At 38.0% G+C, this 72089-nt stretch overlaps 2 protein-coding genes across 2 annotated transcripts; one reads left to right on the top strand and one right to left on the bottom strand.

The window, feature by feature from the left end:
* Window positions 1–14895: 14895 nt before the first annotated feature.
* On the bottom strand, window positions 14896–27307 carry LOC122148217 (intraflagellar transport protein 43 homolog A-like). The gene is made up of 5 exons (XM_042774518.1): window positions 27286–27307; window positions 26281–26391; window positions 16867–16942; window positions 16573–16635; window positions 14896–15196 (listed from the first exon to the last, which is right to left on the bottom strand). Exons 3-5 carry the CDS (start codon window positions 16921–16923, stop codon window positions 15089–15091), a joined length of 228 nt encoding a protein of 75 aa, XP_042630452.1. The 5' UTR covers window positions 16924–16942; window positions 26281–26391; window positions 27286–27307; the 3' UTR covers window positions 14896–15088.
* An 11729-nt stretch (window positions 27308–39036) lies between these two features.
* Window positions 39037–61805, top strand: LOC109060270 (transforming growth factor beta-3 proprotein-like). Its single transcript, XM_042774517.1, has 7 exons — window positions 39037–39720; window positions 46410–46573; window positions 52681–52810; window positions 53962–54069; window positions 57988–58156; window positions 59384–59537; window positions 60945–61805. The coding sequence occupies exons 1-7, from the start codon at window positions 39375–39377 to the stop codon at window positions 61101–61103; spliced, it is 1230 nt and encodes a 409-aa protein (XP_042630451.1). The 5' UTR covers window positions 39037–39374; the 3' UTR covers window positions 61104–61805.
* Window positions 61806–72089: the final 10284 nt, after the last annotated feature.

The raw sequence follows: 72089 nt of genomic DNA, 5'->3' as shown, positions 1-72089 counted from the left end.
ATATATATATATATATATATATATATAGGTCGATTTATGATTTCATCATTTTAACTTTTTATCTTATAATTCTGACTAAGTATGTCATAATTGTGACGTTCTATTATGACTTTTTATCTCATAATTTTTAATTCAGTCTTTATTATGATTCAATTAATCTCATAATTACGACTTTTTATCTCATAATTTTGATATATATATATATATATATATATATATATATATATATATATATATATATATATATATATATATATATATATCATAATTACTTGTCATAATTACTTTTATGCCGTAATTATGACATTTTATCTCATAATTTCAGATTTTATCATTCTCTCACGAATCATACTCCCAAAGCATGATTTTTTCTTATTTGGCGGAAATGGGCTTTGAATAATTTTGACTTTTTGTCTAAACTACACTCTCAGAAAAAAAGGTACCACAGCTGTCACTGGGGTGGTACTATTAGGTTCTAATATACACATTAAGTACCAATATGTACCTTTAAGGTACCAAAATGGACCCTTTAGGCACAAATATGTACCTTTTAAAAAGGTACCACCCCAGTGACAGCTGTTGAACTTTTTTTCTGAGAGTGTATGACATAATTTCGAATTTTATGATTCACTCATGATTTACTAAAAGATTTTTCTTATGCGGTGGCAATGGGGGTACATACATTAACCCAATGTTAATATGAAGAAAATTAACACTATTTTCATGTGTCATAAAATCATGTGGTTCTGTGATTATGGCTTATTGCAGGAGGATAATCGCATTTCCCCACATAATTAAAAAAATAAAAAATAAATCATTCAATAAAAATTTAAAAATCCTTGGCATTTCATTTGCAAAACCAAAGCATTTATTAACTTGATGAAGTCACTTAAACAAAAGGAAGTGCTTGGTTAGTTATTGGTGAGTTCTGAAGGATAGTCAGTAAGGAGAGTGACAGCAGCAGACGTGGAGGTGGACGTTACCTCGCTGGTTTTAGGAGGTGAGTCTGGCCAGCTGGCACCAGAATCTTGCGATGGAAGTGTTTGGATTTAGAGGAACACAGAGAGACCCCGGCAGACACACCACAAGGGTCCGGGACCCTCTCAGCACGCCTCTGTAGGGCTGCCCGGACCCCCGCCGGCTCTGGACAGATGGAGTGGCCGACCCCGGAAGCCAGGAAGGAGGAGAGGCTTGACACACAGGAAGGAGAATGGCAGCGGCGCAGATGCCAAAGGAAGCTGAACTGCAGCAGGTGTGTGATCAACCTCACGCTTCGCTTCATACCGGCCTGCTTTCTGATACTGGACAGAACGCCAGTCACAGCTTTCAGACCCCGCCGGACGCTGGGTCAGCGCACTATTATATGAGTGTTTTATTATACAGCAGCCACGAGAAAGTATTTGTCACACTTTGAATCCTCAGCATGTCATTGCATTACATTAAGGAAATCAAAGCAAGTGTCATTTATTTTAAAGTCAACCTGAACCCAAGACAGAACTTGACTGTAAACATCAGGAATTGATTTGATGGTTAAAAACAGATGGTTACAAAATAAGAGGACTTAGAGATGAAATGGAAAGTAATGCAAGAACAGGTGTGAAGTGTGTATAATGCTGCTCATGCTCATTGGAACTACATGCCTTTACCTACATTTCTCCAAAACTCAAAAAAAAAAAAACATAGTTATGTACGAATCGCTGCAGTTTGCTGTTGAAATGAACACTAGCGGCAGTAAAACAACTTTTATTCCTTTTTACACAAAGTACGATTTACAGGGCCAGAGTTTTGATTAAGAAAGCCTATTTTTCGCACAATCTAAAATGATTTTAACATGCTGTGAGATGATACATTTGAACATTAGCGTCACACATACAGCTTCATATGTCTGGGTTTTCTGACACAGCAGGTTTGTGCAGTAGCTCATGTGACCTTTTAGTGACGCTCACCAGACATTTGAATTCTGAACCAATGCGTACCTGAAGCAATGTAATAAAAATGCAGCGATACGTGCTTGGACTAATGTTATAAAAACGTGGCCATGGTAGCTTCACTCACTGGACATCTCACTTTGCCGTGAAACATGCAATAAGGTATGTAATATCTGTGTTGTAGAATCATCACCACAAGCACATATTTTCCATGAGCCTGGGTTGCAGAAAAAAATAATACATTAAAGTGATTAATGCATTTAATGCAGCTACTCATCATAGACCCGTACATCATCTTACACTGATGCAGTTATATACCCCTAAAATTCAAGATATCAAGGAAAGAAATGGCATTGTATGAGTTTTATATCATATAATATAGTTTAGCAATATCACACAAGCAAGAGCGCTGTTTTCCTGAATATCTGCATGACTGCAAATGTGGTATTGATTTTAAACAATAGTGCAAAAAACAAGAAATTTTAGACTGTTTTTGCTAAGCTTCACAAATGGAAGAAGCTCCAATCAAAGCCACAGCAGAACTTTTGTGTGTCTCTGATCAACACAGCAGTGATTCATAACTGAATGAATCCACGGGTTTTGAGTGAATCAATGAGTCAGTGACACATTCATAAAGACAGCCACCTGCTTTGTTTCTCAATGAATCCACCATTTGAACAAATCGGTTGAATAAATGACCAAATGACTCACTCATTAAGACAGTCACTTGCCTCAATCTACTGGTGGTTTTAGTTTCATATTTAGACCATTAATGCCAATTTAAAACCCATTATCTCATAGCACGATTTATTCAATTGTAATTGCGGGGTAAATGGATTCATGCCACCTCTGAACAGCACCTAAATTCCACTGCAGTTGCAGCTTCTGAAAACAGTGTCACAGCCACATTGTAGCCTTAAATGTTTGTGTAATAAATTCTATGTTGAATCAAAATATTTTTAAAGCTACGTTTTGTAATGTCTTTACAATACTCTTCTCCTTTTACACAATTGGCTGTAATTTCTTGGTCCAAATTAATGTGTGATTAATTAACTGGCACATTAAAGGGGACATAACACACATAAGCCCCTTTTCCACCGCAGGAACTTTCCCCAGGAACTAGAAACTCGGTGTGTTTCCACCGCAGGAACCAGGATCTAAATAAAGTTCTGGGTAAAGAATTGCCCCTCAGAAAGTCCCTGCTCGTGAGGTAGTACTTTTTCAAAGATCCGGAACTTTCGGGGGTGGGACTTGAGCGCTGAACATGCTGATAGGATGAATTCATGCATCATTGTATTTCAACCACCATTTGCATATTTTTTTTAAATATTACTGTTATTGTGTCATGAAATGTAGTTTTAGAAGTATTTCAGGCAAGAATGTAATTGTTTAAAACTCAAATTTGTGGTTTATTTGTAAAAACAGCGCCTATTTGAAAATGTGCTTCATCAATTTCGGAGACGATCAGTGGGCGCTCAGTGCTCATGTATCCCGACGAGAGCAGCCTAAACTCGTCTAATCCTTCTGACATTTGCCGCTGGCTCTGATGTCTCTGTAGTGGATAAATATAAGATATAATTCGTTTTGGGTAAATCTTAACCGGTAATCTTTGGTCTTTATTCTATTATTCTATTAATCTATTAATATGTTAAAATTAAAATGAAAACAGGCAATGATTGATATAATATTTCGTTAAAGTAAAAATTTAAATTTTATTTAAAAAAATAATTTTAATTTAATTTAAATTTAAAGTGTAATGTAGGCTATGAATGTTTCCTGAACTACATTTCTGCGGCTATTAATATGTTTAAATGAAAACGAAAGTGGCAGTGTTTGATATATTTCGTCTTATTGGAAATATACAGTGAGGAAAATTGCATTAGCCAAGATGAGCTGACTGATCTTATCAAGTACGCTGCTATTTGCAGAATTACCAGACTTGCGTCGTCTCGTCAGCAGGAGTTCACACTCCCGAGTCAAACTCGTGAAGTCCGACCTACCAAGTATGCAAGTCCGAAATTTGCGTACTTTGCAATGTGCCAATCTTATGTTAATCTTGAATACCTATAGAGTAGTATCACATCCTTTAAATATCAGAAGAGTCTTTAGTTTTCTTAGATTTATAAAAGAGATACAGCTGTACACTTCTCTCTGATAACAGCCGAGCTGCTGTAGCCGTCGTGGGCGGAGCTAAAGAGTCTGAGCACACGCAGTTTTTGTGTAGTGATCATCTGCAAGCTGTGACATCGACAAATAAAGCAGGAACAAAAACTATGACTTAAATTTTATTTAATTTGTAGAAATGCAAGGTAACACACTGGCACAACTCCATTGCTGCCCCAGAGAAACAAACCGCAACCACTGTTCTCTTGACACTGGGTTCTTTAGGAAGCTGAACAAGGTTATCTTTCCCTCACAACCAAAAGCAAGTCTCGAGCAAGTCCTGTGCAGTGCTGCCGATGAATTCCATTACCGGAATGAAGCACGCTGATGGGCTGCTCTTGCTCTCGCACAGGTTCCTGTTTGGCAGGGTTTCTCTGGTAAAATTCACATTTTAGGGGGCTAAATATCATGTTTTTGGGGTCGCTACAACACGCGGACATGAAAAACAACGCGCGGCAACAATGGAAAAAGTGGCCCAATTCTTGGCAACACTGGCGCGCTCTTCCGGGAGAAGTGCCCTTACAAGGAATTCTGCCCTTTATGATGTCATACAGGGCCATACTCAAAAAAACTTTCCCAAACTTCTATGAACCCTGAAGGAGTGCATTTGGCACGGAAATACTCCGTCATACGTCCAACTCGTTATTTGAAACTTTGGCCATGTTTACCATTAGAATCCAGCTCTTTAACAGTGAATAACTCAGAATGCATGAAACAGAATTAGACCTCCCCTTTAAAAATATTTGTCCACTTGACCGCCCTAATTCTTGCATAAAGTATGTTTCTGGCCCAACATGTGCAAATACTGTGGCTTCACTGTATATCAAGGTCTCATCCGACACGACTTGCAGATGATGGCTCTCTGATCTCTTGACTCGCATCGCTTTGCAACTTTTTATGTGTCCACATCAAGCATACAGCCACACGCGGCCCTGACCTCCACATGCTCGCAGATGCAAACGCCTTCTCCTATCCATCCCGCTTTATTGCCACCAGCAGCGGGACAGACGGTCCGCCCTGAGTGCTCGGTTGCGGCCGAACGAATTCAGTGATGGAGAGGTTTATAGGAGGGCATCGCGCTGGAGACCACCTTGACCCATCCCTCCGCAGACCCCAGATCCCCACACCCAGCTCACCTCAGCTCTTGAGTTATTATCATAATTTCTCATGACTCCATGTTTTACAGAATGTTTTGTGTTTTATTGCCTGAGAAACAGAGGCAGGAGGGGCAGCGAGCGCCGGCGTGATAGGAAAAGCAGTCATGTGAAAAATGAAAGGGGCCACATGTCCGGCAGAGACAGGAGTGAGGGTCAAATAATAAAATACATGACGAATGCACCGGCGGTATTTCATGTTCAGTGTGAAATGCACACACAAACACACGCACACACCAAATTCACATACAACAAAAAGTCATGAATACAATCAAGATTAAAAAGACAAATGACAAAACAGATAGCTGAGCTCCTAGAAGCTGATTGGCGTTTTCTTTGGAGCTTGACAGATGTGGCCACTATAAGCCTAAAGATTCATCAAAGTTGTGCTCAGTAATGTTTGGTTTACGTTACGCTGGTCAATACCACAGTTGTCCTGGGATATCTTTTTATCTCATAATTGACTTTTTATTTCATAATTTCAACCTCATCTCCTCGCGACTCTACCTGGTATGTGTGGTTTGGAGAATGGATGGATAGAACTTTTTCATAAGTATGACTTAGTATGTCACAATTGTGACTTTTTGTCAGAAAATCATTCAATTTTGACTTTATTCTTTATTATGACTACCATAATTTAAACTTTTTATCTCATAATTGTGACATAGTATGACTTTATGTAATAATTATGTATTTTATCATATAATTATGACTATTTCATAATTCAACTTTTTGTCAGAATTATGATCTCATTATTTTGACTAGTCTTTATTATGACTTTATCTCATAATTGTGAATTGGTTTAGAGAATGGATCATGGGACTTTCTCATAATTATGACTTAGTATGACATAATTGCAAATTTTTGCTATAATTATGATCTCATTATTATGACAGTTTATCTTGTATTTTTTTAACTTTATTTAATAACTGACTATATCATTATTTCAGTATTGTCATAATCTCATGATAATAACTTGTTATAATTTTGAATTTGTCATAATTACGACTTATCTCATCATTTTTGACTATTGGATTTCAACTTTTTATCTCACAATTGTGGCTATATAATAATTTCAGTGTTGTCATAATTATTAGCACTTTATCTCTTGATTATGACATTATCATTTTTAATTTGTCATAATTATGATTTCCCTTCTTTTTATCTCATAACTGTGACTTGTGTTATTTCACCATTATCATACTGATGTCTTTTTATCTCATAATTATGGCTTTTTATCTCATTATTTGCAACTTTTATCTCATAATTATGAATATAATAAAGATCTAAAGACAAATTACAAAATAAATGTTCCTGAAGCTGACTGGTGTAAATTGACTTACAAGTGTTAGTATTGCTTCAAAAAATGTTGAGTTGTTTGAAATTATTTTATGCTGCCATTATGTCCTTTCTGGAGGTTGAAGCTTTTGTTGAAATTATTTTATGCTGCCATTATGTCCTTTCTGGAGGTTGAAGCTTTTGGACCGTGCTTTCTTCAACCACACTGTCTTAGTTTTGTGATTTTTTGCATGACTAGGTTTTATTAAAGCTACTTTCAAAGGCAAAATCATACGAGGACCATGAGAGGCAGCGATGTTGCTAAATGATAGACAGATTAAGCGTTCCCTTTGGTTCTTATTTTGTGTTTTGCATGACAAAGAAAATCATACGAGGACATGAAGGCGAGTAAATGATGACAACGCTTTGGTGAAATTTTACCATTTTTTTAAATCTTTGATGCTGTTTTCTAGTTTTCACTACTAACAGTATCTGTCCTATGTCCTTTATATTACCTCACTTTGACTGTCTGGCATTGTTTGCATTGACATCTAAATGGTTTATTCTGGGAGTGTGTGACAGTCGTGACGGAGTAAACCTAAAATTGGAGTACCCCTACATTTCAGAACTAAAACGCTTGTTAAGTTGTATACTTAGATTCTATAAATGCTCTTTTTTTTGAGTTTTTTGCATACTTTTTTTTTTCTGAAATAGATTTTACAGTAAAGTTTGTCCATAATGATATACCTCATTTGACTGTCTGGCATTGTTGAATGCCTCTCTTATCTCTAAAGATCAAGGACAGTTTGTTTCCTCATAATATGAGACATTAATGCCCCGATGTATCTACACATATGAAGTCATGTGCTTACTTACAGCCAAAGCCATGAGGAATCAAACAATACAGCCCCTGATAAGAGGTCGGGACCTGAGGCCCGGCACGCGGTCGGACAGGTATAAGCGTGTGCTCATAACATCCCGTGACTTCCACGCTTGGTCACGTCTGTCCGCACCCCTCACTCTCCCATATCTCTCAATCTGCACATTTTCTTACACTTTAATTACACGACCGTATATTGCCCTGGGCCGTATGGAAGGGGCGATACTGAGAGCAGATAAGATGGAGGAGCTTCTGTCACCACCCAAACATATTAGCCAATTATCTCCATTCTGAACGACAATTAAGCATCTGACTCTATCCAAATACATGAATCCAGACCTGTGGAGCTCCGGCAGCTTCGCTTTTAAGGCCAGAGGGCATTTTTAATAAAAATGTATGACTTCCTCTGGTTTGTTTTACTAGTCATGAGAATGAGAGACAGGTGGAAAAGACTTTCTTCTGATTAATAGGTCAAGATTGTATTATTATTATTATTTTTTTTTCATTAAGTATGCATTCAGTTGATCAGAAGGGGCAGTAAAGACATTTATAATGTTACAAAAGTAAAGCAGAAAATCAGCATGATTTCTGAAGATCATGTGACACGGAGCAATGATGCTGAAAATTCAGCTTTGATCACAGAAATATATTACAATTTACAATATATTTACATAGAAATCAGCTGTTTGAAATTGTAATAATTTTTCACATGCAGCCTTGGTGAGCAAAAGAGACTTCTTTCAAAAACATTTAAAAATCTTTCAACCCCAATCTTTTGAACAGTTTATCAAATGCAGTTTGCATGCATAAGACACTCACTTGTCTTACAGAAATAGTTCTAAAAATGAAAAATCCGTCATCATTTATTCACATGAATTTTTCCCCCAAATCAGTAAAATCCTCACTGTTAATTTTCTACCTTGGCATTGCTCTCAAATCTCAAGCATGTGCTTTTGCAAACTTGTCTCAGTTGTGATGAGTTACATGATACATGAAAACCAACGGTGTTTGACCTTTGTGACATCTAGGGAGATATTTTAATCTTTATCCTGTAAAGCCTGACATATGACAAAAAAAAAAATTATAAAAAAAAAAAAAATGTGAAAAAAAAAAAAACATTGATCCATCAGGCTTATACGGCTATTGAAATTGAACATAAAATGAATATAGAGAAGAAGGAAAAAAAACAGCTCAATTTTATTCAGAGATTCAACAATACTGATGATTGATGATGAAATTCTATAACAGTACAGCAGATACTGACATAAAATTATATCAGTCGTCGCTCTATATCATAATCTGTCTCAGTAAGAGGAGATTGAAATGAACCAAACATGTAATGCAATGCTGATTGAGAGATGAAGAAATAAAGGCTCCTCAGAAGATGTTCTGGAGGCATGTGAAGATCATTCCTCTACTGAGGAACAGTGAAAGTAAAGCTTCTGGAAACAAACAAACACTCCTCAAAAGATCCTGATGATCAGATTTGAGACTAAAAAAAACGATTTTTTCAAGTAAAGTTGAGCTGCTTCAGTCCAATAAGTGTTCGTCTGGAAATATTACTGCAGTTATTCTGACCTTTACTTGATAAAAATCAGTCAAGATTTAACACCAGAAGCTCAAGCTGAAGCTGGCCGTTTGTACAATTACACTAAAAGAGATTTGACTGGATAAAAAACTCTAAACTATCAATCAGAGACAGAAGACACGACACAGATTGAGTGTCAAACAGGTTTAACATCAAAGTTTTGATCATGTTGAGGTCTTAAGAAATTTAAGTGTCAAATATGATACAGTAGGCTTCATAGGGTTAAAAATCACATGTTTAGAGCAACGGTAACCTATGACAGAATTATCATGTTTTAGTGCTGTTTCTTTATAATAAGCCATATTATAAAATGGAGAGTTCCAGTCCTTGATTCTGACTGGATGAGCCATGTTCAAATCTGTTTTAAATTACTCTACAAACATACACCTTTTTTTACATTTGTGTTTTGCTTGGCAACCAATTTGTTGCAACCATAACCGTTTCTGAGGAACTACATTGTTTGGTGGAAGGACAATGTTTTTATTAATATCATTACACTTTATTTGCTCTGTTTTATTTTGTGAAACCTTACTAGTTAAATGGAATAACCGTTTTATAAAAGCAATAAGCCCCGTGAAGCCATGGTTCCTTTTCAATACTTCACTCGTACTGCGTCTGCTTATAGACGCTATGGAAAAAACTCATTTTTTCTCCTGAACTGAAGCCTTATTCAATCATGGAGTGAAACTGCATGGTCATCGGTTTCGGCTGCGAAGTCCGCCAAAGCCCGGCAGAATGGGCGGGGCCTCTGGCTTTATAAACGCCCCCTTCACCATAGGATTCAGATTTCTTCTCCTTCAGTGACGATTAATTCGTTGATCTCCACTGAACTGCCTGCTCGCCGTTGACATGCCTCGCAAGTGGAATGCGACTGCTGGTTTCCTGCTGCAGAACATCACTTTCTCCACCCAGAGGGGATTCCCCTGTCCTCTTCACGCAGCCTGATCAGCGTCCCTGCTGCCGCGAGCGACCTGATCTTGTTTGCTAGGAGTGACGAAGAGATGCTAGATGACAGCAGCTAGCATGACAGCAGCTTCAGATGCGGAGGAGTTGTCGGACTGGCCGAACCCCGCCCCCTCGATGCCATCCGAGCCCAGCCATGTGAAACTCGGGGTGGAAGCCGCATTCTCTGCATTCTCACGAGGGCCATTGAAGAGCTGGACTTGGAATGGTCTCCTCCCGAGGAACCATCCCGCAGCCGTCTGGACGAGTGGTTCCTGCAGGGGCGCCATCAGGCTCCTCACCAGAGATCCTCCCCCTTCTTCCTGGAGGTCCATGACGAGCTGACCAAGTCATGGCGTGCTCCCTACTCAGCACGCCTCCGCACTTCTTCCTCTTCAGCCCTCACCATGCTCGACGGAGCTGAGGAAAAAGGATATAAGCGTCTGCCATCACTAATCTCGACAGATGCATCCAACATGGGTTGGGGTGCTCTGTGCAAAGGGAAACCCGCAGTCGGCCAATGGTCGAAGGCGGAGAGCAGGCTTCACATCAACTGCCTAGAAATGCTTGCAGTTCACCGAATCTGCCAGAGGTTCCTGCCAGACCTGAGTGGACATCACATACTAGTCAGATCGGACAGCATGACAGTGGTGTCGTATGTGAACCACCAAGGTGGGTTATTGTCAACGTGCCTTTTCAGGCTAACGTCTCAGCTGCAAGGGTGGGCTCAGCACAATCTGCGCTCCCTGAGAGCAGTGCATCTGCCAGACAAACTGAACCAGGGTGCGGATATGCTTTCAAGAAGCGGAATCCCCTCAGAGGAGTGGATGCTTCACCCGCAAACAGTTCTGACAATATGGGAGATTTTTGGCAAAGCGGAAGTAGACCTCTTCGCCTCAGAAAACAACTCTCATTGCCCAACATATTTCTCCAAGCATGAGGATGCATTAGCTCTTGACTGGCCCAATCTCCTCCTTTATGCTTTTCCCCCGATTGCTCTGATTCCCAAGGGATAATCAGGCAGATCAGTGACACAGAGTTCTATTGGTAGCCCCACTTTGGGAAACCCAGCATTGGTTGGCTGAACTGTCGCAAATGCTGACAGTGGCCCCATGGCCCATCCCCTTGAGACGGAACCTCCTTTCTCAGGTGGGCGGAACGATATGGCATCCACATCTAGAACTATGGGCCCTTCATCTTTGGCCACTCGACGGAAGCCTGCAAGCCTTCCGGAGTGTGTACTAAATACTTTTTCTCGGGCTAGAGCCCCATCTACAAGATGCCTTTACAACTCCAAATGGTCAGTGTTCACTGCTTGGTGCTCAAACCGTGGCGAAGACCCGTTGGTCTGTGACGTATCAGTGATACTATCATTCCTGCAAGAGCTGTTGGATAAGGGTCGATCCCCCTCCATGCTCAAAGTCTATGTAGCGACTATAGCAGCGTCACATGCCCCTATAGTAGGCCAGTCAGTAGGGAAAAACGACCTTGTCATGGGTTTTATGAGAGGGGCCAGAAGGCTTAATCCGCCATGCCCCCTCACTGTTCCTTCATGGGAACTTCCTACTGTCCTAAGAGCCTTAAAGGGGTTCTCCTTTTGAGCCACTACAATCTGTCAGCCTAAAGGCCCTGTCTCTAAAGACTGCTCTGCTTCTAGCACTAGCGTCAGATAGCGCATAGGCAACTTACAGGTACTCTCCATAAGCCCTAGTTGCCTGGAATTTGGGCCTAACAACTCTAAGGTCGTCCTGAAACCAAGGTATGGCTACATACCCAAAGTGCTCTCCACACCTTTTAGAGCACAAGTGGTTACTCTCTCTGCATTACCAAACACAGAGGAGGATCGAGAGTTGAATCTGTTATGCCCCGTTAGGGCACTGAGAGCCTACACTGAATGCTCCGCACCATTTATGCAATAAGAGCAGCCCTTTGTCTGCTTTGGTGGCTGTGCCAAAGGGCTTCCGGTCTTAAAGCAAAGGCTTTCTAAGTGGATTGAGGAAGCTATTCAGCTAGCCTACTCTTCCTTGGGTCTGCAATGTCCCATTGGATTAATAGCCCAATCGACTAGAGGGGTCTCCTTGTCCTGGGCATGGTCTAGTGGTGTGACCATTACAGAAATTTGGCTGGCTTTCACCGTCCACATTCACACATAGATGTCCCTGCATTGCATGCAAGGGTGCTTTCTGTATGAAATCACATTTCTAATACTTACAGTTTCAGTGCACTTTGGCCAATCTTTGCCCAAGGCATTGGAAACTCTGCTTGTGCGCTCTCGACCCCCTTGGTGCCGAGCCTGTGCAAGCCGGGGGGATCAAACTAGGCTAGACATAACCTCACTGAGTTTTTTCTGCAACCTGGTTGCTATTGTCATATCTTTGCCCTAGTGTCAAATATGATTGCTTGGTTGTTCCCCTTCTCGTTTCTATCCACTGCACAAACCGATGGCCATGCATTTCACTGCATGATTGAATAAGGCTTCAGTTCAGGAGAAAAATGGAGTTTTTCCCATAGTGTCTTTAAGCAGATGCAGTACTCGTTCCCGTATCTCAGGGAACCGAGGTTACGTTAGCAACCGAGTACGTTTACAGTGAATTTATAACAGCTTTACGTCGTGCCAAACAGCGCCCCTTAGCTGTTATATATTCACTGAAAACCATGGCTTCACGGGGCTTATTGCTTTAATCTTCAGGAGAGATGCAGTACAGTGGAGCTGCGCAGCAAGCAAGATGGAGACAGAGAAAACGACAGAGAAAGAGAGAGAGAGAGAGAGAGAGGTGACTTTGAGAAGCTGGACTCGGTCTCATTCCAAGCATCTCTCTCTCTCTTGCTGTCACCTAATCCTCAGTCCGACTGGTCGGTTATGAGAGCGTTTGGTTGAGGCGGGTCAGTTACCCGCTATCACAGGGCTTTAATCTGAGCGGCCGCCTCCTAAACTGGCTGTGAGCGCGGTGCCAGGCGCTGGCATCCCTGAGAGAGACAGCTAGAGGTTGTCTGTACATGGATGGGCACTTCACAGCTCGGCGGGGGGGAGGAGGAAGGGGCATCGTGGCAGCTGCTCGGGGCATATGGGCAGAATTCATTAAAAGAGCCCAAAAAAGCTGATGTGAGGAGAGAGACAGAGAAACAAAGTACAGCAAGTGGGTGTGTGTGTGCATGCACTTTTGTATTCATGTACATCACAGGTTCTTGAGAAACCTCTTGCAACACACTTGAAAGTTGCGTTAGGCCTTGAGTCAGTGTTTAGTATCACTGATATAGATTTTTTTTTTTTTTTTAGTTTTAGTAATTGTGTTGTGTTTTTTTAATAATTACACTTTATTTCAGTATTTTGTTTTACTAAATTTTTTTTAGTAATTTTGTATATTTAATGTTTATTATAAGTAATGTCAATGCTTTTTATGGTTTTAGTTTTAATTAATGGTAATAGCTATAATAATGAACTAGGGTTGAGCAATATATTGATTTTACTGGTGATATAAAATTATGCAACATTGTGACAAATATATTTTTACTATGTAGCCGTTATGTTTCCTAAAGTGATTCTTTCTTATCTCATGAAGACAGAAATGTTTTGAAAGTCAATGTGAAGTAGTTCACACAGAAATGACTTCAGAAATGAGTCATTCCAAATCTGTGTGACTTGCTTTTATCTGTGGAGAAAACAACAAACCAACAATCCTGACTCAATACTTTCTCAAAATATCTTCTTTTATGTTAAACAGAAGACAGTAAATCAAACATCTGAATGACTTTGTGGAAAGTAAAGATGACAGATCATTTTTGGGTGAACTATCCCTTTAATTCATGTTTCTGTTTATAATATGAATGATCAGGGATATTATACTAAAGAAACAGAGGTTTGCCCTTATAAACTTTCATCAAAATGTAAAACTGGCTCCACCTTCATTCCAGCTGACGTCATCAGTCTTTCTTATTTTACAGTCACATGTTAACTAGTCGATTCATCAACAGACAAAATCAAGTCCATGCCACATTTTATTTCACATTAAACCCCCCCCCCCCCCCCCCACATAAAAGTTGGTTGTGATCAACATTTTATCTTGAGTGTAAATGACTTTAAACTGACTAAAAATAGGGTAAGTTCAAACTGACATTTTCAATTAATTTGATTTAAAACTATGATTACACTAATTTGTGTCAATTATAGTGAAAAACCAGTGTTATCTTAGCTTTATTTATTTACTATTACAGTATTGATTTAGCTTCTTTTTTTTCATTTTAATTAAAGTTTTAGTAATTTTCTTATGTGCTTTTGTCATTTGCATTAGTGTTTCTTAATATTTTTATACATATATTAGCTATTTTAATATTTGTTTTATATTTATTTCAGTTTTAATACTTTAGCTCCAACTTTTTTCAGGTAATTGACATTTCTAATTTATACGTTTTTTTAGTTCAGTGTTTATATTTTATTCTATTTCAGCTGTGTTTGATTTGTTGAAAACCGTTTTTAATAGTTTTATTTAACAATAATGACACTGCATAAAACATTCTCTTTTCGATGTTTTAATTCCCAACTACTGGTGAACATGATGGTTCCTCTTTTAACCCATTTAAAAACAAATACAACATATACTAAATATCTTCAAAAGGATTAAAATACTGAATTTGTTTTTTTTCTTTTACATGACTATTTATGTTTTAATTCATGGACATGTGGTTTTTAATTTATTAATGGTCAAGTGTTATTTTATTAGAAATTGTTCATTTTTGATTTTATGAGAAATGTGTGCATATATGTGATATTCTGACTTGAATGAAGCACGTTATCATGTTAACCCACATGGAATGAAGCTCAGCAGAGAACAGGACGAGCTCAGATGGTCGATGGTGTGGTCAATAATGATAAGGCTGGCTTGCTCGGATGTGCAAAGTTCATTTTAACTCAATCAACTGGATTTTAGTTTCCCTGCTCATTAACCTTGGATTTAGGCTTTTTTCCAGATACTACAAACAGTGACAAATGTCTCCAGATTGATCCAGTTAAGAAAAGCAATGTTTCTGGGTTTACAAGGTTAACCTTAATGAGAAACACACACAGCGTGAGCCACGAGATGTCAGCGGCAATGACATGACGTCATCGTCAAGAAACACATTCAATATGAACAATATTTTCCTATCTGAGCACATGACGTCAGTCCTGAGGTGTAAATCCATCCCCAAGCCACAGGAAGTGGAGACTGATCTTCCCGCTCTCCTTGATCCCAATCCGTCTGGAGTTGAGATGAGACCTCGGTGTCTCCTGCACAGAAACCATCAAACCATCACATCAGCTTTACAGAGAGAAAACGGCCAGAGAGCAGGAGCAATGCAGTGGATTTAAAGGAACAGTACACCTAAAATGAACCTTCTGTCCTCATTCATTTACACTCAGGCCGAGGAACACATTGTCGGAGAAATCTTTATTTCCATATAATGTGATATATAAGACAATTTGTAGTAAGCATGTGATGTCTGTCAAGCTTCAAATGATAAAAAAAAAATGCAAGAATAAAGCAGATTTCATTACTCTTGTGCCATATTTCACTTCCTCACACTTATAGTACACAAATCATATGCACTTCTATGGTGCTTCTTAAAATAATTTTGATTAATCATTTTGATCTCTGTCATAAAATACTGTCATTGTATATAAAAATGAAAGGGTTCCTCAAAATATCTTTGACATTCAAACTGTGATTTCAATTAATTTGATTCAAAACTATGACTAAACCATTAATTACACACACACTATTATAGTTTTATTATAGCTTTTATTTTTATTATATTCATTTGTATGAACACTTTTTTAACTGTTGTTTACGTTTCAGTGTTTTTGTTACGTGCTTTGGTCATTTGTCATTTAATTATTTACTATTATTTTAAAAAAAGGAGCTCCATTTTTCAGTTTCAGTCATTTTAGTAGGCAGCATTTCTATTTTTTTTTTATCAAGTTTTTTCAAGTTTTTTTTTTATCAAGTTCAAGTTTTTTAATATTTATATTTGGTTCTGTTTCAACTTTTAATAGTGGGAAATAATTTGTAATAGATTTAGTTTTAGTTAAAAATGTTTTACAATACTGTGTAAAATATGCTGTTTTCACTTTTTTTGTTAAATGATGGTTTCGCTTTTAACCATTTTAAAACACAAATACATAAGAGACAAGACATACTGAATATTATCAAAAAGTAAAAAGATATTGAGATTCTTTAGCTCTAGACATGACCATTAAAAGATGAAATTTTATTTAATATCTGGATATGGATAATTTCACAAGAAATGTACTTTCTTTTAAATGAATCACGGTCACATGAATCATATGCACTTTTATGGTGCTTTTTTATTGTTTTGATGTTTTTGGTCCTTGTCATAATGAACTGTCATTCTATATAAAAGAGTAATGGTTCTTCAAAATATCTTTTTTCATGTTTCAGAGAAGAAAGTCATATGAGTTTGGAACAGCGTGAGGGCGAGTAAATGAAGACAGAGTGCTCATTTCTGGATGAACTGTCCTGTAACACATTGTGGGACAGTATGAGATGAAGAAGGCTGCTGGTGACTTCATAAATCTGTTGGTCTGACCCTCTTACACGGCCTAGAAAGAGCCAGACAGACGCTATATTTACTGGCAGAGCTCACCTCTCTCACCTCCTGCTCCGGGACTAAAACCTTCGTGAGCAGCTTCAGGTCAATCTCTCCATCCTGAGAAACATTCAATACAGACAAAACATTAGCCAAGCCATTACTGACAATACTGAAGCATTGCAATATAATGCCAGGGCAGTCCAAAAAAAATAAAAATAAATAAAAATATAAAGATGCTGTAGGACGTGAAGGATGAATTAGGCAGTAACTTTATGCTGCCTTACAGGATCCTCGATTTGGACAAAGCCATAGTCTGTGTTGTTTTGGAATGATGGGTGAATGTCTCACCAGGGTCTGAAAAGCCGAGTACTTCATGAGGTCGTTGTCCAGTTCTCTGTAGGTCATAACTCTGTTCACCTGGATACTGAAGACAAGAAAGAACTATAACACGTGTCTGTCTTTGGCATCTCAAAGACTATTTTATCCTCCTTTTGAATTGCTGATGGACGACCAGATGTAACTTTGTGGCGCTTCAGCTCCACCAATCCAATTAAGAATGAATTTAAACTCAGACAAAATATTATGAGAAACCTTAGACATGAACACTGATTGTTAAACTCATTAGTTCAACTCAAACTTCAACAGTTTGCACATATCCAAGCATTTTTGACAGATATGTGTGCACAGGCTTGTGTTAAGACATTCACTGAACATGTTTAGAGCAAATAAAAAACAAGGGGGTCGTCATATTTTGGGGTCATTGGCACCAACAATCCCTCCAATTGTTATTTTTTCTATGTGTTTAAACCTTAAAGGGATAGTTCACCCAAAAATGAAAATTTGATGTTTATCTGCTTACCACCAGGGCATCCAAGATGTAGGTGACTTTGTTTCTTCAGTAGAACACAAACAAAGATATTTAACTCAAACAGTAGCAGTCTGTCAGTCATATAATGGAAGTGAATGGGAATCACGTTTCTGAGAGTCAAAAAAGCATACACAAACAAAACCAAATTAAACCCCGTGTCTTGTCATGATACACTGATGTGTAAAGACACGAAACGATCAGTCTGTGCAAGAAACTGAACTGTATTTATATTGTTTTTTACCTCTGATTCACCACAGGTGGCGATAATGCACTTATAAGTCTGTGATCATTTTGTGTCTTTACACATCAATGTATCGTCACAAACCGCAGGTTTAATTTGGTTTTGTTTGTATATGTGTATGTGTATGCAATCACTTCCATTATATGACTGACAGACTGCTATAGGTTTTGATTTAAAATTTTTGTTTTTTTTTTTATTTGTTTTTGTTTGTTTCATTTTTCCTCATTTGTAAGTCGCTTTGGATAAAAGTGTCTGCTAAATGACTTAATGTAAATGTAAATGTAAATGTAACTATCCATTTAAGTATTTATTAATTTTATTTTATTATTATATTATATTATATTATATTATATTATATATGGAGTGTTGAATTTTGGGATATAGGGAACAGAGAACAAGGATAAAAGATAAAACATAAGTTATACGTTTGACATGTGACAAGTGAAACACTAGGGCTATATATACACACAGGAGAACAAAAGGACCAATGAGTTAATATGGGAACAAACAAGGTAGGGGTTTGTTTCTGAGTATTTGCAGTGCATTTCCGTATTTGGTTGCATTGTGAGTATTTGCAACACGTTTCTGTATTTAGTTGCATTGAGAGTATTTGCAGCACGTTTCTGTATTTAGTTGCATTGAGAGTATTTGGAGCACGTTTCTGTATTTGGATGCATTATGAGTATTTGCAGCACACTTTGATATTTGGTTGCATTGTGAGTATTTGCAGAATGTTTCTGTATTTGGTTGTGTTGTGAGTATTTGCAACACGTTTCTGTATTTAGTTGCATTGAGAGTATTTGCAACACGTTTCTGTATTAGTTGCATTGAGAGTATTTGCAGCACGTTTCTGTATTTGGATGCATTATGAGTATTTGCAGCACACTTTGATATTTGGTTGCATTGTGAGTATTTGCAGAATGTTTCTGTATTTGGTTGCATTGTGAGTATTTGCAACACGTTTCTGTATTTAGTTGCATTGAGAGTATTTGCAACACGTTTCTGTATTTAGTTGCATTGAGAGTATTTGCAGCACGTTTCTGTATTTGGATGCATTATGAGTATTTGCAGCACACTTTGATATTTGGTTGCATTGTGAGTATTTGCAGCACACTTTGATATTTGGTTGCGTTGTGAGTATTTGCAGCACACTTTGATATTTGGTTGCGTTGTGAGTATTTGCAGCACACTTTGATATTTGGTTGCATTGTGAGTATTTGCAGAATGTTTCTGTATTTGGTTGTGTTGTGAGTATTTTGCGGAAGTTTTTTGGGCTTGAGGAAGTTTTTTGTTTTTTTTTTTTTTGTGAGTTTTTGGAGTTTTTTTTTTTTTTGAGTTGTTTTTTTATTTGGTTCTGAGTATTTGTAGCACATTCCCGTATTTGGTTTTGTTGTGAGTATTTACAGCGCGTTTCTGTATTTGTTTGCATTGAGTCTTTGTAGTGCATTTCTGTATTTGGTTGTGTTTTTGCAGCGTGTTGCTGTATTTGATTGCGTTGTAAGTATTTGCAGCATGTTTCTGTATTTGGTTGTGTTCTGAGATTCGCAAAGTGTTTCTGCATTTGGTTTCGTTGTAAGTATATACAGCGCCTTTCTGTATTTGTTTGCATTGAGTCTTTGTAGTGCATTTCTGTATATGGTTGTGTTTTGGTTGTGTTGTGAGTATTTGCAGCACATTTCTGTATTTGATTGCGTTGTGAATATTTGCAGCACGTTTCTGTATTTGGTTGCGTTGTTTGTATTTGCAGCATGTTTCTGTATTTGGTTGCGTTGTGAGTATTTGCAGCACGTTTCTGTATTTGCAGAACGTTTCTGTATTTGCAGCACGTTTCTGTATTTGGTTTTGTTATTAGTATTTGCAGCATGTTCTTGTATTTGTTTCTGAGTATTTGCAGTACGTTTCTGTATTTGGTTGTGTTGTGCATCGCCTTTCTGTATTTGTTTGCATTGAGTCTTTGCAGTGCATTTCTGTTTTTGGTTGTGTTTTGGTTGTGTTGTTAGTATTTGCAGCACTGGAGTTTTTTCTTCTTCTATGTTCACGTTTTGTTCAGTTGCAGCATGCTGAGCTCTCTCGGCCAACGTAAAGCTGATGCTGATGAATAAGTGTCTTTTGAGCAAAAAAAAACAAAAAAAAACAGGTGTGTGTAAAAAAATAAAACAAATATTTAAAACTTGCTGCCATGAACTCAGTCAGAAAGCAATGGTTTGAGTTAAAAAGGTTTAAAATATTATATTTTACTCATGCACACCTATAGTTTTGCTTTAAAAGACATTGATTCATCAACGTTGTATGAATTACCATGTTCGCTTTGCCTGGTTTTTGAAGCATCATCTTTGAGGGTCCCATCCACTTGCATTAAATAGACTCACAGAGATGGATTATTTGTATTAACATCGCATTCTTCATATTTGTTCATATGAAGAAATAAAGTCATAAACATCTGGGACGACATGAGGATGAGTGAATTTTCATTTTTTGGTGGAGTATCCCTTTGAATAGTTCATAATGGTTCTGCATGGAAACAAACGTTATTTTGCATAACATGTAGCTAGTTAACAATAAATAGCTCTACACTGTAAAATATATATATATATATTTTGAGATGGTAAATAAAACAAAGATTACTGAAGTACATTTTACAAAAAAAAAAACTTTCAGTCTTTCTACTTCAAAATGTTGTTTAATTCAATGTGTTATTTGCAGTTTCTCCGTAATTATTTGAGAAAAGAACTAGTGATTTATGAGTGAAAACACCAAATTTTTCATGCACAGCACACTAATGTTATACTTCAAGCCTCTATCATTCATTTAATGAAGTCGCTTTGGATAAAAGTGTCTGCTAAATGACTTAATGTAAATGTAAATGTGTGTATTATAAATTTATTTATGTATATTTTATAGTATGGTTTCATATCATATCATATCATATCATATCATATCATATCATATCATATCATATCATATCATATCATATCATATCATATCATATCATATATCCAGCAGGAATGTTAAAAAATGGGAACAAAGAACCAGAAACACAGATAAAACAGCAAACATACGTTCAACATCTGACAAGGAACAAGTGAAACACTAGGGCTATATATACACACAGGAGAACAAAAGGACCAATGAGTTAATATGGGAACAAACAAGGTAGGGGTTTGTTTTCTGAGTATTTGCAGTGCATTTCCGTATTTGGTTGCATTTTGAGTATTTGGCAACACGTTTCTGTATTAGTTGCATTGAGAGTTGTCCATCCTTTGCAGCACACTTCTGTATTTGGCAGCACATTTCTGTATTGGCAGCACGTTCTGTATTTGGTTGATGTGAGTATTTGCAGCATACTTTGATATTTGGTTGCATTGTGAGTATTTGCAGAATGTTTCTGTATTTGGTTGTGTTGTGAGTATTTGCGGCACGTTTCTGTGTCTGCAGCACGTTTTGCATTTGGTTTTGTTATGAGAATTTGCAGCATGTTTCTGTATTTGCAGTGCTGTTCTGTATTTGGTTCTGAGTATTTGTAGCACATTCCCGTATTTGGTTTTGTTGTGAGTATTTACAGCGTGTTTCTTTATTTGTTTGCATTGAGTCTTTGTAGTGCATTTCTGTATATGGTTGTGTTTTTGCAGCGTGTTCCTGTATTTGATTGCGTTTTGAGTATTTGCAGCACATTTCTGTATTTGGTTGCATTGTGAGTATTTGCAGCACGTTTCTGTATTTGCAGAAAGTTTCTGTATTTGCAGCACATTCCTGTATTTGGTTGTGTTCTGAGATTCGCAAAGTGTTTCTGCATTTGGTTTCGTTGTAAGTATTTACAGCCCCTTTCTGTATTTGTTTGCATTGAGTCTTTGTAGTGCATTTCTGTATATGGTTGTGTTTTGGTTGTGTTGTGAGTATTTGCAGCACATTTCTGTATCTGATTGCGTTGTGAGTATTTGCAGCACGTTTCTGTATTTGGTTGCGTTGTGAGTATTTGCAGCACGTTTCTGTATTTGCAGAACGTTTCTGTATTTGCAGCATGTTCCTGTATTTGTTTCTGAGTATTTGCAGTGCTTTTCTGTATTTGGTTGCATTGTGAGTATTTGCAGCACGTTTCTGTATTTGGTTCCGATTATTTGTAGTTGTTTTTATTTTTTGGTTGTTTTTTTATTTTTTTCAGTGTTTTTTTTATTTTTGGTTGTGTTTTGGTTGCGTTGTTAGTATTTGCAGCACATTGTCAAACTGATATTTTTTTTGCTGGAGTTTTTTTCTTCTATGTTCACATGTTTTGTTCAGTTGCAGCATGCTGAGCTCTCTCGGCCAACGTAAAGCTGATGCTGATGAATAAGTGTCTTCTGAAGCAAAAAAAAAACAAACAGGTGTGTGTAAAAAAATAAAACAAATATTTAAAACTTGCTGCCATGAACTCAGTCAGAAGCAATGGTTTGTAGTTAAAAGGTTTAAAATATTATATTTTACTCATGCACACCTATAGTTTTGCTTTAAAAGACATTGATTCATCAACGTTGTATAAATTACCATGTTTGCATTGCGTGGTTTTTGAAGCATCATCTTTGAGGGTCCCATCCACTTGCATTAAATAGACTCACAGGGATGGATTATTTGTATTAACATCTCATTCTTCATATTTGTTCATATGAAGAAATAAAGTCATAAACATCTGGGACGACATGAGGATTAGTGAATTTTAATTTTTTAGGTGGAGTATCCCTTTGAATGGTTCATAATGGTTCTGCATGGAAACAAACATTATTTTGCATGACATGTAGCTAGTTAACAATAAATAGCTCTACACTGTAAAAAAATATATATATTTTTGAGATGGTAAATAAAACAAAGATTACTGAAGTACATTTTACAATTTAAAAAAAAAATTTAATTTTTTTTTTTTTAATATGTTGTTTAATTCAATGTGTTACTTGCAGTTTCTCTGTAATTATTTGAGAAAAGTACTAGTGATTTATGAGTGAAAACAAATTTTTCATGCACAGCACACTAATGTTAAACTTCAGGCCTCGATCACTCATTTAATGATTTACACTAGTTAATGTAACAATACTGACTTATTATAATTGACTTATAATTGAATTACATGTTTATTACAGTCAGATTTATTTACTAGCCAAAGCCAGTGTTTTCGGTCTTGGGGCCTGATTATGGATTTAAACCAACCATGTGAGCGGTATGAAGTTTTTCTCGAGACGCACTCGGCCATATGCTGCAGCTACTGCCGGGTGTTACAGCGAGTTGCAGCATATCCCACAATCCCTGCAATCATCACAGATGCTGTCTGTCTCCTCGGCACGGCTCTGTTTATATTGTGTGTGAACTGGCGTTTGATTTCCTCCCTCTCTGCATTTCTCTCACTCTCGCACTGACATCCTCTTCCGCGCTGCCCCCTGTCACGGCGACCAGGCGGCCATGAATATTCAGTGATCAAGACAGTATCTCTTCCTGCTGTGAGGCGGTGCTCCAGCCAGGGGCTCCCCAGAAAGCACCCCCCCCACCCCGACACACACTTGTGCTCGTCCCGGCGCTGAGCATTTGGGCCCTGTCAGCGGCGCCCACCCTCAGGACCCTTCAGGCCAGAGCGGCGACCTCCGTGTCCATTCGGGCCGGGCCGGGCTCCAGGAGCGCAGGCCTGCCTGCGAGCCCATCTGTGTGGGGTCGGAAGTCACGGCGCGCCCTGGCAGGAGCCGCGGTGCCAAGAGCCACGTGCCCGCTGCCCGGAACAGTGGGAACCCACTTTAATTGGCAAAACTCGACAGGACAAAGTGTGGCAGCGCTCCCAAAGAAGGACAAACTTTCACAGCCCTTCTCCTCTTTTTGGACAGACTTCTGGAGTGCGTTCAGGTGTGCCATGAGAGCGCACGTTTCCAAAATCACCGTCAAACACAGTCTGACAGTGCTAAGAAAGTAAAAGAAAAGCTTTGTTAATAAAACCAGAGGCTGATAAATAAAACATGAACAAAACTTTTGTCACATTCACCACAAAGCTGAACAGCTCAAAACCGACACGACTGGAATAATAACTATAAAAACAAACTTGCAGTCACTTTACATTCTGTACTGAACAAAGTGGCTAAAAAAATAAATAAATAACTTTATGACTTTTCATGTATACTAAGTCATTAAGAAACATTATTACTTTATTTAAAGGAATGGTTCACTTTTAATTTTATGGAAAAGAGCAGCTCTGACATTCTGCTAAACATTTTCTTTTACAAAATGTCACTCAAATGCAAAAGCCTGACCACCTTCATTTTATTCAGAGATCCAAACTGAGCAAAAATATGCAGTATGGTGCAGATGCTGATATTAATACTGCCAAAAAAGTAAGATGAACTTCTCATTATAATGTAAATCAATGAGATCTTTACAACAGTATAGCAAATACTTACATAAAATTATATAAACATCAGTCCTCACTCTATATCTCCAATAATCTGTTATAAGATGAGATTTAAATGATCCAAACATATAATGCAATGCAATTCAATGATGATTGAGAGATGAACAAACAATCATTCCTCAAAAGCCTGAAGATCATATTTGAGACATTTCATCATTTCAGCTCCATCAGACCTTAATTGGCTTATCAGATATGAAACAGTAGGTTTTAAAGGGTTAAAAGTGCTTAAAACATTCTCTTTACATTCAAACAGTGTTGAAACATATTGTAACACTTTGTAAAAACTTTCATTAATAAGCTAATAACGGAAATGTGAATTAGTGTTGTTCACCGAGTATTAGCACTGATAGTGATGTGCTGAAACCTCTAAAAGTGAGTACTAAAGATGAGTGTGTTTGTGGTCCAGACATCATGTGTGCTGAAGAGGAGAGTGTGTTTCTAGTTTACTAAGTGATCAGATACACCGTTTTCATCTGCTGGATCAGAAAACGGCTGAAACATCTGCTGGATCATTCAACCTAAACCAAGTTTTTTTTTAAATGTTAAAAAATGAGTTACATTATATAACTCTTAAGGCTGCTCACACTGCACTGACTGAACGTTCAATCTTTTTATGGAGCTGGAGAATGTGGTAAGCAGTGACAAACTGGTGATTGACGGATTGTCAGTACAGTGTGAACCAGCCTAAAAATCACCGCACATTCAAATAACTAGAAATGCATGAAACTTTGATTCACGTATGTCTACATGCATTCATATTTGGAGACAATTTGAAGACAAAATAGTCACTTACTATAAAGTAAGACTTTTTTAAAAATAAATTAATAGTTTTATTCAACAAGGATGCATTAAATTGATCAAAAGTGACAGTAAAGTCATTTATAATGTTCTAAATGATTTATACAAAAATAAAATGCATCACGGTTATCACAAAAATATTGTGCAGCACAACTGTTTTCATCATTGATAATAATCAGAAATGTTTCTTGAGCAGCAAATCATCATATTAGAATGATTTCTGAAGATCATGTGACACTGAAGACTGGAGTAATGATGCTGAAAATACAGCTGCACATCACAGAAATAAATTACACTTTAACAGAGATTCACACAGAAAACAGCTGTTTTAAACTGTAATAATATTTCACTGTGTTACTATATTTTTGATCAAATAAATTCAGCCTTTGTGAACAGAAGAAAAAAAAAAACATAAAATGTGTAAAACAGTATTTTTTAATTACACTGAACAATTTTTACTGAAGAGTTGATCCACAAATGATACAGACATAGTTGTCCTAGTATCTCATGAAGCAGTCTCGATGTCCTAAAGTAATGCTCCTCCTCAAAGTCTCAAGGAGATGAACGTGGTCATTTTGAAGTAATTTTTAATTCTCTCTCAGACTTTCTGAATCCTGTCACAAAAGCCACGTTCAGTTCCGTCTCCTTGACCCTCGTAACAAGCCCCGTTATCCTACATTGATAACTTCTTCCTTTTCTCTCATTTTTAATTAAAGCTAATTAAAAATGCCAGCCTCGTTTAGTCACTGACAAGATTCATCTGTGTTCCTGATATACAAATAAATGCAGGCGCGCACGAGCGCTGCTTCATATTCATGAGCGCGAGGTGACACCGTCTCCTCATTTCTAAAGCAGTGCGTTCAGCAGATTCGGGCCCCCGCGGACCCTCAGTCAAATTTAATGGTCTTAGTGCAATGACATCAAAGAGCCTCTACGTCCAGCCTTCGCTAACGCTCTACTGGATCTCAGCTTTTCCGAATAATGCACCATCGACACAAATGGGCCAGAGTTCAATGTGAAGCACGGCGAGGTAAAGCTCTCGGTATGCAAACGCCATGATTAAGCCGTGAGAGAAAACAACGGTTTTTAAATGAGGTCGAGATGTGACCTGTGGCACGAGGTCGAGAGGGAATCGACAATGACGTGCACCAGAAACCACTTTTTGATGCTGATTCTATCAAAGAGTCATGTGTCACGGCTCTACAAGATGATGTTATTTTCTTATTTATTCATGAGTTGAAGCAACTTTTCAACGAAAGAGTAAAGGAGGTTCACACTGAGTGCATGAGCTCATGATGTCAGGTTCAGAGATCGATATGTTTGCTTCTGTTTTATTAATGCTTGGTAAAACAGAGCATTTGACCACATTGAAAAACATAATAATATGAACACATTACTGACATAATTTGCATACTGACAAATTAGAAAATTTCTTGAACTTACATTCAAGGAGAGACCAGAAGAAGTCTGAGATTTGAAGACAGGCTCTTTTGAGCAATAAGAAACCACCTAGCAACCAGCCAGAACACCCTAGCAACTGCATCACAACATCCTCTGTTGGCAGAAAAATTGGCACCAACTAGTTATGAGATGCCATTAGTTTGATATAGACTGTTATTTCATTATTATTGCTATATTTTATATATTACAGCTTTTGTAAGGTTTTTGAGCAGTAATTCCTTTTTGTGAAGATTTAAAGGGATAGTTCACAAAAATGAAAATTCTGTCATCATTTACTCACCCTGCTGTCGTTCCAAACCTGTAAAAATGTCTTTCTTATATTGCACACAAAATAGGATATTTTGAATAATTTTGAAGGACTAAACAGTTGTTGGTCCCCATTAACTTCCATAGAAAAAAATACTATGGAAGTCAATGGGGTCCATCAACTGTCTGATTACCAGCATTCTTCAAAATATCTTCTGTTATGTTCAGCATAAGAAAGAAACTCTTACAGATTTGAAACTACATGAGGGTGAGTAAATGATGACACAATTTAGATTTTTGGGTGAACTATCCCTTTAAAAGGGTAATTCACAGCTGACAAGAAAGAGTTTACTAAAACTTTTCTGTCTATGCAGTAGAAATGTGATTTTTTGAATCAGTATTACACGACTAGAGAAAACAGAGAAGGGCTGTGGTGAAAAAAAAAAAAAGGTCGCAGAACTTCAACACCCATGATGCACTGGGCTTGACTAGACTATCCATGAATGGGAATACAAAAATGCGGAAGTGCGATCTGTAGTATTCACAAAAAACCTCAAGCTGTCAAAAGTAAAATGCATCTTCTGCTGGACTTTTGCTGACAGTTAAACAGGAATATAATAATAAAAGAGCAGCCATTAGCTTGAATTCTGTCTGAATGTCCTGAGCTGCGGAGCTGCTGTCTGGTTAAACACAGTAAATGTGTTTGAAGTGAAACAGAGCTCGTGGAAATCATCTACTCACCACTTTCATGCTCGGAGCCCTCGGGGGTTTGTGGCCTCAGTCGCCTGCTTCGGACACAGAGACAGACGTCATGTTACACACAAGAGATCAGGGACAAATAGAGCAAAACAGCTTCTGAGATGGTGAGATATTGCAAAAAACACATTCCTCAATATTTGTGCATTTACCAATGGCTTATTTTTCAATCAGAACATCATTTTTACCAAAACAGCCATTGTAGCCAAACACAATAAATGCAAAAATGAAAGTAAATGTTTAGGAAATAATAATATTTAATACAGCCATTGTAGCCAAACACAATAAATGCAAAAATGAAAGTAAATGTTTAGGAAATAATAATATTTAATGGCAGACTGTTTACATTAATCAGTTTGGTAAGACTTTACAATAAGGTTTCATTTGTTAACATAAGTTCACTACACTAGTAAACAATAGTTCTACAGTACTAATACATTTTCAAAATCAAAAGTATGTTAACATTAGTTAATGCACTGTGAGCTAACATGAATAAACTATGGAAGCTTGTTTCTGCCATGGGATGAAAAAAAATAAAAAAGGTACTTGCAACTTTTTATCTCATAATTCTGACATTTTTCTTGAGACATAAACTTGCAATTGCGAGAAAAAAATTGAGATAAAAAGTCGCAATTACCTTTTTCATTTTTAGCCCATGGCAGGGTAAAAAACAAACAAACAATTGCAACATGTAAACTAAAAAAATAAATAAATAAAAACTCAGAAATTAGATACAAAGTTACAATTATCTTTATTTTTTATTTATTCCATGGTAAAAACAAGCTTCTATAACATATTAAGAATGAATACTATATTTATTAACTAGCATTAACAAATATTAATAAATATACTGAATTTCTCATTGATAGTTCATGACAAATGCATTAACTAATGTTAACGAATGGAAACTATTACCAATATTTTTATACTTGCCAGTCACAAGACAAGGTGTAACTAGTGTAATGAGGCAATCTTTGGGAAAATTAATGAACAAAGAAAATGTGCATTAAAATCATAGATATAATCATAATGTTCAGTAAAATCACTATGAATATTTGATGATTATTGTGATATATATTGTGATATTCTAGTCCCTATATATATGTAAACTCCACCATCACATCTTTTAATCAGAGTGATTGTTCTCGCCTTAACCAAGGACAAATTCAGCACGAGGGTAATTTCCTCCTTAAATCAAGAGCATAAACAAACATTCCCGTTTCTTGAGATTTCAGCTCCTAATCACTGCGTGTCAAAGTGAAACAGTGAAGGTGTAAACTCACTCCTCCAGCTCTTCAGCGGCCGGCCGGCGTCCAGATCTGTGGAGGACATCACAAATCAACAATCACAGCTCAGTCTGATGTCTGCTGTAGTGTGTTCTCCGACTGAGGCTCTCATATAGAACACACTGCATCATTTAACCAGCTGAAATGGGAGCATTAATGAATGACATTTGATTTAAAAATAATCATGTTTAAACTTTAATGTGGTGAATAATAATTTGCACATTGTTTAAATAGAGAGTATCATATGATATACAAATTTCTAAGGCTCTAAATGATCAACACGGTTGAACCTTGTTCACACTCAGGTTCAACCTGTTAAAGCTGTTTCACACTCAGTCTGCTCCGTGTCTTCTGTCTCTGATAGTTTAGAGTTTTTTATCCAGTAAAAGCTATTTTAGTGTAATTGCTTCAGCTGCTGCTTCTGGTGTCAGATCTTGAGTGATTTTGATCAAGTAAAGGTCAGAATAACTGCAGTAATATCTCCAGATGAACTCTTACTGGACTTTACTTGATTCTCCATCAATCATGTTTTAGAGTCTCAAATCTGATCATCAGGATCTTTTGAGGAGCGTTTGTTTCCAGAAGCTTTACTTTCACTGTTCCTCAGCGGAGGAATGATCTTCACAAGCCTCCAGAACATCTCACATCTTCTGAGGAGCCTTTATTTCTTCATCTCTCAATCACTGCAGTATATGTTTGGATCATTTACATCTCATCTGTTTTTTTTTTTCTCCATGTTCTCTCTATTACAGAGCTGTAAAAGCCTGATGCATCAAATATGATACTCAACAAAAACACATATGCAGACTATTCGTTTTAGATTTTTTTTAGCCTAAAGGGTTAACAAAATGTTCCATTTCAAAGAATTTTTTTTTTTTCTGACTATTATTTCATAAGCCAGGCTTTACAGGGTTAATGTGAGCTACAGGCTGGTTTTCTGCTGGTGTCTAGCGCCACCTAATGGATCCTGACAGCAATGTACATCTCAAGTCTGTAACAATCAAAGCATTCAAGACAGTGTTTTATGCTAACCCTAAGATAATAAACAATTAAACCATCAAATGATAATAATCATCAATAATCAATTAAATGATCAAATATACTTTTACAATGCATTGATATCCTGAAGCTACTGTGTATTCAGTTTCCTAAAAGCTTGGATACTGCATTTCTGTGTCAAATTGAGCTTTTGTAAACTTAGCAGTATTAAAGGGTAATAAAGTAATGTTTTCAGCCCTTGACACGCCGCCGCTGTTTAAGACTCATCACGGAGCTCTCCATTAAGACCCATGCAACCCAGATGAACACAATAAAACTGTCTGGAAAAAGTTGTTCAGGATAAAATATATAGTGACAACTTGGCTTCAAAGATTCATCAATAAACTGTCAGATCATTTAGTGTCAATTAGGAGTGATAGATCTGCAAATCCCGGGATTTCTGCTGTGGGATTAGCGGGAACAGAGCGCCGGTGATTGAGCACGAGGGGTGACATTGAGATGAAGAAAAAGTCCTTGTCTTCTTCAGAGGGGACGGCTGCTTTGTTTCAGAAGGAGAATCAATGCGTCGAGAAGCCCTTTAACACCTCCCAGCCAGCCGAGAGAATCAAGATAAGTTTGGCAGGCGCACAGAAGCGACACTTTGACCTTTCCTGAGAGACGTGTAGAGTTTGCTTCATTCCCCGCTAGCGGAGCCAACAGCCATGTTAACATACTAACACTTCTCCAGCATTCAGTATGTCTACTGGACACAGCATGCATTTTCAAAATAACAAAGTGTGATGAGGTCACGTGATTATTAGTATAGTCAGCTTGTGGAATCGCTACCAGTGATGAACTTGTCTTTTTATTGATTTTATTTTTAAAATAGTGTGGTGTGGTGAGGTGATTTTTTTTTTAGTATGCTTGATATACACACACAAAATATCTTTTTTTTTAACTTTTGTGTTTTTATTGTGGTTTTCTTATTTAATTAAAATACAATAGTTTATTTTTTTTTGTTTCTCTAAATTTGAATAGATCAGTCTGTAAAACTACCTTATTAACTTTGGTTTACTAACATTGCCTCAGTTAATAAAATACAAAATCGTGATTCCGCAACTGCAGCCCTACTTTTTTTACCTTTAATCATGGTGGTTTTTTTTAAAACCATAACTTTGACATGCCAAGTTTTTTTCAAAAGTGTGGGGGTCAAAGTTTAATATTTAATCATTTTTTTAACCATAAATTGACTGGCTTTCAAAAGTGTGGGGTCAAATTTAATTTATTTATGTATTATTATTATTATTATTATTATTATTTTTATTTTTTTTTATGTTCTTTTGAACTTTCTATTCATCTGTGAATCCTGAAAAATAAAATGTATCACAGTTTATACACAAATATTGTGCAGCACAACTGTGTTCAACATTGGTAATAATCAGAAATGTTTCTTGAGCAGCAAATCAGTATATTATAATGATTTCTGAAGATCATGTGACACTGAAGACTGGAGTAATGATGCTGAAAATACAGCTGTGCATCACAGAAATAAGTTAGTTTACCATATTCACATAGAAAACAGCTAAAATAGAAAACATTTTAAATTGCAATAATATTTCACAATATGTCTGTTTTTTACTGTATTTTTGATTAAATAAATGCAGTCTTTGTGATAAGAGACTTCTTTCAAAAACATTCAAAAATCTTCCCCGACATAAACTTCTGATCAGTAGTGTATATAGTGATTTTATCATGTACTTAGCATGAAGATGAATGTGTCATAAGATACGAAGTCCAAAAAAAAAAAAACAGGATCTCAACAAACAGAGAGGGTCTCAGCAGCACCATATGCAATGTTTTCACTATCCTGCTGACTGCTGCTTTCTGTTTTTTTCAATAAATTTAGCGCAATTTTTTTATACAACTGATTGTGTGGTTTTCTCTGACAGGATTAACTGTTTTTCACTGTTATGGTAAATGCTGCTCTCAGCATGCACACCAATTGTGTTCAGAATATATGAATGTACGGCAGACTTTACGGCAGTATACGTTCAGAATTCATAGCTGGATTGAATTGATTCATAATGATGAAAATATGTGCATAATCATCAAAAATGTCAATATGGAAACACTGGTGTTTCTGTTTTCTTACATTAGAGATTACATGTGAATTATTGAAATAAACACTGGCAGAAAGAGTGATCGTAAAAATCCTTCTGGTCGGTCCAGTAAAACTCATTTAACAGGAGGTGACGCCATCATGTGGCCACTGACCCTCATTGCAGCGAGGCCACAGCTAATGGGATTCCGGGGGTACAGCACTGATGCTGGATTCAGTATAATTTGCTGAACATAACAATGGAAAAGTCATTACTCCAAAAATCCAAAAACAGTTTACTCCTCCACCCTCCAAAATTCATCATCATGAACATTGCTCAAGCATTTGATTTACTATATTTATGTAACTTATTCTGATAAGTGAGAAGATGAAATTAAATCAAATAGAAAAGAGCAGAGATAAGAGGATATTAACACTGATGAAAAGAAATAAAGCAAAGAACACACATGACAAAAATGAAGAAAACCATGATGAGAGAAATACTAAGAAATAGTCAATTTTGCAAGCACAGATGGAGTGTGTAACTTTCTAGTCTTTGTATTTCATTGGCTGTGCGCGGGGTGCGTGAGGTGTGTTCATTGGCATGTAGGACAGAACAGTGTGGCTTTCAGAAAGGCTGAAGGTTAAGAACATGTATGTTTCATTGAGAGGGAGACAGAAAAAGAGAGGCGTCGACTCACTCCTCCATGCCGACGCACCGGTTTCGGTGGAGGTCCCTGAGATCAAACACATCCACAGCAAAAGCACCGAATCAGCTGTGTGTCTTCACATCATTAACTCAAACAGTCAAAGATACATGTACTAATATTTCAGGTTTGACCAAAATCATAGTTTACTAATAAAGTATTAACTGTTTCCTGACACAACAGCTTAAAGATCAACAAAAGACTGGTGTGTGCTACTGATTATTATTATGACTATTTTCCATACGTTTATCCCAAAGTACACTACAGTTTTTATGCATGATGCATGTATGACACAAATTTCATCAGCAGAGTAGTATGCGTGTACCATACACACACAAAGCCAGATTGTTGTAACAGCTCAGGTCGCACAGGCACATTGAATTTGTTTTGCACTAATTAGTTGTTCCACAAGGTGGCGACACTGTCCCAGAACGTTGTCTGACAATTGAAAACAAAACGAAAGAAATGGAAGAACAACAAAATACCAGCGACTGCAAGAACAACAGACACCCGCATTGACTAGTGCATGTGTGAGGGGGTATGAGATAGCTGCAATTTATTCTAAAAGAATACAAAAACATTTCTATCAGCCATAACTTCTGGAGAAAAACAGCGCAGACACTGGATAAAGATGAAACTCTCTAGAGCACAGCTGTGGGCCGCCTGTGTTCAGAGCATGCTTGAAAGGCTACTGTTTGACTGTACACATCTGCAACCTGAAGTGTACTTTGGGCTTTACAGGGACAGATTAATGTTGTAAATAATGTTCAGTTTCTTGCACAGACTGATCGTTTCGCTTCATAAGACAATCAAGACTCAATATGGTCAGGAGCCACAGGTATTATTGTTGTGTTGCCCGTCTCTCTGTCGATAGCCACTGACTTGGATTTTGTGAATCACCAAGGACCACGGTTTCAGCTCAAAATCTTCTTTACTGTTCTACTGAAGTGAACAATCCCTTTAAGTTTACAGACATTTCCTTTAACCCTAAAACACAACACTGCGGAATTCGAAATACAGCTGAAACAACTGTGAAAAAAACATACCTTCATATTTACAGCACATTGTTTCTTATTTACATACTTTTCTTAGGATTAGTATATTGTTTGTATTATTTTTAATATCTTTATGCCTTACAGCCGCATTTAGCAGGTTAGAGCTGGGCGATATATATATAGTTTTCATTTGGTAATCTCACAAGCAATCAAGCAGTTGAGATTTACTATAAAGTTTATATCTCACTTTAACGTGAGTATACTGTATGTACACTAATAAACTTAGTACATATAAAGAGTTGGACACAATATAGTTATATTTCACAATGATATAAAACGAGTGCGGGACACTGGGAGAGCGCAGAAGGGGTCTGAGCGGTATGTAAGTGTGGGAACTGCTCTGGCCAGCCATGACCCAAAATAGCTTCACAGGGGAAAAAACCCACCCATCTCGCTCTCATTCTTAAATTAGTCAATTGGGTTACGACGGCGGTTCTGTGAGCAGCTGAATAATGATCCAGCTTTAAATGACAGAATTCCTCAGGGCACAACAAGGGTGGGCAACCCGCAAATGCACTTGAAAAAAGACGCACTTCTCATTACCAAATTGGGTCTGCAAATAAGCCAGAGGCCTGCAGGAATTCAGTTACTTTCAACTTAAAAAAAACACAGCAGAGCAAATAAACTTCCGTTCCTGGGTTCCTTCCGCAGGGTCATTTGTCAGGGCTCAGAGAGGCTGCGGGGGTTGGGATGTAGTGCATACCGCCTCAAATAAGATGCTATGAGTGAACAAGCCATTTCACGCAGCTCTGGGAAAAGGAGGGAAGTGAATGATGACAGAAGAGTGTCCCATCATTTGGGGCACGTTCCAAAGGTTGTAGTGCATGAGATTCTGCCAATATCTCCCTTCATATATGTACAGTACACAATTATTTATAATTTAACATTATTCTAAGTCCCCCAAAATATTTATTTATTATTATTATTTTTTTATATATTCCAAAGGTTGTAGTATAACATATGTGTGCACTGTACTTACAGTAAGGGAGGTATTGGCAAAATCTCACCTGTAGTAAGTCAGTCGTATATATAGCAACGTACTAAAACTTTGGAACATAAAAAAAAAAAAAAAAAAAAAAAACACTTTTGGGGATCAAACATTTACCTCACTGTGTGTCTGTACTGTGTGTGTGTGTGTGTGTGTGTGTGTGTGTGTGTGTGTGTGTGTGTGTGTGTGTGTGTGTGTGTGTGTTTGAGTGGGAGAGAGACAGTGGGAGAAAAAGAGATTAAGCTTGCCGTACATAATAAAACTTAAATTTGTGGCAAAAAATATGGAAATAATTTGTTGTTTTAATCTTGTTTACTATATTTATTTGCGTGGCCAGTGTCGTTGTGGGTTTTGGTTATTTTGCTGATGTAGGCTGTATGGACCTTTTAAATAATTGAAATCATTTGGCCAAGTGATACAAAGCAATAGTGTGGTCAAATCCTGCCTGGAACTACTTTCGCAATGCATTTCTCTGAAAATAATTGCACACCTAGAGCATTCGCCAGCCAATCAGATTCAAGCTTTCAACAGCTCCGCAGTATAAAAAAGAAATTAGAGAATTATAGCTCATGTTTAACCACTATAGAGACATCAGAGACCAGAAAGAACTGTTGTGTGCATATATAACTTAAAATCAATGATCAGTGATCAAATGTGAATAGTATTTAGCATGAGGATCAAAGTTGTGAAAATGTCTAAAGGCAACATATCACAGTGCTTTATGCTCAGATGTGTCTGCTTTATTAACATAAAACATACATATTTAAAGAGAGATTAAAATTAAACAAGACATGGAAAACAGGCCTGTCAACTCTTCACGCCAGAAAAATGTATTTCATGCAGATGTGAGGTCACAGGGGACTCGAGAATCCTGGTTTTACATCGGAAAACACAGCCAAATTTGGAAAGTTTACAGAAAAAATAAAACATAGCTAGAATTCCGAGCAGAATTCACGTACGGCTCTCAGCGCTCTTGGGGACAAACCAAAGATGGCATGCCACGGATGCCGATGCCCTGCAGTAACGCTGCAAGACCTCAGCAAATATGCCTCAAACAATCCTTAGTTAATGTTTAAGAGGAAAGTTCACTGAGTGGAAGCTCCTTAAATAGCACACACCAGAATAAACCAGCGCTCACAACACTAATACTGCCTTACTCGCCTTTAGAGCAGACTGCATGCACGCTTAATTAGCCATGTACTAAAACCTTCAAAAATGACAATATACAGGCAAATAAAAATATCACATCACAGTGTTTGTTTTAGGTCTGTTTTGCAAGTTCTTGAGCAGTACAACAAAACTGATTTCCCTGTTTAAAACATACAGCCCTATAAGGTAACAGTACATAAAAGAAAAAAGAATGACAGACACTGTATTCATGTCACAATCTGGTTTTATGCACACATCTAAACAGAAAGAGCTCAAATGGTAAGGGTTATATCATTACTTCTAAGACATAAGATAAACATTTACAAAAAGCATGTTCATTAACCAGAACAGAAATATATACAGAATGATGTTAGACATATGCTTGCACTCTGTCCCTGACTACATACATTTAACAAGTTTTAAATGCTGTATTTTATTAATAATTAATAAACATGGAAGCTCAGATCTATGAGCTTTACCATATTGTGTTAATCTTTCATTTTTGGGTGAACTATCCATGATACATATTGTTGCAATTTTGCATTTCAGAGTATTGTGACACAATATATTGTTACACCCCTATTATTTATACTTGCATTGAGCACATTTACTATTATTATTATTATAAACGTTTTGCATGCTATAATCTACAATGTAAGTGACATCTTACTGCATGGCCTGGTAAAGCAGGCATGTATCAAAGCTGCACATATTCATAATCACCACTTTCATACGCAACTAAGGTTGCCAGATTGTATGAAGACATACTCTGAAACGTTCATACTTAAGCAAAACTGTCAGAAGCATGTGCATGTGTCCCATCAGATTTTTGAAAAAAACATGTACACTAATCTGGCTCAGTAGAAAAAAAAATATTAGGTAGGAATTTGAAACTTGACACATTTGACTATTAAAGACATCATCATTACTTTACTTTTACATTACATTAATACATCAAGTCATTTAGCAGAGACTTTTATCCAAAGCCACTTACAAATGAGGGCAATGGAAGCAATCAAAACCAACAAGACAGCAATGATAATGAAGTGCTATAACAAGTCTCAGTTAGCAAGTTATATATATATATAGTTGTCACTTAGGACCATGTGATATTTAAGTTTTTCTTTTTTAATAAATCTGCAAAAAAAAAATAAGCAACGTGTTTTTCTGTCAATATATGGGGTGCTGTGTGTACATTAATGAGGAAAAAAAATGAACTTAAATGATTTTAGCAAATGACTGCAATATAACAAAGAGTGAAAAATTTAAGGGGGTCTGAATACTTTCTGTATTTCTATATATATATATAAAATAAATAAAAATAAAACGGATTGAATATAAAAAGAATAGAGCAAGCTTGTGTTAGAGGCATTTTTTTTTTTTTTTTTTTTTTGCTTTTGTTAATTGTATAGTAAATAAAAAGAATACGAAAAGATTAGAGAAGCTAGTGAAATTTAGTATTTATTATTTTACTAGTATTTTATTTTAAACGCATTTTTTTTATACATAATGGCCGTATGTGTTGTACTACCTTTAATACCTGTTATAAATATGTGAATATATTAATATTAGTATTGTTTTATTGGATTTGAATGTTTACACGTGGTCCTGTTGCTATGACAACATGACGCGCCGCCTCTGTTTACAAGCGATAGGAGAGAAACAAACACAAAGTGCGCATGCGAACAACACGACTGTCCTCATTCACTACAGCTGGGTGATCTGCAGGACATCACACTCCTGCGCTGCAGTTTCAACCACAGCGAGAAACAAACAAACTCTCTCTGAGCGGTTCCGTGTCCGCGCGGCGCGTCCGACTGATTACAGCTAGACACGAACCTCGAAAACACTTTAATAGGTATTCAACTCACATTTTTACTAAACCCACCGTCTGCCAGCTGAAGACTGCCGTGCATTTCTAACGGAACCGCGTCCCGGAAGTGACGTCACCGCCGAACCTTGTCATATCCAAGGCAAATTCCCCCTTCTTTAGCATTTTTCTTAAAGATTTAAAACTCTGTATGCGTATGATTTATGAGTCTTCAGATTAAGTTACCCTATTTAAAATGTAATAAATAGTGTATCTTTTCAATTAAATTATAAACTTTCTAAATTGTTAATCATTTTCAATCATTTAAAGCAGGCAGGTTTAACCTTAACACTGTCAGACTTTCAAAATCCTTCATCACTTGAATTAAGATTACAATACTTTAATTTTAAAGCACAGCCACCACAAAATAAGACTTTAGCACCTCTTTTAAAATCATAACAACATATAATTTAGTTATGATACTGTTTTGAAATCAGATATTTGCACAGCTATGACGGGAAACACTGGCCTCTAACAATGCCTTGTTAAAAATAAAGCATACACACAAACCCATACAGGTCCTAATCTGTGTCCCAAACACTGGTGTCTCATATTTAAGAGCATCAATGCAATTTATGAAAGAAATCAATAATAAAAATATCGATTAAATTTATGAAAGTAATGGTTATTATCGGCATGAAAATTACATTTATTTTATAATTAATCAGTTACAGTCCCCAACATTTTGGTCACTGAATTACATTCTGATTTTTTGAATTTATTAAATAATTAAGTAATGAAGGTTTGATTTTTTTTTTTATTTTTTTATTTATTTATGTATTTTTGTTAGATTATATTTATTTTTTATTTTGTCAGCTCAAGGGCTGCTGTCTTTAAAGGAACAGTTCAACCAAAAAAAAAAAAAAAAAATCCATCAGTCATACCCAAAGATATGATTTTCATGCAAAAACACCGAGGTCTCTGACATGCATTCATGCTGTATTGTTTATTTTAGTTTTTTAAGGGATAGTTGGATGTGTGCCAGTAATCCGAGCTCTTATATTGTTTAGGACATTGCCTGTGCATGCTGATTTAAGACACTTGGATCTTGCCATATATAGAAATGTTGTACACTTGACATCAGTGACTTCATGCAAACTGAAATATGTCATGGACAGTGAAATCTGAATGAAATCCCCAGATCCTCGCTCAGTTACATTAAAACAAACTAAACTGATGGTGACAGTGCTCAGAATAAAGAAAGGAAAAGATTCTGGAACCGTGCTAATTGCATGAAAATAATCACGAGTGACAAGTTTTGCATTTCTCTAGAAACGCCACAGACGTGATTATTATGAACTCACTGCTGATGAAGATGTAAGGTGTTTTTAAATCAGTTACGCATCCAGCAGGAGGCGCACAAACTTTACAAACCCAGCGCTCAGCGCGAGCCAGAGAAGGACATTTGGCGTTTAGGTAATTAGGATCGCACAGTCATTTCTAAAATATTCAATTCGTTTCCATTGCTTTGGGTTACGTAATATGCAATTACATTTTCTATGCGTTAGCTATTATATAAAGCGACTGCATGAATGGGAGAGCGGCGGAGAGCTCCGCCCACCGCACACGTCACTCCGGCTCCGGACTATAAAAGCGCAGCGGGAGCGAAATAAGCCTGGCACTCCAGCGCGAGCATCTGACACGAGAGGCTTCAGGAGTCCTTCACTGCGCTCGGTTTAGGGGGAAATGCGGCTAGGGAACGCTACTCTGAAAGTCTGGTTCCTTGTAAAGCGCCAGTGATGGATGTTTAAGGATGTTATGGGATTACTGTGCAGTGCTTCTATGGAATAAAGTTGCAGCATGGAATCTCATGGAGAAAACAGGCTCAGCACTTGAACTCCAGCCTATAGAGAGGACAACCTGGAATTAGTCTCATTATCCTTCTAAACCTATTCAACTGAACTGGAACTGTTTACTAGCGTGACAAGTGTACAGAACAAACCATGCATTTGGGCAGAGGACTGCTGTTTTTCCTTCTCTTGAACAGTGTGACCATGAGTTTCTCTCTGTCAACCTGCACCACGGTGGACATCGACCACATCAAGAAGAAGAGGGTGGAGGCCATCCGGGGTCAGATCCTCAGCAAGCTGCGGCTGACCAGCCCGCCGCAGATCCTGGGCCCTAGTCAGGTGCCCTATCAAGTGCTGGCCCTCTATAACAGCACTAGGGAACTGCTGGAGGAGTTAGGGCGAGACAGACACCAGAGCTGCGGCCAGGACAACACCGAGACCGAATACTACGCTAAAGAGATACACAAATTCAACATGATCCAGGGCTCCCCTGAAAACAGTAAGTCCACTGCGAGGAGGAGGTCTCACACCGGAGACGGGGCTTTCCATAGACGTGCATTTATAGTAACGCTTTAAAATAACCAATAGATCAGTCGTTCATATAAATGCAAATACAAAAAACTGGTCTGGTTCTCTAATGGCCATTGCTGATACCAGTATCTAGAGAGCAGGGTGCAATATAAACAATGCAGTTTAAAGAATTTCTGAGCACTTGTTTATCTCAATAAAACTTGAATGCTGTTATATAATGTCATTGTGTTTGTGAAAGTTCTTCTGAAGTGTTGCAGGCAGGTGATGATAGCGCAGCTCTGACTCACGTTGCGCTGTTCACACGAGGAGATTCACTAAACGGGTTTTAATCGGTCCTGATAATGAAGGGAACGACTCGACATCTGAAAACCATTTGCATGGTTTGTCTGGTCTGTTCGTTCATCGGAGGGTCAGTGCAAAACGATCCCCACCAATTTTCCATGTGTCTCTGGGCCCTGTCCAAGTCCAGACGGGCCCCAGATTATTTGAGGACACAGTCCGTTGTGTGAATGTCTTCCTAGTTTAGCACTAGACAGCTTGATTGCACGGTGAAGCTGTTCAAAGGTAAGACGAGAGATTCTGGAGAACTGATGGGTTTTAGTGAGATCAGAACCAGACGGTCCAGTTAGAGGGAAAATTAAATTAACTTCTATATATATATTTCAAGATCTTCCCTTGTGGTTTTGTTACACTCTTAAAAAGAAAGGCTTCAGAAGGGTTCTTTTTATTTTATTTGTTATTTTATTGTTTTGCAGTGATGCCATAGAAGAACCATTCTGGGTTCCCCACCCCAAAAAAACCTTCTTAATTTTTTTGATTTTTTTTTTTTTTTTTTTTTTTTTTTTTTCTTAGACTGATTTTTCTCAACATTTTTCCACTATAAAGAACCTTTAATGGAATGGAAAGATTCCATGGATGTTATGGAACCATCAACGCCAATAAAGAACCTTTAAGTTTGGAACACTAACCAATGTTCCTCGCAGGAACTTCTGAGTTCCATTTGGAACGTTCCTCAGAGAACAGCTGGCTTGAAAGAGTTTCTCCAGAGGATTCTGAATGGTCTGAAATATCTTTTTATTTTTTATCTTAAGTTTAAGTGGAACATATTTTTTAATTTGCTGATCACGTCACAGCTGTGAACTGTGATTGGCTGCTTGCTGTTGGTAATTGATGGCAGGTGGTATTAGGAGGAGGGACTTTCTCATTCTAGGGAGCATCTGATTGGACAAAAAATGGCATGAGCTTGTGAGTGTGAGTGCAAGTCAAGGAGGCAACTTGTTTTCTTGGAAAGGAAGAATTTTGAATGCTTATGCATGCACGCCTTTCTTTATGATGGCAGCAGGTGATTGCATCATGTATATTTTAAGTGCTTCGTATTAATTGATTATCAACCCACGCCACTATGCAAGTTCTCAGTGTGTTATTTTTAAATAGAGTCCCACTGGAGCCTTCACAAAAGAATTTTAGCACTCCAGTGGGAAGACACACATTTGCGGCCTGGCAACAAGATCCCTTTTCTTTCCATCAAGCAGCTTTCAGTTTCAGCAAGCGCAGTATGGGAGAATGAGGCGGGGATAGAGTAATGTATATTCATGTTCCATTTACATCAGCTTAAGGAATGGCTTTTTCATGCGCTGCGTTTTGGAAGCTCGTGGCGTGTGGAATCATTTACGCATCGTGCTTTTCCAAGCGTCCCAGCACTGGCTCTGAGTGCATCAACAGGTTACGCTTTCTTATCAACTCTGGGCGTATTTGCATCCAAAAACGATTGCGTGACATCATTGGAAAGCATTTTTGCCATTCCAGACCTGTTTATCCATTAACCCGGAGCAGAGCGAGATAAAGCCGCGCACCTGCGTTCCAGCCGTCGACTGATTGGCACTTGAAAACCCTGCCATCGTCACAGTCAACTTTCCAGAAAATGTTCTTTGTTGAACGCCCAGTTAGCAGATGGTGGCAGTCTCCTGGCTTTTGGAAATCACGGCCGCGGCTGCCAGAGAGCGATGGACGTGGATCAGAGCTGCAGAAAGCGGCCCTTCTGATATGTTTAATAGTAAGAAGGTGATGTAATTTCCAAGCAAAACAGAGATCGTATTTGCAGGCCAAAACACACTAACTAACACACACACACAGAGAGAGAGTTTTTCCTTCACTTCATCTCTTATTTCGCAGTCACGTGAGCGCTGGAGTCAGCAGCAGTTTGCACATTATCTCATCTCGCAGTCTGCGGCCTTTCAGCCGTCGTGTCGTTTATTTGAGGGATTCCACGTTCGCTTAAAGACACTTCAAATAACCGACCGCAGGAGTCAAACAGTCACTTAGCGTGGGTCACAGCCTATTATACAGCGCTTGATAAATGCACTCAAAATACTTACTGCATGACATCATTTCACTTCGGACTTGCCATTTGGAAGCCGAAAAAAGACAGCACAGGACCTGAAAGAAAACACACGATGTTCTTCAAAGATAGTGTGTCTTGATCGGCCTTTACAAGTTGCTTTGATTTGCGTTCAGTCCGCTGTTATCTGCTGTGATGGCTGTATCTTTGGTGGTTGGAAATGATTTAACCCTTACAGTCCTGCACTAATAGCTGGACTTTAATGGTTGTTGTTGTTTTTTATACTATTCTTCCAGTATTAGATATCAACTTTTTCGTTAAGTTTGGTATATTGTAAGGAGGTGTGATGATATTGACATTTCTCAGTAATTGGAGAAAACATTTTTGATAAACTTTGGAGTTGCTAATACAAGTAGTTAACTTTCTGATCCTCAAACTATCTTAGAGCGCTACAGTGATGTATTTCTGTAGACCAACCCAACAGTTCGCATCACTCTGGTTCCCTCCACAAAAACACAATAGGATTTTTCCATTGCATTTTGGATTATTGCAGGAAATATGCTCCGTTACTAACAAAAGTTTGATTCTTACACATTTTGTCCATCAAGATAATCTTCACAAATGAACACACCTTTTATGAAACCTAAGTACAATCACCGGAAGTCAAAAGAAAAAACACAGTCATCACAATTTTAAGCATTGGCAACTCTTTCAGACTTTATTTCAAAACATTTTCCCTCATAACTGTCCACTGTGCTCTTTTTGTAGTATTGTGGATGAACCTGATTGCATTATTTTTGAGAGAAATCTGGTTGTTTATTCATCTCTTTTGGATTTTGGTTTTGTTATTCTCTGTGGTATAAAAATGTTTAATTTGGTTCTAATTTTAGTTTTTATTGAAAGTTCTGTTCTTAAAAGTTTGGTTTAATGATAAAGACAAAAATATACTTTTGTATAAAACTAAACATCATAAAAACCAATACCTCCTTTAAATAAATAAATAAATAATAAAATGTAAAAATCATGATAAAGTGAATTTCAACACTTAGAAATTATGAAAGTAATTTAATAAGAAAAATACAAACGATTAAAACTATTGAAGTTTATAATTGTCTATAAGTAACCAATAAGGTCTACAAGAGGCCGAGATTATTTAATTGTATTGCAATTAAAACATTATTGTTTATTGAAAGAAAGTTCAAATAAAATACAAATATTAGATTAAAACAAAAACGACAACAACAACAAAAAAACAATTTCAGTTGCTTTTACTTAAAATTGAAGCACTAAAATTTCTAACTGGAAATAAAACAACAAACTGTGTTTAAAATAATCAAAAACTAATAGAAATGACAAAAGCACATAACAAAATCATTTTTTAAACATTACTCAAATTAAAATTAAATCTGAAAGTATAAAAATAACATTTAATTTACAATAGGAATAAAACTATAACAAAAATTTTAATAATACTGGTAGCGCTTTAAAATAAGATCAATTTCGTTAACGTTAACTAATGCTTTAATTAATATTAAATGAAAATAAGCAGTATTTAGTGTTAGTTAATCAAAAAACAACTGTTAGTTCAAGTTAGCTCAGGTCCTTTAAACAATATTAACAAATATAACTTTTGATTTTAATAATGTATTAGTAAATGCTGTAATTAACTGAGATCAATGAAGTATTTTTCATTCTTAGTTCGTTTACTATGCAGTTAATTAATATTAGCAAACAGAATATTAGTGTAAACTGCTACCCCAATACTAAAATATCACTGGTTTGTAATAACTAGCTAGTATTGCTGATGAAAGCATTCTCAGCAATCTTTCTTTCCAGTTTGTAAACCCTGGAGGTGTCTGGGCAAACGTGCGATCGCAGTGACGTCACTCTCTGGCCGTGTGACCCGTATCTGATCACTGCAAACTAATCTTTGTATTCGACTTCATTTATAGCAACAATCCCTGCACTTCCATTCATGGAACAAATGAGCTACGCACTGGAGCCCTGGCGAAAATCAGCCATAATGTGAAATCCACCTAAAACACAGCAGTAGGAAAAATGAGATCATCTCGAAGGAGACCGAAGAGTTGATTAGAACTTCAAATCTCAAAGTGCGGCTTTTAAAGAAGGAGAGCGGTGTGAGAAGCTTACGGAGAGACGATCGGATCTGCCTTGTTTTGGTTTACAGCCACTGCATTCTCCAAAGACATACCTGTTGTTAACCACAAATGCACAAAGTCACACCATCTTTCCGTTCGCCTGCTCATTCCCTGCTCTTTTGCACTGCGTTCTTTTTTGATTTTGGTGCATTTTGTGCACCACATGGAAAGATGGTGTGACTTTGTACATGTTTGCATTTTGTGCATCAAAATCAAGAAGGAGGCTTGCATAAGTGTGCGGTTTGCATGAGGTACAGTATGTGCAGCGCGTCTGGCCAGATCTGGCATAATCATTTCATATTACATAAATATTCCACATCTGACTCGCCAGCCAGCCAGTCAGGAATTTAGTGGATCGCTAATGGATTGTGGTCTGTCATCAGTGAGCACAGACTCAAAGCAGAAGAAGCGCTTTACAGTTAAGAGCTTTTTAGAAGTGTTAAATAAAATGCTAAAATTAAAGTTGGTTAAATAAAAAGGTTTAGTCAACTGGAAGAATTTAGAAGGTAAGCACTGCGGGAATTGCTGTAGGGTACATGTTTGTGCATGAAACCTGTATGCGAAATTATGATTCACAAAATGTTCATGCTTAAAATCATTTGAAGTTTGGATAAAATTTCAAATCAACTTAAAGTACATAAGCAAAGATTCCCACTGACCGTACAAACATGAAATAAAAGTGACATTAAATTTTATGTATATAGTTACCAAAAAAACAGTGCTCACACTTTCATTGAGCAAGGGCACATTAAATTAATCAAAAGTGACGGTAAAGACATTTATAATGTTAAAAATGATTTCTATTTCAAATAAATGCTGTTCTTTTGAACTTTCTATTCATCTGTGAATCCTGAAAAATAAAATGTATCACAATTTCCACAAAAAAAATACTGTGCAGCACAACTGTTTTCAACATTGATAATAATCAGAAATGTTTCTTGAGCAGCAGATCATCATATTAGAATGATTTCTGAAGATCATGTGACACTGAAGACTGGAGTAATGATGCTGAAAATACAGCTGCACATCACAGAAATACATTACAGTTCAACAGAGATTCACACAGAAAACAGCTGTTTTAAATTATAATAATATTTCAAAATTTTTACTGCATTTAATGTATTTTTCATCAAATAAATGCAGCCTTGATGAGCTGAAGAGTCTTCAGACAGTGTAGGGTTTGCTGTGCAAGTGTTTGTGCGGAAACACATTAAATAGAGATGGATTTAGTAGTGTTTGTATGTATTTTATGCTACTGACCTAGAGAACTCGTTTGTGTGTTTGTAATAATCTAGATTCATTAACATTAGAACGAGGCACAGAACAGATGAGTGTGTTTTACACCTCTGTTTCCATGAGAATGTTTTAAGCTGTTGTTTGTGAATGATGCCCACTTTTTGATTGGTGCGTTTAACGGCAAACTACACTTCACAGTCAAAACAGCTGAAAGACACTACTGTCTTCTACTGAACATGGCAGCAGTAGTTCATCAGATAACAGAGAAGAGTAATAAAACAACACGGACTGTGTGTGTGTGTGTGTGTGTGTCAAGAAATCAGCATTGAAATGTGTGTCACGGACTGTGTGTGTGTGAACATTGAAATGTGTGTTTGTGCATCTTTCTTTACAATAAATGTCACTTGCTGTGATTTTCTATTTGCTGGAATTATTATATAATGAATGATATTCAGACTTGTAGACTTAGACTAAATATGAGGGGAGTAAATAATGACAAACGTTTAATTTTTTTTCTAGCTCATTTTTGAAATTGTTAGAAAGAAACAGCAAGTAACACACTGAAATAAACATGACATTTTGAAGTAGAAAGACTGAAATGGTATTTTCTTGTGAAACATACTGCGATAATACTTAATAATCTTTAATCTCCAAAATGATTTACGGTGTTGAAGTGGCCATATGCTTCTGAGCAGTTAATGTGAAATGAAATATGATATGACATTTACTCGTGTAATCTGATGTTGCACCTGTTCTGTAATTCAGTGCTTTACACATTTGGCTTTTATTTCCGCATTTCTGAACTTCTGACTCTTGTGCCACAAAGTATAAACAGATGGGTGAGAGGTTTGCCTGAATGAGTGATCAGAGGAAACCGATGACCGTTCTCTGACAGTAACTGACCTCTGACCTCTCTCATTACAGATGACCTTCCCTACTGCCCCAAAGGAATAACATCAAAAGTTTTCCGCTTCAACGTCTCCAGCATGGAGAAGAACGCCACCAACCTGTTCCGGGCAGAGTTTCGTGCGCTGCGTGTGCCGAACTCCAGCGCCAAGAGAAACGAGCAGCGCATCGAGCTCTACCAGGTGCCACACAGCTGCTTACACTCTTCACTTTAACCCTATATCACCTGACTTATGAAATGATGGTCAGAAATATGAGAGAATATGGAGGGAAAGTGCAGATGATGATATATTAATATGATGAAATTCTGCTGCTTGTGATGATCTTTATAACAGTAGAGCAGATGCTGACATGATCTAAATATCAGTCTGTGCTCTATATCTCCAGTAATGTGTCTCAGTAAGATGAGATGTAAATGATCCGAACATATAATGCAGTGATTGAGAGATGAAGAAATAAAGGCTCCTCAGAGAGATGTGAGAGTTCTGGAGGCTTGTGAAGATCATTCCTCCGCTGAGGAACAGTGAAAGTAAAGCTTCTGGAAACAAACGCTCCTCAAAAGATCCTGATGATCAGATTTGAGACTCTAAAACATGATTGATGGAGAATCAAGTAAAGTCCAGTAAGAGTTCATCTGGAGATATTACTGCAGTTATTCTGACCTTTACTTGATCAAAATCACTCGAGATCTGACACCAGAAGCAGCAGCTGAAGCAATTACACTAAAAGAGCTTTGACTGGATAAAAAACTCTAAACTATCAATCAGAGACAGAAGACATGGAGCAGACTGAGTGTGAAACAGGTTTAACAGCAGAGTTTGATCATGTTGTTGATCATTTAGAGGCCTTCAAATATGATACAGTAGGCTTTATAGGGTTAAGACTTTATTTTTCCAAGAAGATTTAGAGGATTTATGATCAGGCCCAGGTGGGATTTCTGGACGTTTTCTCTACTAATTTTAAAGGGAAAATCTGCAGAGCTCTGTGGAATGGATGTCCATGAACAGTATGTGCAACTGAGCTGAGAGTGTGACAGTCTTACTGGTAGCTGCAAGCATTATAAAGCTAAAACTATTTCATAAACTCACACAAAGCCTGAGGTTGTGTACGTCTTCGAATGATGGGAGGTACAGCGCTTGACTCAACACAGGAGTAGATGCACTCATACAAATAAAGGATCTTTAGATGAAGAGATGTTGGAAGAGACTCAATTTCTGTATTTCACTGAAAAAAAAGCAATTCTCAACAAGATCACTTGTAAGCCAATCATATAATGAAGTGTAGAAGAGTCATTCAGCATTGAGCAGATATTTAGTAAATGCTGCATTGTATTATACAAAACATATTATTCTATATATTAATATTCTTTACATTTTATTTTATTATTTATATTATATATTGTTTATTTTTTAATGCATAAATAAAATAATATAAAGAGACTTTGTTCAAAAAATATTTTTAACAATTAACCAAATCTTAATAACTTTTTATAAATCAGTTAAAGTGATCAGTTGTTTTCTATAGTACTTGGTTTGATTATCGGCACATTATTTAGCACATAACTAGTTCATAATTACAACACATCCTTCACATTTCAGCCTCAGATACTAGAGTTTCCACACACAGAACAAACACAGATGATGGCACAGTACTGAACTCAGTCTTTTCCAGGCCTGATCTGTATTCCAGGTGCTGATGGATTATACAGAAGAACATTTGCACAATTGCAAGCGAACAAAAGAAGCATTCTGAGAAACTCAGAGCTTTACTTTCACATGCCGATGCCTCTAACCGCAATATAAAACCCTGCCACTCATTATATAACAGATTCATTCCACAAGTATATATTCTATAGATGTTGTATTTACAGTAGGGAATTTCTCTGTTTCCCCCTGAATCTCCTGTGGGATCCTGAGAGCCCTGATCGGGTTCCAGCATTTCCTGTAAAGGAGCCGTCGGTCTCAGGCCTCCTGAAATAAGCTGCTTTGCCCCGCAGGAGAGAGCGCCGGGGTCAGGCGGGGCGTGAAGTGAGTGTTTCGCCCCCACACTTTGGCGTGGGCCGCTCAACTACTCTCCACGGACCTCCGCCCCCAGCCGCGGTCTCACAGGATGTTAGATTAGCTCCTCGCAGCGCTCCAGAACCTACTTATCCCAGCCTGCTTTTCATGGGCCAAGCAGTGGTGGGACCTCCGTGCTCCGGAGCCGCGGCGGATGCTGATTTTATCTGGCAGACTGAAGCGTCAGACAGCGAGGGGCCGCATTCTTACAGCTGCTTTCAAGGGTCTTCGGATTTTCTACTGAACTTGTAGTGAAGACGATAGATGAGATGCCTTTGTAAGAAATGAAATGACTCTGGTTTCCTCTATGCTTGCACAGTTAACAAATTTGTAATCACTGTGAAAATCTTAGGAGCACCTTCTGATCAATAACTTTATAATTACGGGACAATACTTGCCTCCTTAAATTGATTTCCTAGGGCATCTTTTACCTGTATAAGGGCAGTTTCCTCTAGCCTTATTAAATGTACACTGGGGTAAAAAAAAAGAGTACATTTTAAAAACGGTTACAGAGAAATGGCAAGTATCACATTGAATTAAACATGACATTTTTAAGTACATTTTCTTGTATATTTTTCTCCATTAATATTTGTTTTATTTAGAATTTAAATTTAAACCATTAAGTCAATACGATACACCAAGGTGTTACCAATCAAATGAAATCAGTTAGTTTAGACTCGTTTAGACTGCAGAAGGCTGCATCTGAAGTGGCATTTATATGTATTTATTTGACTGTTTAACACACCTGACATTAATGCATTAATGCAATGTTTTACATATTAAATTCTGAATATATAAATATGATGGAAACAACATGAAATGATACTTTGGTGACACTGAAACTGCCAGTAAGTGGCAGCAAGTCGTAATAAGTGAGTCATTGATTCAGTTGATTCGTTCAGAATGTCTGATTCATTCATGAATGAAGTAAGTGACTGTCTTTATGAATGATTCATTGATCCACTGAATCAAATGAAAAATCTATTAAAATGAATCATGTCTGAAAATATTAAAAATATATAAAATATCCTTCTTTATATAACTTAAACGCTATTAATTTAAAAAAATATGAAATATTTTTCTTATATGTTATTTTCTTTAGAAGTAAATTATGCATAATTCAGAGGTGAATATTATTTAATACCATGAAATACAACGTATTAAAGACTAAATATTATTAAAACAAAATACAGTATATTAATTTCGTTAAAAATAAAAATGTTATGCTTATCGCCTGTGGTCTGATTTCACAGCAAAGGATCAGAAGTGGTTAAGGATCAATGAATCTGCTTTCTTAACAATCACATTAATGATTCTTTGAGCTCGGAGATGACACTGGTTTGAGTGCCTGGAGGCACTCAGCTCTTGGTTGATTTTGAGTTGGACATGACAACAGTAATGACTTCAGTCAGTGATTCAGTCAGTTATTAAACTGATCAAACCCATAGCTCATGCATTTGAGACGGAGGAGTGTTTTTGACTGATTTATTAAAAACAACCATATGAGTCACTCATTTGTGAATCACACATCATGTGAGGATATTATCTTTTTTTTTTTTGTGCATATTTGATTCAGACTGCAAACTCAAACATCATTTCTCATGCTGTAGGTTCAGTAGTGGTGCAGCACAGGAAACATTAGCTGCATCCCAATTTATGCACTGTTTTGTGTCATTTTGTTGTATAAATAGTGCAAGGAGTGTATTCACTCTGAAGACTCCAACAAGAAGTGCACTTTAAATACCTGGATGATGCACTTATTTAGCTGAAATAATAATAATAATAATAATAATAATAAGTGTGGAATATTGAACACAAAATCCATACACTAGACCTACACTGGAGTAAACAGTGCGTAGTGTACAGTATTCATCATGGAGAAGGCAATCCCAGAATACACTGTGAAGAGATTAGCAAAAAATATATATCCAAAGGGAGAGAAATGTCAATTATAAGTAAGGGATATTGTACATCCGGATGGTTGTTATAGCAAAATAAACCATGAAGAGGTCTATACTGCATATTACACGGCTGCTTGCCACACAAGTAAATAATTGGACGCAAAATATTGATATATTGAGTAATTTTTCATTAGCTCACTAATTGCAAAGCTTCTCTGAAGAAAACAGTTCTTAGAAAGCGGCTTTTAGCCAAGATGAACAAACAAGTTCAAACAAGCCTTTGGGATAAGGCACAGTCATACTACTTATTACACATCTTTTCACCTCATAAATAATTATGGGGACATGAAATATTGATTTGAGATGACGCTGTTTTAAAATATTCTGAAACATATAAAACCTGTTTATTATCTTATAATCTTATTTTATATATCTCTATATCTTATACTGAGAGGATGAACACTACAATATTACATTGTTATTAATATTTAAGCCCTCAAATTTCAATTTCTAATCAATAATTAGCCTATAAGAGGGATGCAAGATTGTAGCGCCGTGGCTTCTGATTCCCAGATGAGCGTCATTATAGTTAGGTTAGACACCAAACTGAATTTAACACAGATTTAAAGGGATAGACCTGTTTCGATCTAGAGTATCTAGTTGTTGTATATCACATAATTTTCACAACTCACAACTTACAAAACTGTTTTATGGCGTTTTGGTTTACTTAAAGTTTTATTTTGTCAGAACAATTGCTATGTTGTTAAACAATAGAACAATCCATACTTCAATCCCTCACAGCCTCACTTTCATTCCTGTCAAAAATAAAAATGGCACTAATGGCGCGTCTGACCAATCAGAATCAAGCATTTTTAGAGCGCCTTGTAATTAATTCATTATTGAAAAGTATCACTACAAAGTTATTTGTGTGATTTAGAAAGTATTGTGCTACAAATACTTTCTCCACTGCTCCCTTATGAGTTTCTGTCTATGTAGACAGAGAGGAACAGAGCTGATGTCTGCCAGAGTTCAGTTCAAGAACTGTCAACATCATGGAAAATATTCAGTTCCAGTATTTAAAAAAATAATGCAACTGGTTCTGAACAAGAATCTTCACCTGCATTCAAGTGTAGCTGTCAATCAGAGGCGTGAACGCAGTGAAGTGCTCAGCGTGTGTTGACTGAGCTCGGGCCGTTGGTTCGCAGGCGCTGACGTGCTGTATTATGGGCTATCAGACTCCACGACTCAGTTTTTCCATGAGTGAGAGAGCAGACACGTTTGGCCTCGGGCAGCTCCGGTGTCTGGATTAATCTCTGTCTGTCTGTACGTGTGCAGGAGAGAGTTTGTGTTCTCCTCAAGATCACGTGTGTCATTATTTTCCATGTTAAAATACTTTGCTCGTATCTCAGTTTAATGTTCAAAATCAGTAAAGAGTTAGTCTTCAGACTGATGGTAGAAGGTCTGGGAACCATGGCCACTTTGAATGGCCAAGGACCGCCGAAGAGGTCATATGACTGACAGGTAAAGCAACCAATCATGTTCAGGGGCGTGGAAATGTCCCCACAACAACAGTCTGTGTAGAACTCCTGGACGTCACAGCATTTTTGTTCAACCAATCCGATGACGACTTCAAAACTCCTGAAGTGTTTCTAATTTTGTGTGCGGTATGCATCAGTCTGTGGGCTTGACGTCTGAGCCCGAGACTCCTGAAGAGTGAAACAGTCTGACTGTAAGACGCTTTCAGAAATTGGTGCATTCAAATCCTTTTGGAAATTTCGCATTGAGTTGGGAGGTTGAAATTATGAGTTCAGGTGCGTTCAAAGCACTTTGGTCAGAGCGAGATGGCGATGTATCTCTTCAATATGAAATTCAAAAAGATTTTTCAATGCTACGTCTACAAAATGATAGATAAAGAATGCATCGGATGTGTTTCATGCTGTAAACTGAATCATTCTATATTCTATAGTTATTGTACAATACTGTTTTTTACATGCAGCTTAGCTTTAATGTAAATGAAAACAAAAAATCATTTAAATTAAATTCTGGGCTTAAAGAAAATACTGAGTTCCACACTTATAAATACCATTTTATGGTGGCGTTCATGTGTGTACAACTTGTAAATACGATCGTTCCGCCAAGATTTGAAAGTACAGTCTGTTTGTTTGAGCGACCTGACATGTCAACTTCTGACTCAACCAATCACTTGAGTTTGGGGCGGGACTTACTGTTTGAGTGTTCATCAAACCTGTTATGATCTTTTAAGCTCTGTTTACTAATGCTGATGGCATATAATGTCACTTTTAAACTAACATGCGGTGTGTGTTTTGGTAGATTCTTCGTCCAGATGAGCACATCGCTAAGCAGCGTTACATCGGCGGCAAGAACGTTCTGACTAAAGGAACGCCGGAGTGGGTTTCCTTTGACGTCACTGAGACCATACGGGAGTGGCTCATGTATAGAGGTAAGTTAACCTTTACCAAACGCTATTACATCATTGCATGAAGATAAAGAGGTCTGCCCTGTTGATATGCGAACTAATACAGTATATGACTGTGTTGCATTCATTGATCAGGTAGAAAGATGTGTTTTTATGTCATGTAAACAACACATTATGGTTTGCATCAGGTACTTTAGATTGTTGTTGGCATTTATGTAAATATGTCAGAGGCACTAAAAAAAAAAGAAAAAAAAAAAAAAAAAAAACCTTGGTGTGGGATTTATAGTTTCTACTTAGAAATGAGTACATTTTACAAATAGTTACCCAAAAAGTTGAAAGACTGAAATAGTACTTGTAAAAACTTACTCCAAAAATCTTTTTTTTTTTTTTTTTTACATTGAGGGTTAAGTAATCAAGGACTAATAAGTGAATGGCATACACTGTACAAGCTTCTGATGTTTCTGTGGAATCATCCATTAAAATTATAAACAAATCAAGTGTTTTTTCGCTGTATGCTGTGGCTTTCCAGCAAAAGTGTGTGTATGAATTTACAGCTGTCGCTATAATTAGTGAGAATATTGGCAGAGCAAGTACAAATGTGAAAAAAAAAAAATGTTGTGATGAGTGATTCTGACCGCACAGTGACTGCTTCATGTGCTGTAATATGATAAACTGCACCAAAACACTGACAGAACAACTCCACTGTATTTGCTACTGTGCTGTCAGATATAAGAGGAATACTCATTTTAAACTCTTATTATTGAACTCAATCACTAGAGTCACTAAAGATTCAATATACTGTATGTAGGAATCACTGTCAATAACTGGGAAATGATTGCAATGAATCACCAAAGATGAGTTTGCATTTCTCAGAAAATTATGACAGATTGAAAACCCACGTTAAATAAATGTCAGAAACCTTTCAGAATTGGCCTGCGATTGTGAACTGCACAGTTCTAGCTGCTGATGATGAGCCAAAATCTCACAGTGTGCCGTTACTTGAACAGTGTTTAATAATGCAGAAGCAGTCTAATGTGGGCTAAAATACCGTGAGTAGCAGCTGCTCAAAAGATGCTGTGAAGGCAAGGCTGTGAATACCCAAACACACACAGAATCTGGAATGAGATGTTTGTAGAGAAAATGTATCCCAAACTGTGTATTGTTCCACTGCTCAGAGACCAACCTCGGCCTGGAGGTCAGCGTTCACTGCCCGTGCCACACTTTCAGTCCCAACGGAGACATCGTTGAGAACGTCAATGAGGTGTTGGAGGTCAGATTCAAAGGTGAGTGAAGAAAAACAGTGCTGTTCAAGTGTTCAGAAATCAACATGCAGTGATGGGATCATTTCTAATCCTTCTGCTTTTTGGCATTACTACAACAACAAAAAAACATGTATCATAGGTTTTTATGATTCTGAAGAATATTTAAGGTATTATGATTATGGAGTGTAGTTCTTAGTCACACTTGTACTGTATTTGTGTTAGCCCTATTCAGACAAGACTCAGTTTCTAAATGATGTTTGATGGTGTCTACAGTTTTTTTTTTATGACCATATTAAAGGGGTTCTTTTATGCTCTTTTACAAAGACTTGAGCTGGTTTTTGGGGGTTACTAGCATAGATTTGCATGCTTGATTGTTCCAAAAACGCATTATATTCCACATATTTTACATTATTGCAGTACCTCTCTTCCCAGTCTGTCTCAAACAACCTTGGGTGCGTTTCCCAAAAGCATTGCTAGCTAACTATGGACACAAGTTCCATTGAACTCTGTTTGTAATTACAGAACTTTTGGGAAATGGACCCCTGTTTAGTTCCTGTTTCAGTGAAGCCTCACCTGTAAATATTAACGATGGCATCAATTTTAGACAAATTTGAGTCTGATTGAGACCCTGAGAATGTTTAGGACAAGAAAATAAGTTTTGGTAAATTTTAGACAAATTTGAGTCTGATTGAGACCCTGAGAATGTTTAGGACAAGAAGATCATGCAGAACCTTCTGTTAGTGATTTGTTATTATCCCAGTCTATGGTATAGATTTGTAAAAAAAGTGATTGTTTGGAGCCAAGTCTGCATCTTTGTTTGGAGCCCTGCGCAGTAGTGAATCGTTTGGAGCCAGATAGTAGTATTATAGATTATAGATACGTGAAGCCGAAAGCTTTCATCTTGCGAAAATTACTTCATTTGGAGCCCGAGTCTGCACAGCGCAGTAGTGATTCGTTAGGATCCCAAGTCTGTGCAGTAGTGAATTGTTTGGAGCCAGAGTCTGTGCAGTAGTGAATCGTTTGGAGCCCAAGTCTGCGCAGTGGTGAATCGTTTGGAGCTCGAGTCTGCACAAGTGAATTGTTTGGAGCCAGAGTCTGTGCAGTAGTGAATCGTTTGGATCCCGAGTCTGTGCAGTAGTGATTCGTTTGGAGCTTTTGGGGTTGGGTTTTGCACGAGTGTGTTGTGTAGTGATTCATTTGGATCCCGAGTCTGCTCAGTAGTGATTCATTTGGAGGAGTCTCGTAGTGTCTGTCTCCACAGTAGTGATTCATTTTTTGGAGCCAGAGTCTGCAGCGCAGTAGTGATTCATTTGGAGCCCGAGTCTGCATGCGCAGTAGTGATTCATTTGGAGCCCGAGTCTCGTTTGTAGCAGTAGAGTGCACATAGTGAATCAGTGTTTGGAACTTGAGTCTGCAACAGTGATTCGTTTGGAGCCAGAGTGCATAGTAGTGAATCATTTGGAGCCCAAGCTTGAATAGTAGTGATTCAAGTAGTGAATCATTTGGAACTTGAGTCTTTGTTTTGGGGGATAGTGTAGTGAGTAGTTTGTAATTTGGGTCTGTGCATCTGCACAGTAGAATCGTTTGGAGCTCTTGCAGCCCGAGTCTGCACTGTGTGCAGTGAATAGTGGAGAATCATTTGGAGCCAGAGTCTGCGCAGTAGTTTCACATTTGGAGCCAGAGTCTGCGCAGTAGTGATTCATTTGGAACCAGAGTCTGCTCAGTAGTGATTCATTTGGAACCAGAGTCTGCTCAGTAGTGATTCATTTGGAGCTCTTGCAGCCCGAGTCTGCACTGTGCAGTGAATCAGTGAGCTCAATCAGTAGCATTTGGAACCAGAGTCTGCTCAGTAGTGATTCGTTTGGGGCCAAGTCTGCGCAGTAGTGATTCGTTTGGATCCCGAGTCTGTGTAGTAGTGAATCGTTTGGTTGTGCTAGTTTGCAGCCAGAGTCTGCATTCTGGAACCAGAGTCATCCCGAGTCTTTCATTTGGAACCAGAGTCTGCTCAGTAGTGATTCATTTGGAGCTCTTGCAGCCCGAGTCTGCACTGTGCAGTAGTGAATCATTTGGAGCCAGAGTCTGCTCAGTAGTGATTCATTTGGGTCTGTGCAGTAGTGAATCGTTTGGTTTGCGGTTGTGTGTAGTTTTGGATCGTTTGGAGCCAGAGTCTGCGCAGTAGTGATTCTTAGTTTTCACCAGGAAATTGTAAACAAATAATTCCATAGAAATGGCAAGTAACATATTGAATTACATGTTTTCTTTTGAAGAAGACAGACTGACATAGTATTTTCTTGTAAAATGCACTCCAGTAATCTTTTTACAGTGGACAATATGATGACTGCTCAGTTTCTCAGGTTTCTTCCATAAGCTCTTGTGATGTGCTGTCAGCTCGTCTCATTGCACCTTCATCGCACACGAGGTTTGCTGAGATAAAGGCCTCAGTGCTCCGTCCAGCAGCGGTCAGACGCTGTGATCATGGGAATGTGCTGCCGTATGGAATCTCACTTAGTTCTGGGGGCCTCGCGGGTGTCTGGGGTTTTGGGAGCGCGCTGGCTGGAATGCACCGCCACTGCGGGCACTCAGACTCTTGGCCCTCAATGAAAGAGGGGTGTCCGTATCTATTGGCAACGCCTCTCCTGGGACCCGAGCTGCTTTTGCTATCACAAACAGATTGAATACGCAGATGCTCGAGGAGACGGAGAGCTGGAGCTGCTGTCTGTGCCGGGCTTCAGGAACGCTCGTCCACTTCTCAACAGTAATAAGTGCTGCTGAAGCTGAATCCTGACGTCAGCGCGAGCTCTGGTCCACTTTGCAGCGAGACAGTTCTGATACATAATGCAGTTCTTGCTTTGGGGTGCTTTTATCTGAAACCGACGATACTGCAATAATAGCACATAACAAAGTGGTAAACTAATGCTGCAGAAATCTCAGAAAACAGCTGTACTGACAACACAAGTGGAAAACGTGTGTAGACGTCAAATTTTCCATCTGTTATTAACTTTTCAGGCAGGGCAGACCGTATGGTTGTGGGAAGTTTGTCAATTCCAGTGACTAGTTGTTTCTCAGAAAAGCTTGCTGTATCACAACTAGAAACCTGAGCAGACTGACTCTGAGAAATTGTGTAAAGATTGGTTTTGTTTTGAGAAAGCTCTTGCTGTTTTGTGTGTGCAATACACATCAGACGCTCTCTGTGAACTCTTGTGCTTGAGTGCTTTAAAGTAAACGATGCCGCCTCATTTATTTATTAGAGAATATTTTGTTTCAGTAACATGTCTCTTTTTGCGGCCCGGCCAATCTGCTTATAACTATGCATTCTGCAGAAATAAAAATGCATTTCATTCAAACGGACATTAAAATTCAGTTTCAGATTGTCCTGAGATTGAAAAGTCTCATTAAAAGTCTTCTGTAGCTTAAACAGACAAAAAAGTAACAAACTTTGGTCCAAATATCAAAAGTCAGTGTGACGTAACCAACATGCAAAGCATTTTATAGAAGTTATGCAACAAGAAAACATGCCTGGTAGAGAACAACCTGCGGTGAAATCACAAAGAAGACACTCGTAGACCTTCATGACTGGGTCATAGTCAGTAAATCTGAACTTTTATTTGATACAAGTCATTAAATTGAATGTAACTGAAAAAAAAAAAAACTAAAACCTGTAAACTGTGCTGCTACACAAATGATGCCATGATATCATAGTAAACTTATTGTTTGTTTTCTTAAACAAAAAAGGTAGTTTTGCATTCCTCATCTGCTAGCTGTCACATTGGAGTTGAACAGAACTGAACTGGATGTAAAAGTCTTTCCAAACACTCCGATGAACATTAGATTGTAATAGGAATAATAATTAGGTGACCATTTTCACCCTGAGGCTTTAAGGTTTCTAATGTGAGCCTGTGTGTCAGTTTTAGACTGACTGTGCTTCTGCTGCGTCCTCAGGGATGGAGAGCGAGTACGAGGAGAACCGCTGGGATTTGGGTCGACTAAAGAAGCAGAAGGAGCAGCTTCTCCCTCATCTGATCCTGATGATGCTGCCGCCACACCGGCTGGACGTGCTGCCCACCTCTAGACGACGCAAACGCGCGCTGGACACCAACTACTGCTTCTCGTGAGTGTTTCTACAACTTACTAATAATAATAAGCTGTTTGAAACCATTTGAAGGCATCATCACACAGTATAGAGGTCTGCAGGGATGATGTGTTTTTGTAGGCCAAACCAGAAACCAGTTTGGGTTTTAGCACGTCTGGTTCTACTGTCCTGAAGTCTATAGTTTTTTAATGGGTTTTGGGTTAAATGTAGTAAGGTCTGCAGTGAACACAACCTCGAGACAGTCTCCCAAGATATTTTGAAAGCTTTTATGCAAGCGTCTAAATGGAACTATTGTGGGATGCTCATCTAATCTCTAGTCGCTTTCACAGCCTCATTATGTGTATAATCGCACTCTTGCAAACCATTCTAACTCAAACTTTTAGAGAAATAGTTTTCAAATAAAGACTGAAGCTTAAATCATGTGATCATGAACTAGTTCGTTTATAGCCTATGTTTAGCTTTTCACTTCTGGCGGGATTGAGGCTTCAAAATTAAAATATTCATATTCTTGAAAGGTGAAAACCAGTGGAAGAATCCTCTTGGGGTTTTGTGGAGGGAACCAAGTTAATGCAAACTTATGGGTCAGCCTGCAAAAATCCAATATAATACAATGTGAAAAAAATCAAACAATTTTGAATCTGAAATTTGAAATTTTGCAAATCTGGAGCTCCGGTCATTGAGTCAATTCCCAGGGAATGCATGAACTCTAATACAGTACCTCGAGTGCAATGCAAGCCACTTCGTATACAAGCACCTGCCAAATGCATAAACGTACTGTAAATGTTATTCTGTAGGCAGGAATGCAAGCTGAATTGCAAAATGCAAAATCCAAATTCACATCCCTGCTTCATGTTGCAGTAAGCAGCAGCGCACCTCGTGTCTGGAGAGATTTTCCTTGTAAGAATTCACTTTTTAATTGGCACGGGAGGCTCTGCGAGAGCTTGCAAGTTTAGATTTGTCCCAGTATGCTATGTAGTGCACTGGCTCCTTAGTGTGTGGCTCTCTGTTAGCACTCCACACCTGGGTCAGATCCAGGAGGGAAAAAATGACACACCTCACAGTGGAATTTCTGAGCCTCAAAAGACTGCCTGACATGTTTATAAGCCCATACAGAACCGAAATAGAAGTCTCCGAAAGATCCAAGTGAAAAGTGCATGGAAACATCTCTGAATGAATGCAGGAGCCAAAGAGCAAGAGGATGTGAACGGACAGGTGGATGAAGTGACTGCTTTCTTCTGCTTTCAGGAACTACGAGGAGAACTGCTGCGTTCGGCCGCTGTACATTGACTTCCGGCAGGATCTGGGCTGGAGGTGGATCCACGAACCCAAAGGGTATCACGCCAACTTCTGCTCGGGGCCGTGTCCATACCTCCGCAGCGCTGACACCACGCACAGCTCGGTGAGAGTTTTCTTCAAATGTCATCATTTACTTACCCTAATGCCGGTTTAACCCGACTGAATTACTTTCTTTTGTGGAAAAAAGAAGACTGTTTGACAAATGTCCAAGCTGCTCTTTTCAAAGCAATGAATGAAATGGAAAGAAATGTCCAAAGATGCACCATGGAAGTCAAGGTGTAGTCAAGACCCAAGACTAAACCCTTCTGAAGTCACATGATGTGTGATTTGTGTGAGAAACAGTCATTCATTGAAAATCTTCCACTGCATTTGCAGATTCAATTGTGTTTGCATAAATACAAATTTGGTGCTTCAAGACATGTCACATCAGACGAGAGGTCAATGATGCCAAATGTGACCCTGGAGCACAAAACCAGTCTTAAGCCTCTGGGGTATATTTGTAGCAATAGCCAGATGAGGGAGAATTATTGATTTTTCTTTTATGCCAAAAATCATTAGGATATCAAGTAAAAATCAAGTTCCATGAAGATATTTAGCAAATGTCCTACTGTAAATATATCAAAACTTAATTTTTGATTAGTAATATGCATTGCTAAGAACTTCATTTGGACAACTTTAAAGATGATTTTCAATATTTTTTGCACCCTCAGATTCTAGATTTTCAAATAGTTGTATCTCAGACAAATATTGTCCTATCCTAACAAAAAACTTATTTATTCAGCTTTCAGATGATGTATACATCTCAATTAAAAAAAAAAAAAAAAAAAGACCATTATGACTGGTTTTGTGCTCCATGGTCACAGATGTCATTGTTTTTTGTGCAACTCACATCTGACCACAGCTATCTTTAAGCTACATTCAATAACATACCATTATCATTGTGTCCCTGGTCCATTTAGACTTGAAATTTCAGTCTGTTCCTCACAAGCGTCATCATAGGACTTGAGAAGTCTTCAGAAGAAGAAGAAACCATACGGTGCTTTTCAGATTCTTGACACGGTCTGTCTCTATTCCTGCTCATTGTATTGAAAATGGAGGCATGGACATCGTGCTGAATATCTTTTGTAGCGATGCACATGAAAGCTTGAAAGTGTTCAGTCACCCAATTATCCAAACTGACTTAGCAAAACATTCCGTAAGAACTGAAACAACAAAATCACTAAATGCATCAATCTTTTGTGTTCCATTAAAGAAAGACATAAAGGTTTGGAAGTGAGTATGAGCAAATTATTAATTTGATTATAAATGATTTGATGGCATGAGGTGAGAACAAAATCTGGTCTATATTGAGCTCAGTGATGGGCTGCTTTAATTGAATGTTTCATTACGTATGAACACTTTTACACTGAACTATTAAGAGGTGTTGTCCTGTTTATGACTGTGAAGCTGCTTTAAATCAATCTGTGCTGTAGAAATAAACCTCGCAATGTATCTTCTGGTTTCCCTGCAGCTGCTGAGCCTGTACAACATGCTGAACCCCGAGGCGTCCGCTTCCCCCTGCTGCGTTCCTCAAGACCTGGAGCCGCTCACCATCCTCTACTACGTGGGCCGAACGCCTAAAGTGGAGCAGCTCTCCAACATGATCGTCAAATCCTGCAAGTGCAGCTGAGGGGCCCGAGACCCCGGCCCTGAGCCCGACGCGGGTTCCAGCGCTCGAGGGGCAGCAGGAAGGGTGCGTGCCAGGAACTGGACTCTGAATGAATACCTCTGTACATCCTTCTCACCCACATCCAACCCGGGAGCCAGAGGCTTCTCTAAGCACTAGAAAGTGGCCTTCCAAGACGACTACGCTGCCCCACGATCCCTCGGATTCTAGTTTGACGTTTGACGAGACTTGTCCACTTGTAATGTGTAATTTTTGGTCAGCTCTTTACCTGCAAACCTCATGGGCATTTGTGAACTCTGACCTTCGTAAACATCTAGAGAAGCGGCTTCACTGAGGACGATCGCTCAGAGACGACACGCGTGCTGGATCGACACGAGAGCAGCAGCCGGCCCACGATCGCCAATCCTTGTGTTTTTGTATAACGATGTTCTAACATAACTCATCTGAGCACGGCATTTCCCAGACCGAACTTTGTAGTGTGTACCGCAGTAATCGACACGGTCTGTCTAACGTGACGGTGTTAATGTTAATACAAACATGCTGGAAAGAAATCTTTTGACTAATGTTTACCTCTGTCACTTTAGGGATTTGTATAGTTCTTCAATGAAGCTGACGTTTGGATACAACACAAACTGCTAATGTTTTTACTGCTATTACTCCTGAAAACACTTTTTTTTTTAATTAAACAGTCTTGGACGAAAAGAACTTGTCATGAGTTTCACAGAAAACACATCATCTCGAATATTATAAAGAGTGAACACAATGCTGATTTTATTTTATTTTTTTCATAAAACAGAAGTGATCACAAAAAGTAGCTACATACAACCAAATGCTAAACAGGTACTGTAGCATAAACGCGCAAATAATTTGTCAAGTTTTTAAAGGTCAATCAAGTTTCGTGACTCACATCTGGTCATGCATAACATCATCCAAGTAAATTGAGGAGAGAAAATGCAATAGAAATACCATACAAACTAAAACATTAAAACAGTAAATCCTGAGATTAAATGCATTAAGTCGATCTTGCATAACTGGCCTCATCCATGACACGCTAAATAAATTCATGCAAATTGTTGCTACATCAAGATTACATTAAATTCAATGCAAGAGTGTTCTGTTCCTGTTGCATGAAGGAGGCCCTGTCATTCATTCATTTTTTGGCCAGGTACTCAAAAGTGAAGCGTTAAACTAAAATCAAACTGAAAACTCAATGTCATCCCTTCAGCACAGCAGAGTTGATCACGGTGCATCAAGTATTGCCAGGACATTGGTCAAAAATAGTCTTTAGTTGCCCAAGACAAAAAATACAGAAACTCATCACAGGTGTGGATTCTGGAGCTGCTTCTAGAGTGTTCCTCACACCTGAATAATGCGCTTGAACAGAACTGCTAGTGATCATTAGCAAGCGGTGCTGAAAGCTCTTTGCTCAGGAGTTTAAATCTGCTGTACATGGATAAGTGTGATGGGCGCTCTCGTCTGTTGCTGTGAGTTTCGCTCCATGTGCTCGTGTCGCAGCTGTTGTGAGCCGTCAGTCCACGCAACCTTCACATGGCATCAGATGTGGGGGGGGGGGGAAATGAAGCCTGGACAACTGCGCATGCATATGAGACACTGTGGAACAGATCCAATCAAAGCGAAGGCTTTCACGTACAATCACACACACTCAGAAAAGACACACATGAGGCCAGTTAGGAGGGAAACACTGATTATCAGAAAACTCCAAATTGACCGTCACGAGGCATCTGTGTTTTGAGCAGGTTTAGAGGAGGACGTGGATCTCTCAATCTCTGTATGTAAAGCGATCCCAGAGAGCAGCTGACCTTTGGCCTCATTCATCTGTTCCTGGAGCCCTGAGTGTGGAAGAGTTTACTGTACACTGACAGACCTGTGAACACACACACACACACACACACACACACGTGAGAGCTGGAAACTAAATGATAAAACACTAAAAGAATTGACGATTATCTTCACATGCACCATGATAAATTCCAGCGGGTTTATTTTGAGTTAAACCCTTCAAACCAATAGTGTTTTAAGGGAAGATGTTTCAGAACAGCTTTTCTAATGCCACTTTGCATCATTTCAAATGTGTTTTCAATCTACGAAATAAAAATGATACTTTTTGCCATGTTTGACACTTTTTAGTCATGCAAATAATCAACCATCACCACTTTTCACTGCATGATTTTTGGTCACACTGTTAACTAACTATTACTTACTTTTGCTTCAATAAACTCTTGCTTGCTGCTTATTAATAGTTAGTAAGGTGGTTAAGTTAAGTTTAGGTATGGGGTAGAGATTAATGGATTTAAAATACGCTCATGCAGAATAAGGCATTAGTATGTGCTTTAGAAATACTAATAAACAGACAATATACTAGTAATAGGCATGCTAATAAGCAACACATTAATAGTGAGAATTGGTCCCTAAACTAAAATATTAGCATCTTTTAATCTTATAACAGCAGATGATGTTATAAGTGACCCTCTTAACACATAAAAAACAAAAAAATGCAATTCTTGTGCAAAAGTCTCTAGAGTGCATTTTCTGCTTTTTGGCAGTAAAACCATAAGCCTGAAGCTTGGCTACACCAAAAAAAATAAAAAAAAAAAAAAAAAAAACCGGTGCAGATTTTCAGAGCGTGTGCTCAACAAATCACCACCGTTTTCACCAGTGACCTTTCTAAACACATTTGATTGGCCACTGCATTCAAACACTCAGAAACACGTGTGACTGGTTATAATGATCAACACTGTAAAAAACAACACGTGAAAACACATCTTTGACAAATGCAGATGTAATATAATGCCACAATTGACACTTTTCATTCATTTTTACATTTCACTTTAATCATGATGATCGCAACTGATTTAGTTTAATTATGTAGGGGCATTTCTTGCTCCCATATCTTGAATTTGGGTGCCATTTTTGCCCCAAGCCTGTTCATTTCCGACCCTGATCGCACTGATCTCATGACCTCTCTGCAATCCTACTGACAGAAATCCACTGTAGCAACACAGAACTTGAATTCCCTTCATAGTGAATGCATCATGTAAAATGAAGAATCGGGTGTCATATGAACACATTATTCAGAATATTCTGCATGTCCAAAACAAAGAAATTCAGGGTGCGAACAGTAGCAAAACATCAAGTAGTCAAGGAAACACATTCATTGGTGGTGCATGAGTGTGAAATCCAGATCAAACTCTAAAATCCTGAAATGAGATCTCATCAAGATCCAAACAAAACTGTGAATGTTCTGCAGATCACACTGCAGTGTGTGAGAAGTTGCACTGATGCGACAGCAGCAGAGCCGTTCCCAGAGCTGCTGAACACTATTCCCTTTCATTCCCTCTCCACACTCTGTTTATTTTGGTGCTCTTTTACACCAGAAGGCCTTACGGCGCAGGAGAACGAAAACATCGCGCCCTGCTCCCAATCCTGTGACACGACTGCTGGAAGCTGCTGTAGAAGAGCAGGTGGATGAAGAAAACAGTGCTTTTTTGAAAGCTACTGTCAGTCCGTGACTGATGTATTCACATGTGAGCGGATGCACAAGCGGATCACAGCTGATCACCAAATCAACACAGAGAGAAGAAATTATTTTAGAACCATTAGAATTTTTTAAAATGTTATATATATATATATTGCTCAAAAAAATTAAAGGAACACTTTTTCATCAGAGTATAGCATCAAGTAAATGAAACTTCTGGGATATTGATCTGGTCAGTTACGTAGCAGAGGGGGTTGTTAATTCATTTCATCTGCTTTGGTGTTAATAAAATTAACAACAGGTACACTAGATGGGCAACTATTAGAAAACCCCCAAAACAGGAATGGTTTTACAGGTGGAGGCCAATGACATTTTTTTTCCCTACTCATCTTTTCTGATTGTTTTTCACTAGTTTTGCATTTGGCTAGGGTCAGTGTCACTACTGGTAGCATGAGGCGATACCTGGACCCTACAAAGGTTGCACAGGCAGTCCAGCTCCTCCAGGGTGGTGCATCAATATGTGCCAGTTCCAGGTTTGCTGTGTCTCCCAGCACAGTCTCAAGAGCATGTAGGAGATTCCAGGAGACAGGCAGTTACTCTAGGAGAGCTGGACAGGTCAGTAGAAGGTCCTCAACCCATCAGCAGTACCTGTATCTGCTCCTTTGTGTGCAAGGAGGAATAGGATGAGCACTGCCAGAGCCCTACAAAATGACCTCCAGCAGGCCACTGGTGTGAATGCCTCTGAGAAAAACAGTCAGAAACAGACTTCATGAGGTTGGCCCGAGGGCCTGACGTCCTCTAGTGGGCTCTGTGCTCACTGCCTGGCACCATGTAGCTTGATTGGCATTCGCCATTGAACACCAGAATTGGCAGGTCCGCCTCTGGCGCTCTGTGCTTTTCACAGATGAGAGCAGGTTCACCCTGAGCACGTGTGACAGATGTAAAAGGGTCTGGAAAAGCGGTGGAGAATGTTATGCTGCCTGTAACATTGTTCAGCATGACCGGTCTGGTGGTGGGTCAGTGATGGTCTGGGAAGGCATATCCATGGAGGAACACAGAGGCCTCTACAAACTAGACAATGGCACACTTACTGCCATTAGGTATTGGGATGGAATCCTTGGACCCGTTGTCAGACCCTACGCTGGTGCATTGGGTCCTTGTTCCTCCTGGTGCACAACAATGCCTGACTTCATGTGGTGAGAGTATGCAGTCAGTTCCAGGAGGATGAAGGAATTGATACCACTGAATGTCCCCCACGCTCGCCTGACCTAAATCCAATAAAACACCTCTGGGACATTATGTTTCGGTCCATCTGACGTCGCCAGGTTGAACCTCAGACTGTCCAGGAGCTCAGTGATGCCCTGGTCCAGATCTGGGAGGGAATACCCCAGGACACCATGCTTCGTCTCATTAGGAGCGTGCCCTGACGTTGTCAGGCATGCATATAAGCACGTGGGGGCCATACAAACTACTGAGTACCATTTTGAGTTGCTGCAATTAAATTTCAGCTTAATGGACTAGCCTGCTGCATCCTTTTTTCACTTTAATTTTGAGTGTCTTTGAATTCAGCCCTCTGTAGGTTGATAATTTTCATTTCCATTAAACAATGTGGCATCTTTTCATTCCTAACAAATTACCCAGTCCATATCAGTATAGATATCCTGCATGATATTTTTCCCCATTGAGATCTGATGTTTTCAAAGTGTTCCTTTATTTTTTTTGAGCAGTATATATATATGTTAAACTGCTTTTAAATACTTTTTTTTCACATCAGTCTACACCCCAAACACCATGACTGAAATGGTTACACTGCATATGTATTATGAGCCTAGAGTTTTAGCTGTAAGTAGAAATCTGTGTGAGTTTAAAGTCTGGTGAGATGAGGTCAAGTGAAAACAAAGATGAGGAAAAACATCACAACAATGGAGGGCTGTTTACGGCTAATGTGCGAGCGGCTGAGCGAGATGAGAGGAGGTGAGGCTGATGCGTATCGACGGCTGATCTCAGAGAATGCAGCCGTATGGATCAGTGCTAACTCCCTGTCAGAGTCCATCAGAGCCCACGCTAAAACAACAGCTGCTCTCCGTCCTTCGCTGCTCAAACACCTCTCCACCTCCTGTGCAGTGAACAATTGAACAATGTTCACAAGTGCTTCCCTGCAGATGGAGCTGCTGTTATTGATGGACAGGGGACGTCTGTCTGACACGCAAAAGTATTTTACAGGCTTTGAATAGTAACAACTGATAAAAGACTCCTACTCTGTGTCTGTTTTCTTTGCTGCTCTCATGTGCAATTCATGTAAAGCAGTCCAGTGGTAGCCAATATAAAGAAATTAATACTATCATTCATCAAGGATGAATTAAATCGATCAAAAGTAACAGTAAAGACATTTATAATGTTACAAAAGATTTCTATTTCAAATAAATGTTGTTCTTTTGTAATTTCTGTTCTTTTGTAATTTTTTAAAAATAAAATGTATCACAGTTTCCACAAAAATGTTGTGCAGCACAACTGTTTTCAACACTGATAATAATCAGAAATATTTCTTGAGCAGCAAATCATCATATTAGAATGATTTCTGAAGATCATGTGACACTGAAGACTGCAGTAATGATGCTGAAAATACAGCTGCGCGTCACAGAAATCAACAATTTGTGATAGAGAACAATTGAAGCCCATGCTGAATAAAAAATAAAAAGAGGTTAGTGCAACTTTTAATCTCATCTGACTTTTTCTCATAAACTCACAATTGTAAGAAATCAGTCATTCTTTATAACTCAATTCTAAATTCGAAAGCAATTCTGACTTCAGACCTCAGAACTGTGAGAAAAAAAGTCAGAATTGCTTAATATAAACTTGTAATTGCATGAAAAAAAGTCAACTGCAAGTTAATATCTTTCAATTCTGAGAAAAGAATTGTGACAATTACCTATTACCTTTTTGATTTTTTTTATTCAGTGGCAGAAACTGTCTTGAATAGAAAACACTTATTTTAAATTACACAAATATTTTACAATATTACTGTTTTTGCTGTATTTCTGCTGAAATAAATGCAACCTTGGTGAGAAGAAGAGACTTCTTTCAAAAACAGCTTTCTGAATGACACTACAGTACAACTCAAATTGTGTGTTTAAGCTTTAATTTTTCACATCCAGCCAATCAAATGCCTGATATCAGCATAATAAAACTTAACGCTTCTACGCACCAAATCTGACCTCTACATGAACAATGTATGGTGTCCGACAGGAGCTTCATATGACTGCAGTCATGGCACTGTTAGAGTTAGCATTATGGTGGTTTGTTTTCCAGGATCAGCAGCAGGTTGAAGCTCAAAGCAGCTGTCAGTGGATCAGACACTCAGCTCATGTTCACACAGGTCTACTCACCAACACCAGACAAAAAAAGCATCTCTCAATGACACGCATCAAGATCAGACACTCAGCTCATGTTCACACAGGTCTACTCACCAACACCAGACAAAAAAAGCAGGGAATGGTCACTACATTCAACCTACCCACGAGTCCAGATCAACTTGGACATTGTCACACCCCACAGAACCTGTGTGTGTGTGTTTCACTTGCCCCACACAGACACACCGGCCTCGAACCTGCTGCCAAGGCTCCTCATTAAAATACCAGGGGAAATTGAACTGGCATGAGCCCCAACATTCAACCTACACGAGTCTGAAGATCAACCTGACATGTCACACAATGCTGAACCTGCCAGAACCTGTGTGTGTGTGTTTCCTCACCTGTCTTTGCACACACAGTCTCATAGACCACATGCTGTCCACTGGTGCTGCTCTGACCGGCTGGAGGCTCAGAAATAGCTTTCCTGTGGACAGAAATGATGCATCGCATCACATATCATCCCTTCTTATCTTAGTGTTTCTGTACAAAGTCAATGGTCACCGAAATGGTTTGGTTATCAACATTCAATGTTGTCATATATGTTTTATTGTATGACATTTTGTTTATTTTCTTTTTTTTTTTAAAACTTCGGAATACTGATTCTACATTGGACATGTGTTGATGAAACAACACAATGTACATATCATTTACTGTACAAAATTAAGAAAAAAAAAAATCCAACATTAATATACATTATTACCACAAACTGCATCAGTTTAACATGCAACAATTAACATCACAACCCATCAACGCCTCATCTGTGTGAGCTTCTGCCTTGGGTCGCTGCAGGACTTTTAAAATCAAATGTAAGGCTTTTTAAGACATGCATGCCATTGCAAGTGCCACTGCTCTGCAGTTTGAGCTTTTTAAAGAGATTGATATTATTGTTCTAACTTCTTTTGTTGTTCTAGCTGTTTTATTCATGATGTCTGTCAGTTGTTTGTGTCACGACTCAGCAGTTAAGATCTGATCTACTGAAAACAGCTTGAATTTTATATATTACTCAAGACCTACAGCTCATGATATTTAGCTCATGGTAGTTAAACAGATCTGTTTGCACATTCTATAATATTTCAGACATTTTTATTTTTTACATTTTAATCATAGGCTGAGCAAAAATATGAATTTGCTGCAGATGCTGATATTCATATGATGAAATTCTAAATGTAATGTAAAAAGTAGAGCAGATACTGACATAAAGTGATCTAAATATCAGTCTGTGCTCTATATCTGCAGTAATGTGTCTCAGTAAGATGAGATGTAATGATCCAAACATATAATGCAGTGATTGAGAGATGAAGAAATAAAGGCTCCTCAGAAGATGTGAGATGTTCTGGAGGCTTGTGAAGATCATTCCTCCACTGAGGAACAGTGAAAGTAAAGCTTCTGGAAACAAACGCTCCTCAAAAGATCCTGAGGATCAGATTTGAGACTCTAAAACATAATTGATGGAGAATCAATTGATGGAGAATCAAGTAAAGTCCAGTAAGAGTTCATCTGGAGATATTACTGCAGTTATTCTGACCTTTATTTGATCAAAATCAGTCACGTTTTTGACACCAGAAGCTGAATCTGAAGCTGGAAGATTTGAACTCCAAACTATCAATCAGACGACAGAAGACATGGAGCGGATTGAGTGTGAAACAGGTTTAACAGCAAATTTTGATCATTAGAAATGTATCAGATATGATACAGTAGGCTTTATACAGTTAAGATGGTGTGCAAAGCACTTCAAAAGTAGTTTAAAAGTGAAAAGAAACACATTCGAGAGCTTTGTGTTCTTTCAAAAGGTAGTTTTTCGGTGAAGACCAGTACAAAAACTACAATTTATGCTACAGATAATATTATACAGATTAAAATGAACTAAGAATTGATTTAGCCATCATCAGGGCAGATAGTGATTATAACAGAAGGGCTGCACAGAATGCCATCATCCTTCTATTTTTTATTTTTTAATTTTTTTGGCTTTTATGCCCCTTTTTTCCCCAATTACCTCCATCATCATGCCGCTCCCTGACAATTAACAACCAGAATAGTGTGGCCTCTCTCACAGAAGGCCACTGAGAGCCAATGCAATTATCTGAGGCAGAAACAGGGCCCAACATGCCTGTAACGTTGCACGTTAAATCCGCTAAGCATTTTTTGGGAACAATAAATAAAGCTCAGCTGGTATTAAGCTCCAGAAGCAGGACAGGAGCTCGCCAGAGCCGCATTAGCGCACTAATGAGGGTGCACAGTGCTGCAGTGTAAGGTCCACAAAGTTGTCCTTTCATTTGGTGGCCCATGCCCGGGACAGCAGCATAGATACGTCAGACCTCTCTGCACAGGAAATGACACTTCAGTGCTTTATTGGTGATTGGAGTTTAGGGACATTAGGGCTGGTGGGTCAGATGCCGGCAGGGTAATTGCCAGTAGGCATGGAACTTGTTAACTCAATGCTCAATACTGTGTAAATTCAGATTCTGCTCATCTTTAAAAAGCCATATCCATATAGACCTTAAAGAAATCCTTATTTTCTTCTTCTGAAAAACACAAAAGAAGATCTTAAGCAGGATGTCTGTGCTCCTGGAAGTGGATATCTATACTGCCAAGCTATACAGAGTACAAAAAGCACCATATGAGTGTGATAGTAGTCCATATGACTTATGCACTACACACTGTAAAATGTGATTTGTTAGTGTAAAGTAAAAAAAAAAAGATATCTATGAAGAATTTCAGTCAGGTTTCAGGCCCCATCATAGCATAGGCTGCATCTCATTACTAGTTTTACTTGATCTTAGTGCTACGTTTGACACTATTTAGATCCTTCCTGTCCGACCGTTGCCACTTCGTTTATTTAAATGGGGAATCATCTGAATTAACGCAAGTAAACTGCGGAGTGCCACAAGGATCTGTCTTAGGCCCTCTGCTGTTTTTAATATACATGTTGCCCCTTGGTACTATTATTAGAAAATACGGGATTAGTTTCCACTGTTATGCTGATGATACTCAACAATATATCTCAACAAGACCAGATTACACTTCTAAATTATCTAAGCTAACATAGTGTGTTAAAAATGTAAAAGACTGGATGAACATATAAGTGTTATATTGAACAGCAACTTGCCTTTTGAAAATCATATTTCACGTTACAAAAACCATCACGCTCTTTAAGGTCGCAAAAATCTGGAATCTTGGTAATACCTAAGATAGCAAAGTCCACTAAAGGAGGTAAAACTTTTTCACATTTGGCTTCTAAACTCTGGAACAGCCTTCCTGATAATGTTTGAGGTTCAGACACACTCTCTCTGTTTAAAGTTCTGCACTCTCAAGAACTCCCATTATTATCATTAAAATTTTCCACAATGCACAATGAATCTCCTACTTGCATCAGATTTCTTCTTCTCTGGTGACTAATCTAAGAGCTTCTGAATAACCACAATTTTCATTTGCTCAAAAGAAACGTGTGATTGGTTGTAATGATCAACGCTGCAAAAAAAAAAAAATAATAATAATAAATAAGTAAATCTGATGCTAACATGAGCTAAATGTAATGCCACAATAAACAATTTTCATTAATCTTCACATTCAACTTTAATTTTGACAGTCGTCATTGATTTAGTTTAATTGTGCAGGGGCCTTTCTCCCCTGTATCTTGAACATGGGGGGCATTTTTGTTCATTTTAGTGACATTCTTGCCCCAAGCACCTGTTAATTTCCAACTCTGAGTTGCACTGATCTCATACACAATCTCTTCAATCAAACTGACATAAATCAGTTGCAGAAACCAGTGTTATTATAGATAACTAAACTTAAACCATAAATAAATAAACAAACAAATAAATAAAATAAAAAAGATAACTAAACTTAAACCATAAATAAATAAAATATTAATTGAAATAAAACATTAAAACTACACTTATATTATTTCAGCTAGTTACCAAGGTACTATTTTTCATTATCTAAAATAACTAAAACTTAAACTGAAATAAAAATGTATAAAAACTATATAGTCATAAACAACTTTACAATTAAAATGAAAACAGAAAATTTATATAGAAAATTATCTATTAATTAATAACTATATAGTATGCAGTGACACTA

This window comes from Cyprinus carpio, chromosome A17, assembly GCF_018340385.1.
Source record: "Cyprinus carpio isolate SPL01 chromosome A17, ASM1834038v1, whole genome shotgun sequence".
NCBI classification, from domain to species: Eukaryota; Metazoa; Chordata; class Actinopteri; order Cypriniformes; family Cyprinidae; genus Cyprinus; species Cyprinus carpio.
Note: the sequence above shows the minus strand (reverse complement) of the source record. Positions and strands in the feature narration are given on the sequence as shown.

Excerpts from the sequence above, each read along its gene's own strand:
- LOC122148217 (XM_042774518.1), bottom strand. The coding sequence starts at position 16,923 with ATGACCTACAGAGAACTGGACAACGACCTCATGAAGTACTCGGCTTTT. Across the intron at positions 16,636-16,866 it reads ACTCGGCTTTTCAGACCCTG|GATGGAGAGATTGACCTGAA; the intron begins GTGAGACATTCA and ends AATGTTTCTCAG. Across the intron at positions 15,197-16,572 it reads CGGAGCAGGAGGTGAGAGAG|GAGACACCGAGGTCTCATCT; the intron begins GTGAGCTCTGCC and ends GTTTCTGTGCAG.
- LOC109060270 (XM_042774517.1), top strand. The coding sequence starts at position 39,375 with ATGCATTTGGGCAGAGGACTGCTGTTTTTCCTTCTCTTGAACAGTGTG. Across the intron at positions 46,574-52,680 it reads AGCGCATCGAGCTCTACCAG|ATTCTTCGTCCAGATGAGCA; the intron begins GTGCCACACAGC and ends GTGTTTTGGTAG. Across the intron at positions 52,811-53,961 it reads GGAGTGGCTCATGTATAGAG|AGACCAACCTCGGCCTGGAG; the intron begins GTAAGTTAACCT and ends TCCACTGCTCAG.